Below are 72,089 nucleotides of genomic sequence, written 5' to 3'. Positions count from 1 at the left end.
TTCAACAGGAAGACTCATCAAGTTGATAGCAGCTTCAAAATAAGTGTGTATAGTATTAAAACACTAAACTGTGACTTCAAGAGTCTCCCTTTATTTGAGCTGATTCATAAAATGATCATAAACACATGACAAAGTGAAATCCATTCAAACTCTGAAGTTCACCCTCATCATATCCCAGTGGCAGACAGAACAGGCCCCCTGAGTGACAGCAAAGCAGTGAGCCCCCTGCTGGTGATCAGCTGCATGTACCAGAAGCAGACAGAGATTTCTGATATGATGTTAAAGGTGTCACAGAGGAGGATCCGACTGTCTGACCTCTGATTCTTCTGTCAGCATCAGACAATCACAGTTTGATCAGTTTTCAGATCACACACAGCAGCATCAGTAACACTGAGCAGACATTACACACTCCATCAAACACACACACACACTGCTCACTTATAACAGGGATAATAAGTAAAGCTCTTTACAATAAATTCACATTCACATTTTATTATCACTTCACACATGGCACAGTATATATGGCAGAGAGTTAAAGGTGGAATATGTAGTCAGAGTTAATACCAAATATTGACACTAGGTGGCAGCACTTCAGCCTCCATCCACTGCTGCACTAACCAGCACCACTCTCAGTGCTTTTTGTTTCCATTGACTGTACAACATGATTCAATCCATGTTATTTATATGACAAACTATGTGTAGTGTTTTCTATGTGTGTAGCTGACATGTTGCTCAGCTTCCATTGGACACATATACTAGATGGAAGCTGCAGCAGGATTGGCTGATGACTGATCACAGGTGTGAACAATCAGCCGGTGACGAGTGGAGCAGGAGCAGCTGCCCATGCTGCAGAGACACAAACAGCAGCAGCACTCTGTGACCCATGTCCACTCTGTGTGTCCTCCAGACAGTCTGGAAATGAGAGGAGACAGAACATTATCATACATGTTGCATAAGTAAAGTCACATGACATGCACGACTGTAAATAAAGGAAACCACATATTTCAGACTCTTAGAACACAGAGCCCAAGAAATAATATAATCTAAAGCTCACAAGACACAAGACGAACAGAACAGAACAGAACAAATACTTATTTATCCCAAACTGGGAAATGTTTTCTATTGCAGCAGCAATGTACAGGGTCAGTATCATCCTACTGGGGTAAAAGTCTTCTCCCCGTCGGGGAATCGAACCCCGGTCTTCCGTGTGACAGGCGGAGATACTATCCACTATACTAACGAGGAATGCTGACAACCACCATCTGTCATAGCAGCAGCCACCTGGTGCGGTCATGTGTCAGCTGGGGTGTGACGGATAGTGGCTACGTCAGTAACTGTGGGCAGACTGCAGGTGTGTGTGCACCCCATTGACAGTAAAAACTATGGACAGAGCTTCTGTGACGTCACGTTTGTTTCTGAAGAGCCGTTCTGAGGCTCAGTGGGAGGTTCCAGGACATTGATGACCGCCGCCATGTTGGTAGCGTCACGTCCACCAAAACTCCAAATATGGACAAAGAGGGGGAGCACGAGCGGGGTTTAGGGGGGCGGGGGCGATCGGTGGAAGCAGGAAACTCACACTGTGATACGCCTGTCACTCAACGCCCATAATTATGCGTAATTTTAACGAGTGAGTTGTAAAAAAATTCACCCCCCCTACAATTGACACTAGAAGAGAACCTATCATCTGAGACCAGAATGGTTTTTTGTACTAGGCTGTAAACATGTTCTTTCTGCTGTGAAGTTGGACATTTAAACATGGGAGTCTATGGGAAATGACTCGCTTTTGGAGCCAGCCCCCAGTGGTTGCGGCGTGAATTACAAGTTTTGACACTCTGCATGGGCACACACACACACGTTGGCTGTGTCCCATTCAGGGTCTGCATCCTTCGGAGTGCGCATTTTAAGGCCGCTTACGTCACAAAGCTGCGCGAAGGCTGTCCCAATTCGCCAAAAGTCGAAGGGTCCTTCAAATGCGTCCTCCAAATGCGTCCTCCTTTGCCTGAATTTGGAGGACGCATCGCTACCATCCTTCGTGGCCTTAAATATCCCACAATGCTTTGGCGGGCCTACTTTTTGTCCAATAGTACGATGACGGACCAAGCGAGCGGCCAGCGGCACCGGCAGGAGTGCCGAATTCACATTTAAATGTAAGTAAGAGCAGTAGTTCGAGAGTTTTAAAATGCTAGTAGTGACAGTGGCATTAAAAAAATGAGTTTTATATTTACAAACATGACGTCCTGTTGATACGAGGCGCTGTAAACTAAACGTTTGATTGAATGGTTGTTTCTGGACTGTGTACTGTAGTATAGTATAAAGTATAGTTCACGTGAGGAGCAATATTATCGTTATTATATCAAACGGTCATTCTGCCTGTTGGCATTTGTTGAAGGAGGAGCAGAGAGAAACAGAAGAAACCTGACAACTGATAACGGAGGAGATGAGGCTGGAGAGGGAGGGAGAGAGAGAGAGAGAGAGAGAGAGGGGGAGAGCAGAGAAAGAACGGACAGACCTCAGCTCATTGAGAGGATGTGGACAGCAGTGATTTTATGTTCGGTGTTATTTAAATGTTACTTATTAAATTAAAGGATGATATTAAATCGTTCTTGTCTCTGTGTTCTTAAACTCTTCTAACCTTGTTACATTATGTGTTTCATCACCTATTTATAATTTAAGTAAACTTTTGAACAACTTCTCAGTGACCACAGTAAATCATTTATTGTGTGTGTGTTGTGTTATGTACAATATTTACAAAGACACAGTTTGAACATTTCTAACTATTTACCAGTGGGCATTATGAAAATGTACAGTTTATTATTTATAAAAGATCAGCAGAAAATACTATTCACAAAGAACATATATATAAATGTTTGGCTGAGCAGGAGTCCTTGGTGCTTCTGGACTGGATGATGCCACGGTGAAGACCTTGGAGTCCTCTGGCTGTGAGTGGGGACATCATCTGGGGGAGGGGGGTGTCTGTCTCCTCTGTCCCACCACATCGTCCATCAGGGTTTTGCAGAGCTGACGATCGGCGGCTGCCATGTTACTAAAGATGTTTTTAAAAAGGGCAAAAATAAAAATAATAACTTCAACAGAGCGGCTTCCAACGCAGCTTAAAATATGAAAAGCTATAAAATATGTATCCTCACCCTCCAAGGTGATGATGGTCAGTACACCTCCTCCAGGACAGACAGCTGTCCTGCAGGGAGCCCCACTCTCCTCCACCCAGCAGTAATTCTCTGGTGTAGTGACAGACCTGATGCTTAATGACACATTAAAGCAGTGCTTTCAGGGTTATTTGCAGGGTTTCGTACACATTTAGCTATTTATTTAAAGTATTAAAATTACAAACAGACCCTGTATCAAGTCTTACAATTGAATCAAATATAAATTACATTTAATCATATTTGTCTATCTACTGGTTATATATCTAGCGTTTGCTCAGTAACCGGTATATTAATTATGATCAATAATATGGTTAAACAGCAGCTTACCGTCACCTCCCCACTGCGCTCTCCCAGCCTGAAGAAAATCAGCCGTCACCGGTTTTGCTGCCGCTGGAGCCGCCTCTCCTCTTCCTCCAACAACAAATAAATATATTAAAATATTCCAAATGTCTAAATCCACACTGTTGTCCCGCTTGTTGTGTAGTCCGTGTTGTGTCGCTGTCGCTGCTTTTGTTTTTCCCGGGGCAAAATTTATGACGTCGCGCCACAATCAGGAAGTGCTTTGAAGGCCAGACCGTCCCATTTACCAACGGTGGAGGATCCTCCGGAGGATCCTCAGGAGGACGCGGCCTCCTGAGACCGCGTAGGCTGCGTCCTCCGAAGGATGCAGACCCTGAATTGGGACACAGCCACTCACACACACACACAGGTCCCAGCTGAGACAGCTGGACCTTCCTGTCCTCCTGTCCATCGCTGTCCAAGGTGCTGAACCGACACCACCAGACCACAGGGTCCTCCACTGCTTCTCAGTTCTCCGCTTCATTCAGTCAAACGTCCGCTGCTGATCCTTGTACCGCAGACGTAGAGGCACTCTTTTCCTGTTTTAATTCTAAATGCCTGTCCATCTTAGACTCTGGGGCTCCGGTGAAAACTAGGCATCCAAAACCTAGTCTGTGAGCCGTGGCTGAATGACGTCACACGCGCAGCCAGGCGTGAAAGTAGAAGAGCAGAGAGAAAGTGGAAAAAGGACATGTTACAGGTGTCTTTTCAAATTTTAAAGGACAGCTGGCGCAACTATCAGAAAACTGTACAAAAAGAAAGAACTAAATATTTCTCCATTATTGCTTTCATCTGTGACACTCCCCGTGTTCTGTTTAAAACCATCAACAATGTTATCAATGCTCCCAAAACAGCCTGCTTGGAAGCTTCAGATGATGAGACATTTTTGCACTTTTTTATTAGCAAGGTTGCGAGCACCAGAGCCCTCATACTTTATCTAACCCATCAAACCCGATCACTCCCCCTGCTGTATTAGACCAATTTGAGCCTGTTGGTCGGCATCTGCTAAAGAAAACTGTTGGTCATATGAAGCCCTCTGGTTCCCCTAAGGATCTTCTTCCACCCCGTCTCTTTAAAGAGGTTTTTCCAACAGTATCCCTCCAGATGTGCTCAATATTATAAACAGCAGTCTGAGAAATGGTACGGTCCCTGATGGTTTTAAGCATGCTGTGGTGCAGCCTTTAATCAAGAAGCCTGGTCTTGACATTGCAGCTTGTACAGAATGCTGCTGCACGGCTTTAACTGGGACTAAGAAACGAGAGCACATTACTCTGATTTTAAGTCATTGCACTGGCTCCTGATTCGTGTTCGTATTGATTTTAAAATTCTCTTATTTGTTTTAAATCCCTTCATGGTCTTGCCTCTCAGTACATGTCTGACATGCTCCAGCTCTACTGCCCTGCTCGCTGTCTCAGGTCAGCTGACCAGTTTCTCTTGTTCACAATTCACAAATTTACATGCCCTTAAAACGAAAGGATCCTCATTCTGTTCAACAACTCTTAGACTGTGTTGAGGAAATTAAATCCTGACTGTCAGCAAATCTGCTACATTTAAATGACACTAAGACAGAGGTCACACTGTTTGGGCCCAGTGATGCCTCTGCTGCTGTTGTAGATTTGGGTGTCCTGAAAAGTCCACAGTGACAAATCTTGGTGTAAAATTGGAGTCCAATCTGAAACTTGATGCTCAGATCAGTGCAGCTGTCAAAGCGAGCTTTTTTTCAACTGAGACAACTGGCCAAAGCCAAACCGTTCCTTTCTCGGCATCACTTTGAGATTTTAATTCATGCTTTTATTACGAATCGGTTAGATTATTGCAATGCACTTTATTTTGGGCTCAGCCAGGCTTTACTTGGATGACTGCAGCTTGTACAGAATGCTGCTGCACGGCTTTTACTGGGACTAAGAAACGAGAGCACATTACTCTGATTTTAAGTCATTGCACTGGCTCCTGATTCGTTTCTTATTGATTTTAAAATTCTCTTATTTGTTTTTAAATCCCTTCATGGTCTCGCCCCTCAGTACATGTCTGACATGCTCCAGCTCTACTGCCCTGCTCGCTGTCTCAGGTCAGCTGACCAGTTTCTCTTGGTCGTCCCAAAAACGCAGTGAAAACTCAGGGGGGACCATTCCTTCTCTGTCGCGGGTCCTAAACTGTGGAACGAACTGCCTCTGCACCTTAGACAGATGGATTCTTTTATGTGTTTTAAGTCATCACTTAAAACACATCTTTTTACTCTGGCTTTTAACTCTGAGTTGTTGACTTTTATTTGTTTTATTGTTCTTACTCCTGACTGGTGTTTTTATTGTATTGTTTTATATTCCTGTGCTTTATCAAATTAATATTTATTTTATTTCATTTTATTTTATTTTATTAGTCATTTATTCTACACTTGATAGGCTGTGCACAGCACTTTGGCTGACCTTGTTGTTTTTAAAAGTGCTCTATGAATAAAGATGGATTGGATTGAAGACTGAATAAGCTGTAGCATTCCAGAATAGACTGTATTTCAGAATAATAGGCAGAATTCCAGAATAACATTCAGTATTAGTAGATTAGTTGATCAGTAGTGGAGTAGAAAGTACAGATAACAGCTGCAAAGGTGAAGTGACATTTTTAAAAGCTATGATTGCTATTTGCAAAAGTCTGTTTATATACATGTTTAAGTAATAGTAACTGATCCTGTATTTTGTGCTTGTCCTATTGCAGACTCATTCAATAAGGCCAAACATTTGGAAGGAAAATACATCAAAACTGGAGGTGCAGTGACTGGCTCTCTCGCTCTCTCTCGCTCTCTCTCTGACATTTGGTTTACGCAGGTAGGAAAAACTCAATGTCCATTCTTAAACCTGACATCAAAATGATTTTATTTTGTCCATGTTCAGGCAGACAACCAGACAAACCTTTTCCCTGCTGTCTCTCCTGTGCTGGTAAAAAACCATTTGCCCACCCAGGTGCATTCTGGTCTACCTGTGTCTAGTGCTTCCCTAAATAACCTTGGTGCCCCCTAGTGACGCTAAATAACAACAATACTATAAACTATACCTCTCAAGGTTCCATTTTGGGCAGAATAATGCCCTGACGTTTGGACAACAACCACATTAAAAGCACCTGTACACACATCCCGTGGATCAGGCTGGAAACGGCCAGGATGCAGTGATGTCACGTTCATTTGGGATCTCCTAGTGGCAGCAGTGGTGACACCCATGTGACACATTTACAGGAAATTACTTTTAAGTGTGTCTCTTTGTGTCTGATTAAATCTGTGTCTCTGGCCCTCCCTGTTATGTTTGTGATTAAAGAGGAGCCAAATGCAGCATAGTGCTAATCCAACAAAAGGAGAGCTTTATTTTAAAAGGTCAAAAACACCAAGTCAGGACTCGACTACATAAGAGGCTGGGAGCAAAACCTCAGAATGAATTCCAAAGGAAAAACCCAAAGTACAAAATGAAACCAAGGAAAAACACTAACCAAACCAAAATAAATCCAAAGAGAGGAACAGGAGGACGAACTGACAGGGAGGACATGACGGCAGGCAGCACAACACACAGGTACAAAGAACAATGATCCAAAGAGGACAAAGGGAGCACAGGACTTAAGAAGAGGAGGGAAACCGAGATACAGGTGGAAAAAAATTAGGGAGGAGCAGGTAATCACAGAGGCGGGAAACAGAAGGAAGGTAAGGAAGAGACACATACAAAAGAGGTCAGGGCAGGAAGGATAATAATACAATCAGGAAATAAGAATAACAAAAGGCAGGCAAGAAAAACCACAAACAGAGAACAGAAGTGACATCCACAACAGTCCCAGGTTAAAAGCTGTGATGAAGCACTAATATTGTCCCAAACACAGCAGAACTTCATGGAATTTAATGGCATTTATTTGTCAAGGACAGCAGACTGTCTCTTATCACTATTATGCAATTTGCCCATTGTGGGACTAATAAAGGTTTCTTAATCTTAATAACCATTGATATGAAAAATATGTTGATGCTGTACATAAAGGCCTCCAATGAAAAATATGATGGTATGTGAAGCAGCTTTGAAGGAGTCAGATTCTCTTAAATTAAGCCCTTTTTGTCAGCACAACAATGTCATTATCATCTTTTTCTAACCTGATAGCAAACAGTTGTTTATTTACACAGCCAGCTGTTTTGGAACATCATTCATTTGGAGCTGTGTCTCTGTCCACCTGGTGAACGTAAGCCCAATATTCACTCTCCTTTGGCTCTATGGTTTTTTTGGTTTCTACATCTGCCTCTCTAGCTGCCAAATGTTCCATATGTTCACCCGGCAGTTGCCAATGCTGTCTGTCAGCTCCTGCTGTTTGCTGCTGAGTAGGTAAAGGAGGGAGTTTAGAGCCAAGTCTCTGAAAGCAGCCGCCTCCTGTGGTTCAACATAACATGGTGAAATCAGCAAGAGTAAATCAAAACTGTAAAGTCGTACACTGTTATTTTAAAAAATGTCTACCACAGCTGCTTGATGTGCGCGACCATTAGGTAAAAAATAAACTTAGCCTGTCGAACTTTGAAAATTGTTTCATGATGTTCAGTCAGATAACTGATCCGCACATAAATAGTAGTGTTTTAATGGTACACTCCTATATAAACAGAACAAAACAGATGATATACATTTACAGCCAGGTACTGTGACAGTATTGTTACATCACTTTATACATTTATTCATTCATTCATTCATTCATTCATATTATTACAAGATTTACAGAAATCATGAATCACGAGGGATGGTGTAGTCAGCCATGTTGGGAAGACCAGAAAGCACACAGCAGCTCAGACCGCTCCGGCCGACGTCCATGTCACAGGCCTGAGACCACTCATTCGTCTCACTGTCATAGTACTCAACATTAGAGGTGGTGTTGAAGCCATTGAAGCCCCCGACAACAAAGAGCCGGTCCTCAACTACTTCGATGCCAAAGTTGTGGCGGGGGGTCATCATGGAGGACACGTTGCGCCAGGTGTTGGTTTGAGGGTTGTAGACCTCAGCAGTCTGCAGATAGCCTGTTACATTGAGGCCACCAACCTTTGGAGTCAAAGATGAGAAGAAGATGCATCACTTATCAATTCAATTGTCACATAAAAAACTAGCTGCTTTAAAGCGCTGATGAAAGCTGGTCACACATTTCTTTCATGCACTTACTGCATAAACATGGTTGTTGTATGCAATGACTCCTACTCCACTGCGCCGGCTGCTCATGGGAGAGATCGGGGTCCACTGGTTGGTCTCTGGGTTGTAGCACTCTGCTGTTTGCAGGAACTCATTCCCGTCATATCCACCACATATGTAGATCTGAATACAAAAAGGGGGGGTGGGGGTGGACAATAAGAAATTGTCATTTTTGTTGGCTCAAACTGGCAGCAGTGTTTTGTAAACAGATCTTTCTGTTCTCTGGTATGTTCCATTGTGTTCCACCCACCCTGCCGTTGAGTGCTGTGCAGCTGGCGTTGCTCCTCTGCTCATGCATGGGTGCAGTTTGAAGCCACTGGTTGGTTTCTGGCTGGTAGAACTCAGCACTGCTGAGATGTGTGTGCCTATCATAGCCTCCCATGGCGTAGATGCACCCGTTCAACACAGTCACGCTCACATCACCGCGGCGATAGTGCATCAGTGCCACCTCTTGCCATGTCTGTGTGCTCAGGTCAAACCTGCGCACACTATTGGTGGCTTTGAACACCTGGTCAAAGCCACCAACACAGTAGACATACCCACCGAGGTAGGCTGCACCATGACAGGCGCGAGGAGGCTCAGAAAGGTTTGTTATGTTCATCCAGTGATTTGCACGGACGTCAAATGCCTCGATTACATTACATACAGGTAGATCCATGATGCTGTTCCAGCCTCCAATGGCCAATAGGATGGCAGAAGGCAGACGAGGCCGACCGAGGATTTGGTCTTTGCATTCGATGACCTCAGAGGCCATGGCCTGGCACCTCAAGTTGTCCGTCACCAGCTTATTGGACAGCACATGACTCTGTATGTACTCTGTAGGGATCATGCTCAGCCTGACCTACAACAATAACAGTCTGTGTCAGAATAAATAAAAATACATAAACAACCATGGTTCCTAATAAAGAACATCACAATAAATACAACAAGTAAAACAATAAAATAATGGTCAGTTATTTGAAATGCTATTAGCAACCTGAACAAAGGAGGTCTTCATTCTCTTTGTTCTACATCGTGGCAGTCAGTCAGATGGACTGAGCCCTCTTTGAAGTCTTATCTTTAATATATTTTTTAATTCCTCTCATTACTCTCCTCCTTTCATCTGTCATAGTATCATTATCAGCTAATTGATTGTCTGAGTTGCATTAACCTGCACACAAAGCTTATGCAAACAGCCAGCATTACATGTATATGCTCCTTATTAGTTTATGTACTTGTACTAATAATAATAAATGATTATGAATGCTTGTGCCAGCGCCCAGCTTTAACAGGAGGTTTAGTAACTTTTGGTTGGTTGTCTTATATTTTCATTTCTTGCTCTTTCATGGGTAGGTTGTAGGGGTGGGACGGTTAAGAAAAAAATTCCAAACCTTTCGGTACACGTGTTTCGGTTCGGGGCGCGTGTTCTGTTTGGTTCTGGACATGCGCATCAAGTAATGCAGGGAGGTGTTTTTACTAGGGATGTCCCGATCAGGTTTTTTGGCCCTCGAGTCCAAGTCTGAGTCATTTGATTTTGAGTATCTGATCCTCAATGCACTCACAGCCGGGCAGTCTCTCTGTAGCTTCACGCAGCAGGTTCAGCTGCAGGCAGAGCAGAGAGACCCACAGCACTCTGGGTCTGACCGTGTGCAAAGCTGGGAAGGTCCCATGCTCACAGAGCGGGATGTAAATAGCATATTTCAATAGCAAAAATAAAATAAACACGGACATCAGTAACTTTAGCTTAACCTAGCGTAGTCATAGAGTTCAGTCTATCCTACTAGCATGTAATGAGCAATGGTGCATGCGTCTATGAGGGGCCGTACAAGACATAATGCAGTCTGACACTCTCACACACACATATTCTCACTCTCACACACATATATTCTCCCTCTCACACACACATATTCTCACTCTCACACACATATATTCTCACTCTCACTCACATATATTCTTCTCTCACATGCATATATTCTTCTCTCACATGCATATATTCTTCTCTCACTCATATATTCTCATCTCACATACATATATGTTCTCACTCTCACTCACATATATTCTTCTCTCATGCACATATATTCTTCTCTCACGCACATATATTCTTCTCTCACGCACATATATTCTTCTCTCATGCTCTCACGCACATATATTCTTCTCTCACTCACATATATTCTTCTCTCACGCACATATATTCTTCTCTCACACACATTTATTCTTCTCTCACACATGTATTCTTCTCTCACACACATATATTCTTCTCTCACACACATATAGTCTTCTCTCAAAACAGGAAGTCCCTCCCTAAGCAGGAAGTCATTCACAAACCAGGAAGTATAAAAAACAGTATGCTTAGGGTGTCCTTTCATGCTATCAGCAGAAACTCAAATGATGCTAGTCAAAATCATCCTGTTTTGTTTCCAAGTGGACTTTTTTATTATTGGAGTAAGTAGCAATGAAAATGACATTATATATTTTGTTAATAATGTCTTAGAATGTATTGAACAAATACAAATTGCATCTACAGAGCCTTTTGTTCAGGAAAGACTGCACAGGGATCTCCATGATCACACTCAGACCTTATCTGGATTTTTGTCCATATCAAGATTTGTTGAAGATGTAAGAAACAGAGAAGTAGTCAATACATTACAATTCTTGCATAGATGTCTTCATTTTTTGCTGACTACTTATGAAACCAGACAAAGAACCAGGTTGGAGAACAGCTATGAATTATTGCCACCATCTATCAGGACTGGATATCAAGGCAGACCTCAATACAGTATTTCGGCTGAGCAAATCTCCCATTTAATGTCCCTTGGAATGAACTGGCAAAACATTGCAACATGCGTAGGGGTAAGCAGCCGGACTCTCTACAGACATAGACAGCTGCTTGGCATTCCACCAATGTCATATACAACGCTGTCAAATGAAAACCTGAACAGAGTAGTTGGTGAAATTCTTCAGCATACCACAAATGCAGGTGAACGATATGTGCATGGGAGCTTGAGGTCACGTGGGATACATATTCAAAGGTGGCGGGTCCGCCAAAGTCTGCAGGAAATTGACCCCATTGGACGGTCCTTCAGAAGGCGACATGCAATACGTCGACGGATTTACAGTGTTTCATCTCCCAATCAATTATGGTGAGCAAATTCATAAAAGAATAAATTTGAATTAACATAACATGTATTCACTATTTTAAACCTGCAGCTAATTATCATGTAGTAGTAGTTGTAGTATAATGTAGTGTTTGGCATTGTATTACAAGTATTCATAGTTTACACCGATTTCAACTTCTCTTGTAGGCACATAGATGGCAACCACAAACTTGTCAGATGGAGGATGGTGTTGCAATATTTACTTACTTTTAACCTCAGTAAATTCAGTTTGGTCCAATACTGTCTGAAACTACACAACAAACTACAGCTAGAGAGATATGATGGCACCTAATTATGGAAACCAAAGAACAGAAGAATGTAAAGTACAAACTTAACCGGTACTAACATTTTGAAGTGCAGGCCTGTCCACTTTAAACTATGCCAAAGCCATGGGTGTTACCCAATGCAAAGTCCATATTTTCCTGAAAGTCATCATAGGAAGTGTGCAGTGGCAACTTCAAACAGTTGATGCAGGTATTTGCAATGGGAAGTTTAGAGGGGTTTCCTCCATCATGCTCTTGGTGAAGAAATTCAATTGAAGGCTGCGGAGAGAAGCCAATTGGTGAAACAGCACTGGCTCCAGTGGCAAAGGCAAGAATTGTCTCCAGCTTCTGTGTTCCTTCTTGATCTGGACAAAAAAGTATTACATCAGAAAATACAACAAAACAATGACAATATGGTGAATTATTACCAAGTGAAAAAACAGCTCTAGCAGCACTTAAGTCACCTAACCTTCTGCATCTGCAAGGTAGTCGCTCCAAAAAGGAACGACCATTTCTTCAGCTTGCCTTCTATTGCTGCCAACAGGAGATAGACGTATGGTAAAAAGGCTGTCAATGAGGTCAGCTGTGAGGGTTGTGGGAGACCAACATAGAAGGGGCCGAAAGCTCTCCGGGTGGGTTTGAATTTTGTCCAGCACCCCAAGGCTTCCCAGTCCATCCCGAAATCTGTAAAATATAATCACTAGTAACTGCATTGTCAAGTTTCCCAGCAAAAACAGCAGTTGTCAACTAGCTTCCTCATTCTTCTCTCCCTCACTCCTCAAAGAAGGTCAGCAACAAAACCTCCCTAAATTGCAGTCATACAGTTAAAGGTTAATTAGAAAGGGTTTCACAAAAAAAGATAAAATGTACCTCTCAAAAGGACCACGGACTCTGTGTATCACTTGAAACATTAGGATGTCTTCTGCAAGCAGATATTTGTCTTCCAAACTCCGCAACTGTCTCAAGCAGCCCGCATTGGCCAAATACTCCTCAAGTGGTGCTGTTGTTGCTAGGAGGTCTTCAAAAGTTTCACACTCCATGACCTTTCAAGACACACATGCATACAAAAAATTGTTGTATAAAATAGGCACACATATTATACAGCACAACATAAACTAAAAGTGAGATACCCTTTTAATTTTTTCATGCAGGTCACTATCAGCAACATCTTCCAAAACTGGTTTAGCCATTTCCGGGCCCTCAACAATTCAAGAGAAGAGAGTTGGGGAAAGAAAAAGTGCAGGAGGACCGCCGTGAACAAGGCTTACAGCAATGGCCCTGCCTGCAACTAAGTACCTGTCCTCCCTCATGGCTAGAGAAAAGAAATTACACATAAGTAATAGTGTATTCAAGCATTCAATGACAAAAACCTATTTCATAGTACCAAAATGTAAGCACAAATTGTGGTTATTATGTGAATCTCATCAATGATATGCTACAATCTATACATACCGTTACTGTCAAAAGCCAAGTTCATTTTCCCTTCTTCTCCCTCAAACATTTGAGACTTGGACAAAGCATCCATTAGAAGTCTTAGAAATTCTCTCCTTGGTCCACCTAAGTCCACAGCCTCTTCTGCTACTCCCATGTCATGAGAAAATCTGACAGAAATGGTGTGACATGGATTGTATGTCCCTCGTTTAAAACCTCTAATAGCTCCATCCAGCACTGATGACCGGTTAATGTTAAACTTGCATTTCTTCTGATGGTTAATTTGAGTTGCAAGGTCTTGCAAAATATCTCTCACTGGCACAGAACATCCTGTGGTCCTTCTGAAATAAACAAGAATAAATACATAGAGTTTGTTATTTGAGGTGCTTGCAGTCTTTTTAATACAGTGTGACAGTATCACTCAGCTGCCTCTGCACACAATAGGTTCAAATAATACAAGAGGGGGTACATTTAATGGGGACCTGACACAGTAAGATAAACAGTCAATAATGGAGTATATATTTTTCAATGAATAAATTAAATTCATACAAATTAAAAATCTATTTTGTAATCATATATTCATAGCTCATTCAATTCAGAATTCTGACTTTAAATTCTGACAATTTAGACAATTTCTTTCCCCAAAATCCTTAATCTAAACTCAGATTTCTGATTTTTGAGATTTATCCTGCTCCTGCAAAGTCTGAGGGAGAAATCCAATAAATATGCTGTTTAAAGTTCAACAAATGAGGCACATAAATAGGCCTCCTGCTCTACTGAATCACCTCCATCTCTACCACTTCTTCAGCCTGTCTCCTCTGACTGGATGCAGAACAGAGGAGATAACTGATTTGTGGATTCCTGGCTTTGAAGAAAGGATTGATACACGAGGGAATTCTGATTATCAGAGGCAGCACCATGGAGGTGGTCACGCTGCAGAGGGCTTCTCTCTTCAGCGTCATGGTAAAGATGATATGAAATATGATTGATGACAGCTGGAGCAACAACAGTGAGAGGTAGAGTCCTATGGTGCATCTGGCTCGGTGGTTGTTGGACTTCAACATTGTGTTCACGCTGAGTGCAGCCCGATACACACACACATAGCAGTAGCAGATGGCCAGCATGCAAAGACACATTATTACAGACAGGGGTCCAAACAGCAGCAGGTCCTCCTTTGTGGCGAGTGGGAGGCGGCCTCACACACGAGACCACTGGTTGGCTGCTGGGAGTCAAACTTCATCTGGCTGAGCACCAAGCCAGACCATAAGCGCTCATGGTCCCGCTCAGCAGCCAAGTCTCACTGATGCTCATGTAGATGTTGTGAGTGTTGACCAATCTGAGGTAGTGAATGTGTAACGGGTACCGTAGCAACGGCACCGGGCTGCCAGATAAACTCCTGAAATTCAGGAAAGAAATGATGAGGCAGGGCGACAGCGTGTCAGTTCACAGTGCGTTCTCTGCAGTCATTTATTTGGACATTTCCTTCAGAAAATACTTATAACAATAACTCTTATTGTTCAGACTCATTATGTCCAATGTATGTGCAATATTGAATGTCCGTTCAACATGAATCAATCATAAATCAACATCAATACATTTCAGTCCATCTCAAAATAAAATACATTTCCAAAAATGTCTTTTCTTGCTCTTTATACTCAAAATGTATGGACTATTGTAATATTAAGCTATTCAAAATGTTTTTACAAACTTCTACTAACAGTCTTTAATATAAACTGTCCTTCGATGAGCATAACTCATTCACTGTAATCACCATACTGCAAAGACCCATCAAACCAAGGTTAACAACTCTTTACTTAACTCTGTCTTACTCATATTCAATCCTAAACATTTTATTCACAACTCATTTGGCGAAACAACTCATAACCAAGTGGGAGCAAACTTATACGGAGCTCACTTGCACACACTGCGCGGAGGGATATGTGTGTGCCAAGCTAACAAAGTATCTCAGGCTCAGCCTGCTCGTCACGGAGCACAGCAACTAATTAAACCCATGTTTCTACAGAGCTATTTGGCCAACATAACTCACTCAACTCTTAAACACATTTTCACATCGTGTTATCCTTATTCTGTGTCATTTTACACATCACTAACCTGAAATTCAGGAAAGAAATGATGAGGCAGGGCGACAGCGCGTCAGTTCACAGTGCGCCCTCTGCAGTAATGAGGAAAATCCACCTGTAGCGCAGAGAAACCCAGCACTCGACGCTGCCCCCTGCTGTTCTGGAGTGGTTATTACATACCCATTTTTTTAAAGGAAAACCCTTACAAAACACACACTTTACGTTTCTCAAGTATATACCTATTCCAAAAACAAACAATACATTACAAACGTGTTATTCCCAAAACACAAATGTGACACTTTTGTGGCCGTCACAAATGCCATGGCAGATAAAATCACAGTCATTTACTTTTTGTAGGACCGTGTAAGGGCCAGTGTAACAAGCCTGCAGAACTGACCCTGGATACATGCTTGTACATAAAGTCTGCACTATATGCTTGAAAGGGAGTGGAAGGAAGTAGAACTGATCTGACACCACCCGTCTCCATCATTCATAGAACATAACCTGTAGCTGCTTCCTGTCATACTGTAAGCACATACATAACAACAGCACAGGATGAATCTATGCATAGAAACAGAGAATCACACAATATACTATAATCATCCATAATTTAATATAACTGATTATTAGTATTAACCCTTTGACTCCACATACAGACACACAGACTCTTCCTGGTGCTTCTCACCATCAGGACTTTAAAGTTGCCATAACCTCTCAGACTGTTAGACTTCTCTCTCAGAGTGAAGAGTTTCTGGATGGTACCAGGTAAGAAGTTATTATATGCTTTAAACAGGATCTGTGCTGTGCAGAATGTAGCAAGAAGGACCTAATACTGACCCCTGGTGGACAGCACAAGCAATGCTAAGACACCTAGAAGCAAACTGCCATCTGCACATATTGTACTCTGTCAGTTAAACCACTTTGACCCAGTTCCAGGCAGATTTCTTTATTGTGCAGCTCATTTGAGATTTCTTCTGCTGCATCAGTTGCTGCCATTGAGGTTGATCTTTTCAGTCTAAATCCATGTTGGCTTTCATTTAATAACTGATGTTCTTCAATAAATGTTTCTAAGCGATCATTAAACAGTGTTTCAAGGACTTTAGAGAAGTGAGGCAGCAGTGAGGCTGGTCTGTAGTGTGTGAAGTTGTTAGGAATAAAACCCAAAATATCAGCTGTTCATCACTCAAGTGCTTTTATTCCTGCAGGAAGGAGCAGGTCCTGTTTTTATCTGATGTCTTGATGTGTGGCTCACCTGAACATCTGATAAGAGACTAAAACTATCAGGAGGACGCTGCCAAACCACCACAGACAGTCAGTCCTGCAACAACAAGTGTTTGTCCTCACAAGTGTGTGAACTGCAGGAGAAGCACGCTCGTGATAAGCACTGCAAAACATGCCCCATGATCTGCATGAGCCTCTGACTTCTGTGACCGGGCCAGTGGTTTGCACTTTTGTCCACTAGGTGGAGCCACATGCTCAGACAGGCTCAGGTCTGCCTCCTTTCCCATCCACACAGCATGCTTTAAAAACATATGTATGTGTATAAATATGTATGAGTAGTAGTTTATAACACAACATGTGTGGGTGTGTGATGACACAGTTTTCAGTCTGGTTAGTAAAAAGTCATTAATAAGTCCAATTAGTCCAAACCCTCATCTCTCCTGTTCTCCAGCCTTCCTCACCACCACACACACACACACAACAAACTGTGGTGACAGGATAATACCAGATATCATGGCACTATTCTTCATAAGAATTCTTTTCTTTTCTATTAGCAGTGATCAGTCTCATCTGAAGCTGTGGTTACAAACCACAGCACTCAGCAGTCTTATCTGAGGGCAGCAGGGGCTGATGGGAGTTTTGAGCAGCTCGTCCTCGTTTGGCCTCAGCTGCATCAGAGCGTCACTTCTCTGTGAGTTCACCAGAGGAAACATGCTTCTCCTGCCGGCTGCTGCTCTCTGCTGGCTGTGTTCAGGTGAGTGTTTCCAGCCAATCAGGCGCCGACGAGCCGCACCTGTAACAAACACTGACCTCCACCTGTCTCTGCAGCGCTGGTTTCCATGGCAGCAGATCTGACCCAGGACGATGCCTCGCTGACCAGGAGAGTCGGTGGACATGTGTCCTTCAGCTGTGGAGGGCTTCAACAGTGTAGTGACAGCTTTGTATTCTGGTACCAGAAGAAAGACCAGGACACATTCAGACTGATTCTCTATATTGATAATGATAATGGTGACATCTATGGAGGTTACAGTCATCCTCAGAAAGATGATTTCTCAGCTGTACAAACACAGAAGGGCTGGAGCTGGAGCTCAAGGCAGTTAAAGAGGATCATTCAGCCACCTACTGCTCCTGTTGGTGGAGTGGAAGGTCCCACAGTGAGAGATTATGGGAGCAGCCTGAACAAAAACCAGCAGAGAACAGAAAACCACATCAGCTTCATGTTTCACCTCCATCTCAGAATCAAACACTCAAAGAGCTCTGAAGCATCGAAAGCTGCACAAATGCATGTTTGATCCCAACAAAGGAAGGAATGAGTCCATGTGACCAGAGGGGGCGCTGACTGGGAGTCTTCCAGTCGGAGCTTCACATGTTAACAGAGGACGTTTAGAACCAGCAGGAAAAGGTATGATGAGGACGCTGTGGTGCTTTTTACAAACATGGAGATTTTCAGTGTCTCTGTTTTACACAGACGTTCCTGCAACATGGAATTCTGACAGAATCCTGCCTCCTGATTGGATGCTTCACTCAGCAGGTTTTTGTATGAGCCTGTTTCACTGTGTGAGGATCTTTGGTCCTGGAACTAAACTGATAGTAACAGGTAAGAACTAACATTTGTTTTTACTGTTGGAATGTTGAAGCTGTTTAAAGTCACTTTCTTCATGGACTGTTTCTACTGAATCACATTTTTATTATTTTTATACAGTTTAATCTATTGTTTCTGCAGAATTATTTAGTGTTTCATCATTTCAGTATTTTTAATCAGTAATACTTAAATTAATATGTAAAATAAAGAAACCTGATGTGGTGCTACAATAAGAGGAAATAATTTGAACATATAAAAGATAAAAGATGGTAAAACATTCATATGTTTTACATGTTAACACAGGTTTCATATTCATCAAAATTATACAATATATAAAAATACATATTTTGGTTTTAAAGTAAATGATGGTAAATAGACATCAATATGTAATAATTATAATATATAATAACTCATCATAATGTGTTAAATGTGATGTGGTAAATATTTTATCTAGCATGTCCATCAATAATATTTCATGAACAGAAATGTATAATATTTGACATATCCACACATACTGCCCGTGTCTGTTAAATCAATATTTTTGTTATCATGACTATTGTAGTAAAATATTGAGACATACCGTATTTTCGCGACCATAAGGCGCACCGCATTATAAGGCGCAGTGTCAGTTACATGGTCTATTTCTGTCCTCAGTGCATACACAAGGCGCACCGTACTATAAGGCGCAGGTTACGCTAAAACATACCAGTACGTAAATTCAGTAAAAACCGGCTGGATATCAGTGAGGAGCCGGTGCAGCCTCTCGCTCGATGGTGGCAGCACAGAGAAACAGCGTGTGTGTTTCTATGGGCAGAGCAGTGGCTGCTGCTGAATGCCTGTTGTGATTCCAACTTTATCTTTACACTTTATTAACAAATAAAGACCATCTTTGGATATAAATTGCACCACAGTGATTCCTAATTCATTGTTGCTCTGAAATTAGGCCGGCTTTCACAAAAGCTCGGACAACAGTCACTGAGACGCTAAGACGCCAGATACCAGTACGTACGGTAAATAAAAAGGTAACGGGACAAAAACAGAGTTAAGTCGAACTTTATTACAGCTATGTACAATACACTCACATTTTAATCAATCCTCTCCCGCAACCCCATCAGTCCTCATCTTCAGTGTCAGAATAAAACAACTGTGCGAGTGCTTGCATACCAGCTTCCCTCTCATCGCTGTCAGAGTCACTGTCGTTGCCGGCTGGCTGTTCTGAAATTACGCCGGCTTTCACAAAAGCTCGAACAACAGTCAATGCAGAAACATGAGTCCATGCGTCCACAATCCACTCACATATGGTGGCGTAACTCGCCCGGCGCTGCCTGCCAGTAAAACTGTGCTCGCCGTCTGCCATCCATCGCTCCCACACCGCTCGCAGCTTAGCTTTAAACGCCCTGTTTACTCCGATATCCAGCGGTTGAAGTTCTTTGGTTAACCCTCCCGGGATAACGGCAAGCTCCAAATTCGTCTGCTTCACCTGGTTTTTTACTCCAGCGGTGAGATGGGCGCGCATGGAGTCACAGATCAGCAGCGAGGGTGATACGTGGAAAAAACCACCCGGTCTCTTTACGTAAACTTCCCTGAGCCACTCTCCTATTTTCTCCTCGTCCATCCAGCCCTGATGTGCGATCGGACCCTCGCATCTCAGCTTTAAGACGGAGAGTTACGTAAACAGGAAACAACTGCGCGAGTTCAAACCTGCCAGCTTCCCTCTCGTCGCTGTCAAGAGTCACAGCCACACACGTGGCCGGCTGGCTGATCGGCAATCATTATTATTGTTGTTCAGAAATTATGCCGGCTTTCACAAAAGCTCGGACAACAGTCACTGCAGAAACATGAGCCCATGTGTCCACAATCCATTCACATAACTGACGTAACTCGCCCAACTGTTCACATCAGAACCCATACAGGTGAGAAGCCTTTATCTAGCACAATATGAGGGAACTGTTTCAGTTGTTTTTAAAATTGAATGCTATTTGTCACATGAAGGATGCATAGATAAGAAGCCATGTTTGCCAAAGAGGAAAATGTTCTGAAACATCTGTGTGGAAAAGTTCCTTTGGGGAGTTTTGCTTGAGTCAATGATGTTATATCCAAATGTTTCTGAAACGGGTGAAAGGACAAAGAGACTAAACTGGACAGAGTAGCAAAGTTCATTCTGCACACAGCTGACAAGAGAAAAACACTCTACAAGCGATCTCAGGAACAGGTGCAGTTTTGTGAGGAGTGTGAAAAGCGATGTCTGCAACCTAAGATGAGGTGGGAGATTGCTATGCATAAACGGGGATCTGCTCGTGCAGTTGATGGCTGTATGCACAGTTTTTGAACAAAATGTACTAATGACGTATTCCCTTAAAGCTTGATGAATTATTTTCAGGGTGTCTTCTATGTAATAAATATATATAAAAAGTTACAATGCTATGCGTATCCATAACGTTTTAATTAGGGATGTCCCGATCAGGTTTTTTTGCCTCCGAGTCATTTGAATTTTGAGTATCTGCCGATACAGAGTGTGTGTGTGTGTCCAGAGTGCCACGCTAGGAGATTGCACCCACGCAGCAGCTCATCAAGGTCTCGAACCAGGATCTCTCGAGCCAAAAGCAGCTGTCATACCCCTACACTACAGGACACAGAGCCACCCTGCACAGAAGGAATTCACTTTGAGAGTCCTAATAAATATATCCGAGTCCTGATCGGGAGGTAATGTCCGATTCCGATCGAGTCTGAAATCACGTAATCGGTCTCAATTTCCAATCACGTGATCGGATCGGGACATCCCTAGTTTTAATAGATCGCTCACTCTCTGTCCTCCTGTTTAAGGAACACTTAAGCCTCTTAAAAGTCCTCCTCTCTACTCTTAACCTTAGGACCTCTAAGGGCTTGTGAATCACTTTGATCTTTACTAGGAGTTAGGCTTAAATATAAGAGGACAACTTTATAATTATAAGAATGTTCTTAGAATTTCACCACTAAGGGAAACCAATAATCTTTGTGAAGACGGATCCTGTCACACTCTAATCAATGCTGCTTATATATTAGGAATGTATTCTCATGTTTTTCTGTCTAGCAACCACATCTTCTAAAACAATGTGTCACACTTAGCAACGAGGTCAAACACGCCTCCTCACTAAGATCAAAGTTTTAGTCTGCTCCTTTCTCAGAGTCGCTCTGCAAGTGTTCTTAAATCATGTAAGCTAGGAGTTCATTCTAAGATATTTTAGGCTAAGATAAGAGGGAATTCTAGGAATCTTTGTGAATACGGCTGAGCCACTCGGGAAAGACCTTGAGTATTCCTTTAGAGACTTCTATCCCTCCCAACCTAAATATGTACTTTCCTGTAAGCAATTTCCCCCTGGGATTCATAAAGTATTTCTGACTCAAAGGCTACAGCCATTAAGACAGATTTGACAAATTTTCACTCCCTCCCTCTGAGGAGGAGACAGGTCCTGAAGTTAGAAAACCTGTGGTCCACTCGACCAGCACATGCTGAGGTTAGAAAAGTTGCACAACCTGTAAAAATAACACCTAAAAGTTCATTTAAGCTTTTCCAAAGACAATATGCCATAAGGCCAGAAGCAGCTGAGGGCATTAGACCATAAAAGCCGTCCTAGTATCAGCTGTTATTAGAGAGTGTGCTTATTCACCTCTATTTCCTGTTAAAACGGCTGCTCCATCTACAGAATGGAGAATGGTTCACAAGGTCAGGAAGGGAGCAGTGAAATGTCTACAGATCAAAAAATAAAAACTATGTGTGATTTAGACCTAAATTTTAAGGTAGCCGTTATCATCCAAGATATTGTGAAATTTATTCGTGTGTGTGTAGAATGTAAAACTACAACGCAAGGGCCACATCAGGTGAGGATGGGGGGGTTTACACACGCACCCAGACCGTGCATTGGTCTGATGTTAACACATACACATGTGTACCCTAACAGCCCCCTGTTGATGAAGATTCTCAGTCATCCAGGTCATCATACGTAGAGAAGATTGAAGCAAGGCGTCTGGACTTGTAGAGTTTTCTAGAAGACGTTTCGCTGCTCATCCAAGCAGCTTCATCAGTTCTAACTGTTTGGTGGGGAAACATGGTTTATATGTGGTTACAGACCTCAGTGGGTGGGTCTGGGTAAAACTTTAAAAAACTTACAAACAATAGCACTAAATGTTTCCATACTTACCTGTGATGTTCTGGCTGACTGGGCCAGGTGTGTCTAACGACTGGCTAACGACTATGAAACTGCCGGAGGGGGACTGATGTTCACTCGCGAGGACACCAAGGACAACAATCTGGCCTTCTTGGACTGCACAGTACATATTGAGGAGGACAGGAGCCTCAATGTGGAAGTGTACAGGAAACCCACACACACGGATCAGTACCTGTTGTTTGATCCCTAGCCCTAACCCTAACCCTAACCCTAACCCTAACCCTTTTGACACAAAAGGGTACATTTAAGTACCATGGGGATCAAAAAAATATATAGTTAAAAAAATATAGTTAAAATATAGTTCACTCATTTCTATTTATGAACACATGCGTGCCCAAGCACTTTCATCTTGTGTGATGTATCACTATTTTGTTTTCCTAGGGATCTGGGGGACCTGACAGAGGATGCTGTTCGTGGATTCCATGGTGTCCTTAATCGGAGGTGGCATTCACTTAAGCATCGAGAGGAACAAGCAGCAAATGCACACAGAGGTGCAGCTGCTATTGATGGTGACTACAGATGCGAGCCACCAGAGGACTTTGAGGACATGGATGACCATGGGTTCAGTAGCCCGGAGTCTGATGAGGAGGACATGTAATGGACACTGCTAAACTAATGTCTGATGTAGATACACATATGAGCCATGACATTCTATCATTTGATTTCTGACACCTTTTCAGAGCAAGCAGGAACTATTTCTGCACGTTTAAATGACATTTGATGCAGTGCTTTCATTAATAAAGCACATTGATTTGCATGTGTTTGTGTGTTTCTTGTCAGATTCATATGACTAAAATAACATAAAGGTACTTTTCTTATTGGTATTAAATCATTATTATTCAAATATTCAGTACCTTATACTTGCACAGAATGTACCTAATCCATACATACAGTATACAGTACTTATAGATACAGGAAGTATATACAGTAATTACACATTATTCATTGACTTTACACTATTATTCTGGAGATGAAGCAGAGTGACACTGAAAAAGTGTTGTTGGAGGATGAACTAACTTTACCCCAAGAGACATGCAGCTCCCTGTTTCAGATGATGACCCTGACATGAAAATACCATCTCTGCCATTTTTGGGGGCACAGCCTAAACTGAGGCATCTACAGAAAGGTCTTGATGAGCTGAGTAAATGTACATGTGAACCAACACTCTCCTCCTATTCTAAGCCAAGTTAGAGAGCCCCAAACTCACCTTGACCTTTTGACCTCTGGAATCTAAATGGCCATAACTCTGGAACACAGGTGGTCAGCAACAGTGTTCTTGACAGCTCTTGAAGGATTCTATTACATGTGTCAGAACCAGATATGTGGCTCTTTCTTTTCGGGTCAGAAAGTGCATAGATACTGCCTGCATCATTCCCTGCTGTCCTTTGCTGTTATAATTATTATTTATTAACTGATGATATATGGGATTAGAATCCTGCCATAATCTGAACCTGAAAAAAGGTTTTGAAACCTTGAAATGCAATGTTTGAAAATTTAAAGCCAACATTTTTTTTGCATGTCTGAAAATAAGTTTTGAAACCTTGAATAATTTTTTGAAAGGCTGAAAAAAAGTTTAGAATCTCTGCAAATATAATTTTGTATTTGAATTTGTATTTTTCATAAGTGCAACATGCTTATTACAGAGTTTCATCATCACATCTGCAGAGATTCCAACAGCACTCCTGCACAAAACATCACATCCTCTCCCACTGACCAGGTATGTTCCCTGTCCCGAGCCAGCGTGAAGACATCTCTCAGCCAGATCAACGCACGCAAAGCTCCTGGTCCTGACAACATACCTGGCCGTGTGCTCAGAGACTGTGCTGAGGAGCTCGCTGAGGTGTTTACAGACATCTTCAACATCTCACTGAGCCAGGCTGTTGTCCCCACCTGCTTCAAAGCCACCACGATCATCCCTGTGCCGAAGAAGTCCACCCCCGCCTGCTTCAATGACTACCGTCCAGTAGCACTCACACCCATCATCATGAAGTGCTTTGAACGGTTAGTCATGAAACACATCCAGACGGCCCCCCCCTCCCTCCCTGGACCCCTTCCAGTTTGCATATCGGCCCAACCGGTCAACCAGTGATGCTGTTTCCACACAGCTCTCACCCACCTGGAAAATAAAGACTCATACGTTCGAATGCTGTTCATAGACTTCAGCTCAGCATTCAACACCATCATCCCACAGCAGCTCATCAACAAACTGGACCAGCTGGGGCTTCACTGTTAGAATAAATTGTAATTTTGAGACCAGATATTGTCCACTTCTTCTTAATCAAAGAACCGGGGAAGATGAACGAAAGGATCCAGAAGATTTTTATGTCCCTAACAGGATCAAATATTAAACATATTTTATTTGATGCCTTGTGTGGTTGAATCTTCAGTTTCACTTCAGTAGTATAATATATTTTACTTTTGGAGATGTTTGATAAAGTTTATGAACATGATGTGACAGAGAGAGAGAGAGAGAGAGAGAGAGCTACAGTCGCACTAGAAGAACACTGCTGCACTTTAGAGGACGAGCCACATGAGGGGGTTGTGCGCGGCGCACTGTGCAGCACGGTATTTACGTATACCGGGGTAAAATGTGGAGGGTTTTGGATACCGCCTAACCCTAACAAAGGGTTTTTGTCCCATAACACCATGTTCCACTGGTTTACCGTCTCTTTTTCAGGCACCAGTGAGTGCTACTCCACAGCTGTTCCTTAGTGCTGGCTTTATAAAAGGTGTCCACTCTATTTGGGACTCTACTGGACTCTTGGGTCTGGAAAAACGAATCCATGAGTCTTTGTATTTTGTAACCACTACCAAGCATCTTGGTGAAACTATATTTAAACCTATATTACTGGAACAGTAATACTGATAGCATCCCCCTGATGACTAAAACTTGTAGAGCTGAATATGCAGTCCTTCTATGGACAGGCGATGTGTGCATTACCACGAATCAGTGGAGCACACACAACATAACCCTTTGTCATATGGCATTATTTAATGTGAGCGGATGATAATGCTATTCTCATGTTAAGAACTTTCCCTCATCAATAAACATGCATCTAAACAGATTAAACAGTACTTTATATAATTCAATAAGCATCAGCCTAAAACAACAACAACAAAAAACTGTTCAGTCATTCTAAAAGAGCACACTAGTGCATCATCTGGTTTATAGGCTGTTGTACAAACAGCTGTAGAAACTGTAAAAAGAAAACTAGCTACACCCTCCAGGGACTATTTTGCTCCCTACAAGGACAAGCTGCTCTCTGAACTGTTAGTCTGCCAGTAAGCAAAAACCCAATGGCTGGCTGAGTGTGGTCATTATTTAGATGTCTTTTTAATGGCAGTGTGGCTGGTCTCTGTTTCTAACTCTAATTCCTCTCATGATGTTCACTCTCATGGCTTCTTTAAAATCCTATGAGAAGTACTGCAAGAGCTGGGCTTTATGTTTTGTGCTTTTGCAGAGGGATCTCAGGGTTTGTAGTGAATTTAGCTTGCGTGTAATGTCACAGCCATAGAGTTGCTTTAGCAGATTCCGTACCACCACCAACCACTGTAGCACCAGGACAGAGACACACTGAAAAAGAATAGCCACAGCTGCCTACACATCTTCATTTTACCGTAACACAAGGCAGGAACCATGTAAGTGCAGAGTATCATTGATTTTTCCTTTGTATGATTTGCAGTAGTGTTGTCTGAATAAAGACTCACTGGAATGCTTCTGTCAGTGAGATTGTTATTTGAACTCTCCCACTGCAGAACAGAGAACAGAGGAAGAAAGCATTCTTTGCACAACAACAATTCGTTTTTGTGGTAAAGAGAGACCTCAGCAGGCAGAAACAAGAACTGCAGAAAGGTAGGCGAGGCTCACCACAACAGAAGAAGCCTCAAACTATAGACATATATATACTTACCAGGCGTGCCAAACTGGATGCAGTTCTCCAGAGTGCGTACAAAGCCAGCATCACTCAGCTTAATAATGTGCAGGCTGTTGGCCTTCTCCATGTTTTTTACCCACTTGTTGGCCTGTCCTTGGGGATCGATCATCAGAGGCCATCGTCTGGCATTACTATAAATAACACACACGTACACAAACACACACTCCGAGTGATCAAAAGGGTCTGCCTCGTCAGACTGAAAGATCTGTTAACCATGAGACATCAGAGCAGTTGGGGTGTATTAGGGGACAATAGCTGAGATGTAGAGAGCAGCTCAAGGATGAACAGTCACAGACGGATGGCACCACGGGCCAAACAATCCCAATCCTCTGTTAATCAATCAGTGCAATCATATGCTTAGTGGAAAAAAATAACAGCAGCCAGCAGTGTCAATATATATATAAGCACCCAGAGTAAGGTGAGGCTTAGGCTTTAAAGCAGATTTGCTTGTTTGTTTTCTGTCCCAGTGTGCAGGTGTACAGCACCTATAAAGAGCTGCTCAAGTGAAAGGCAGAGTTCCTGTTTCTGTTCTATAATTCTGAGACACTGGTTGCTCAGTACAAATATAGATAAGACACCTGCCGAATAGGACTTACGAGATTATGATGCCATTGTCTATGGAGAAGCTGTCAGATGGAAGGCCAGCAATGGTCCATTGACGGATCTTCACTGGATCACCCAGCGAGCTCATAAGAGACATGTTAGACGAGCAGGGAATCCCTCTGCTCTTACAAAGACTCATCCACTCCTTTGTCTGTTGCTGGGGAGGAACACATTACTGGTAGTGACTTTGTTGTGATGTAGTAGTGACTACAATGAAAAAGATATATGTATACATAGTCCCAATGTGGAGTGTTAGTGTCCTTCTAAGTAACCTAGTTTCAAAGATGACCTTCTAAAAACTAGCCTTGTCTCTGAGCTGTGAATAGGAGTAAAGCACCTTGCAGAGTCAAAGTCATTAGGAAGTGACATTAGCCTTACAGTTGAAAAAATTCCCCTGTGCTACCTGCTCCACCAGCTGTTTGTACCTGTCTGTAGCTGGAGGTGAAGGCTCCCAGGTAAGCCACGATGCCTGCTGAGATGAGGATGTCACCGGTCAGGTTATCATAGAGCTGTCCGAGATTCAAGGCCATCTCACTCCAGCGCGTTTTCTCTCCACCCAAGCCTCCAATCAGCTGCTCAGCTCGCTCCAGCTTTTTACTGCACAAATCCACCTGAAGGACGTCATCCAGAGAGGAAGCAGAAACAATTTATGTTCACCGGAGCTTGTGACTACTAAATATGTATTTATTCTATACAAGCTATTCAAATTCAGCCTTTTCTCCTAATAGACCAAGATATGATTACAAACCTGATTCTCCAAGTCAGCCTTTTTGTTTTTATTAGCATCCAAAGTTTCCTGAAGCTTGGCCAGTTTATCTTGGACTTATTTAGGGCAGCCTGCTTTTTCTGCAAGCTTTCCATGGCCACACTAAGCTCACCCTCAGCCTGTGCTAGCTTCTCTTTCTTAGGAGCTACCTCCTTGGCCACTCTGAAGAACACAGGCAATACAAAGGTGAACATTTTAAACCAATGTACACCATAGAAAATCTAGAACAATGAACTCATTTGCATTTTATCAGCAGAAATTAGTAAGGACACCAAAAAATTCTGCAAGTTAAGATTGTGCAGAACAATACTGATATAACCGTAATGATTCCCATCTTGGATCTGTCGTGTTAGATGAATCACTGGGGACATAGCTCATGCATGGTACACACCAGGAAAATTATTTTTCCTTTGATACTTACTAAGCTTCATGTTCATTTTAATATTCATTCTCATAACTAAAAACACGGGAGGAGAAGAGCATTACTTACGCGTCATACTTGTCCATCGCACACACCCACTTACACATGCCCTCAGCTGCAGTAGATGCAGTTTTAATCTTCTCTGGTACAAAATCCGAGTTGGTAATGTACTTGTTACGGATAATGGTCATAAGATGTGGTGGGATGTTGTCCTTGTCATACTCATGGAGGCTTTGGAGAAACCTTAAGTCTCCCAAAAGCTTTTTAGCTGGGCCCCAATAGTCCTCCACCTTTTTTACCGGAGCCTGAGGGATCCGGTATACGCTCAGGCTTGATGCCTTTGAGAATGCAAATTGCCTCCATGACCAGCTTGACAGCTGTGGGTGGGCTTTTCATAGACTTCACCACTGTGATATCCTGTAAAGAGTAGAATGTTGGGTTTTCCTAACGAGAGGACCCAGAAGCAGAACATAGGCAGAGGGTTGCTTAAGTTCAGTTTAATGAGAAAAGAAATAACAAAAGGGTAAAGGACAAATGGGTAAAGAACCTTTCAGACAGACAACTGAGCCAGCCAGAAAAAGACGTGTTGGCCAAAGGACTCAACTTTGCCATCTCGCCAGAGCAGATTCCAGTGGTGGACCTCATCACAGCCACAGAGTCAGCCATCAAGAACAACAACCTGACAGACACAGAAGCTGAGCAACTCCACTTGAAGGTCACAGCCACACTCTCCACTGCTAAAGCACCGCCATCCAACCTCTCCAGTGATGAAAGGAAGGCCCTGATTGCACTACAAAAGGACCGGGACATCACCATCTTATCAGCAGACAAAGGAAGATGCACAGTGGTGCTCAACACACAGGACTACCACTCCAAAGTGACAGATCTCCTCAGTGACACAGCCACATAAGAGACACTGAAGAGGGACCCCACCGGAAACTACAAGAAGAAACTAGTCAGCTACCTACAAAAACTGGAGAAGGACCAAATCATCAACCGCAAGCTCTACTTTCGACTGTATCCGGGGGAAGCCACTCCACGCCTGTATGGACTCCCCAAGATACACAAGGAAGGAGTCCCCCTCAGACCCATCGTCAGCAGTACAAACTCAGTCACATACAACGTGGCTAAGCACTTGGCTGAACTCCTGACACCACTGGTAGGTGACACACCACATCACATCCACAACTCTCAGGACTTTGTGAACAAGGTAGAGAAGATCCAAATGGACCCAGATGACACCATGGTCTCATTTGATGTCACCTCCTTGTTCACCTGCATCCCCACATCAGAAGCCACAGAGATGGTAAGGACTTGCCTCACACAAGACAGCACACTCAAGGAGAGAACCAACCTAACGCCAGACCACATCTGTGACCTGCTGGACCTCTGCCTGACCACCACTTATTTCCAGTACAATGGGAACTTTTACAGACAGAAGCACGGCTGTGCGATGGGATCACCTGTGTCTCCTATTGTGGCCAACCTCTACATGGAAGAAGTGGAGAGAAGAGCCCTGAGTTCCTATCCTGGAACCACCCCCACCCACTGGTTTAGATATGTGGATGACACCTGGGTTAAAATCAAGACCAACGAAGTGGAACGGTTCACAAAACACATCAACGCAGTGGATAACAACATCAAGTTCACTCGTGAGGACACCAAGGACAACAATCTGGCCTTCTTGGACTGCACAGTACACATTGAGGAGGACAGGAGCCTCAATGTGGAAGTGTACAGGAAACCCACACACACGGACCAGTACCTGTTGTTTGATTCACACCACCCACTGGAACACAAACTGGGAGTCATCAGGACCCTGCAGCACAGAGCACAAACTGTACCCACCAGCTCAGAGGGGAAGAAGAAGGAGCAACACCACATCAGGAAGGCCCTGCAAACATGTGGCTACCCGAAGTGGGCACTCATCAAAGCCACAAAAACAAGACCCCCCAACAACAAGAAGAAGGACAACACCAGGCGGAGAAAGAACATCTCCATTCCATATGTGTCAGGAGTATCAGAGAAACTCCGCAGGATCTTCAACAACCATGACATCCCGGTCCATTTCAAACCTATGACAACACTGAGACAGAGACTGGTTCACCCGAAGGATAAGATTCCCAGGGAGAAACACAGCAATGTGATATATGCAGTCCAGTGCAGTGAGGAATGTTCTTCTAAACGTCTTCTAGAAAACTCTACAAGTCCAGACGCCTTGCTTCAACCTTCTCTACGTATGATGACCTGGATGACTGAGAATCTTCATCAACATGAAATAACAAAAGGCGAATCCAAAAGGGATCAGTTCACAAAAGGCTATGCTGTTCGGCGTGGCTGGCTAGGAGCTGGCTGGAGGAGCAGTCAAACAGGTTGGTTTCCTGGCAAAGAGATAGAGGGAAACAGTCACTGAAAAAGGCTGAGAATACTCAGCTCCATGATGAGGAGAATTAGTTCTCAGGAAAAGCTGTAACTGACGAGTTACCAACTACATAGACAATCCAGCGTCGAAGCAGAGAAGAGCTCTGGTATAAGTAGAGAGCAGAGATGAAACGAGGTGCAGGTGTGCCAACCTCCAGCCAGCAGGTAACCACGCCCAGCACTTCTGAGGAGAGACATGCCTCCAAGAGGAGGGAGAAAAACAGAAGTCAACACAATCATGACAACAAATGAGACCCAATCCCCATATCATAACATAGAACCCCTATTCACTGCTCTATTCTAGGATATACAGCTTTTGAGTATGAAGACAAGAAAGAGGACCCATCTCTGACTTTACCTGAGTTGTGAGTGTATTCAGCGCAGCGAGGGCTGACTCCAGGATAGGCATTGCTTTAGCCAGGTCAGCATCACATTCATCTTTGATGGCCTTGGCAGCCATGGCTTGTTCATTTGCCACAGACTCGTCCACTTTCACTACCTTTTCTGTCTCTGCCACCTCTACAGATTCATGTTCAATCACCACCATCATCTCGTCTACCTTTTTGCTGGCCACAAGCAGCTGTGGCTGTAGAGCCTCCAGCTCGACCTGCATGGTGGCCACTTGGTCTGCTGCTGACTCCAGCTTTTCAAGACCCACTTCATAGCGATGTTTCAGATTCATCACCTCACTTGGAAAAAAAATTAATTTAAGTATGTAGCATTAAACATAATCACAAATCACCATGGACACAAAAATGACATATCGATCTTACATTCTTTTTGTCTTCAGCAGGGCTTTGAAGGTGGAAATGAGCTCCAGATACGAGGTTGGAGTGACATAGTTGTGGCGCAGCAGCTCATTTAAAAAGCGGAGTGAGAGCTCAATGGTTGAGGTGTGGAAACTCTTGCACATGTTAATGCAGCCGTCTCGAGTCTCATCTGTCATCTCAACATCCTCCAGGAAGCGGCAGGCCACCGCCTGCAGAGCATCTTCAGGCCAGGTCTAAAAAAAAAAGCCATTGTGTTACCAGACCTCGAACACTGTTTACTCTTTCCTGGGAAATGTCATGAATTACTAATGAATGCATGCCGAACTACAGTACATGTTGTTGCTGTTTAGTGGTAAACAAGAAGATTAACTGTTTGCCAAACAGCATACCAGATCTCATGCAATACACACATATACTCACCTGGAACCAGTTTATGGTGCAGCAGTTAATGAGGGCAGGAAAACGTCTCAAGCGGTCCCTGAAAGCATCACCAATGGGACTCATGGCCAACACCACGTGCAGCTGTGTGCGACAGCGCTCCAAAAACATGTTGAACAGGGAGAGGGGGCTGCCATTGGTTTGTTTGTCACGATCACGCTGCCGGTCCAGTACACGCATTTGCTCACAGATTTGCTGCTTCTCGTCAACTGCAAACAGGTTAGGCACCTAGAAACCAGATTACACCATACACCTGTCAATGTCCATTTGTCTACCCATACATCTAGACTAGCATCCATACTTCTAACATGCTTTGTACGTGTTTATGACATGCTCATCCATTCATGCACACATATTAAGAAATTCTTTGATCAAAAATGCCTTTAAGTATGTGAACCCCTTAGCAGTTTGGATGTTTCTGCTGTTTTACCATGATTTTGTCATTTTATCATCACCAGTTTTTATGTATGAAATCTCAGATCTATATGGTATCAGTTGCATGTACCGTGTTTTCACCGGAGTATACGTCACACCAGCCAAAAAATGCTAATGAAGAAGAAAAACCATAGATAAGTCGCATCAGACTATTAGTTGCCCCAGCGGGCCAGTGTAAATCACTATGTTTGCAACCTTGCCTCTTGAATTCCTCCTAACTTAAATGGTGCGGCTGCAGGACATGGAGCGTGAGACACACATTTCAACAAGTCCTCACGCTGAGAAATGATTAGCTTCACCGCACAGAAACTCCTATAAACATCCTGTAAATGTGTCAAAGGGAGACTACTGTGTGCTCATATAGCTGTCTGGAATTAGCGACCTGTCGGCCTATCGGCTCAGCTGCAAGCACTCGTTCCATGAACGTGCGCGTCACCTATGCTCGGAATGCAAAGTGTGGACAAGCTGGAGGTGGAAGAGAACCATCAGGAGAGGGACAGAACAGCGGGCATTATATCTGTAATAGGACGTCAGGAGGCAAGGCTAACTAACTGTATGTTTATTGTGTATAAGTCGCATACCCAGCCAAAGGATGAAACAAAGTGTGACTTATAGTGCGGAAAATATGGCACTTGTTTAAGTAGCCTAAAAACTACCCCTTGTATTAGCCATTACTTCAACCAAACGTCTTCTGTAAGCTCTTCTGTAGTCTCTCGCATCTGCTTTTAGGGATTTTTGCCCACTCCTCCTTGCAGAACTCACCACAACATTTCAATAGGATTAAGATCTGGACTTTGACTGGGCCAATCCAGAGTATGAATTTTCTTTCTCTCAACCCTTTCCTTTGTAGTTTTGCTGGAATGCTTTGGGTCATTGTCTTGTTACATAATCCATGTTCATCCCAGCTTCAACTGTCTGACTGATGCCAGGAGGTTCTGGTCAAGAATTTGTTGATATACTTGGGAATTTATGGTTACTTGAATAATATGGAGTGTCCAGGTCCAGAAGCAGAAAAGCAGCCCCAGACCTTCAGAGTTCCACCACCATGCTTCACTGTTGGGAGGAGGATTTTATTTCTTTATTTGCAGTGTTGGCTTTTCTCCAAACATGGCGGTTTTGTTTGTGACCAAATAACTCCTATTTTGGACTATTTTGGACAGAAGGCCTCTGGCTAAGTTGAAACGGGCAACTTTTTTTTTTTAGAGCAGAGGCTTCCTTCTAGCAACCCTGCAACAAATGTCATGGATGTTCTATTTTCGACTGATCGTAGTCGCATGTACATTGGTCCCAGACACTGCCAGAGAGGTCTGCAACTCTGTAGAGGTGATGTGTGGGATGGCCTTTACCTTTTTAGTGGCTCTGGGTTATAGTTTTAATGGGTGCCCACTTCTTGGCAGTGTTGCTGTCATGTTAAAGGCCCTCCATTTGTAAATTATTTGTCTTACAGTCGATGGATGGAGCTGGAATCTTTTGAGATATAGATATAGGTCTTATATCCCTCCCTAGACTGATAGGCTATCACTACCCTCTTCTTCATGTCCTCGGTTATCCCCTGTCCTCTCGGCATTGTTGATGTGTATGGGACCATGTTGGTTGGTTGGTTTCCGCTCTCTATTGAATAGTACAGGCCAATGATGCCTCATTTCATTGGTCGACTTAAATGATTAATAAAGCACTCACATGTGTTTCACCTTAGTCTGTTACCTGCTTGACTTAATGCAGCTAGGGGTTCACATACTTTTGCACAGACACTAATTCCAGGTTTCATGTAGTTTATGGGTTCCACTAAACAAGTACATGCAACTGATAAAACATGTATCTGAGATTTCAGACATAAAAACTGGTGATGATAAAATGAGAAAATCATCCTCACGGGGTTCACATACTTTCAAGCAGCGGTGTATTTCCTTTCCATCCACTTTACCTCACCGGGTTAGGGTTAGGGTCATGGAAGTCACAAAACATGAGGCTGCGCAGATCGTCCTCAGTGACCTTTCCATCACTGTCCTGGTCCAGATGCTGGAAGAGCTGGTGGAAGATTTCCTTCATGTGATCCTGAAACACTACCTGCAAATGACTTACAAGCCAGGACCGATCGTTGTCATAGACCAGTCGATCATAGTACACTCTCAGGACCTGAGAATGATTAAACATAAAAGGTATTTTTAGTTAGTAGTTTTACTTATTTATTTAGCTCTCTATACTGTATGTGTACTGTAAAAACATTACCTCATGGACCCATAATCGTTTAATGTCAGATGGCTCAGCCGCAGTCTCCGGCCGGGACAGGCAGATGCCCTGGATCACCTGTGAGACATCACGCAGATTGAACAAGTAATGGGACTTTGTAGGAGTTGGTAGCAGGTTCTTGGTGGCTTCCTCGTACACTGACACAGTGCTTTTGACAATTTGAGAAGTCAGGGCTGCAAATTGCTTTGGAAAGGAAAACCTGTGAATGAAATGATGGATTTAAGATTAGTTTGTATTACATAATCATACAGTAGGCACCGTAATTTGATTTGATTTTGATAAACACTAACATCGAAAACATCTGAAGTAACTCTTAAAATTAGGTGATGTATCTGTGTAATTGTTTAGGTGGATTTAAAACCTGCTTTAGGATATGTGGTCTCTGCCGTAAACAATGTAGCAGTGCAGGGAAAAGAGGATAAAGAATACATCAACCTCCCAAGTATTGAAACACAAATGAATTATATATAGTAACTGGAATGTATTATTTTCTACCTCCACAGCATTGTAGATTCTAAAAAAACAACTGGCAGCACCTGTTGTATTACAGAGTACATTAGTAGACTATATGTAGTAGTTTGGGTATGAACATTCTAAGTAAAACACACAGAGCATGCTAGATAATACACTGTAGTTACCTTATGGTAAAATGCCAATCTATGATCCTGGAGAAGATTGTATACATAGTCTTCTCATCAAAGTCATTAATGGTGATCATGTTGAAGTGCCGCAGGAAGCGAGGTGTGACTGCGTTTCGCCCCCCACCTAGAACACAAGCAGGACAAAATCTAGAGAACAATTCTGAAAGCTGTATTTTACCATGTATGTCCGGTCCAGGTGAAGGTCATTTCATACTGTATTTTAACATTCAGTATTCTTTTGGGCTTGCAGAACACAGCATGATTATTACATAGAAACTAATCAGAAGGGAAATTGGCTTTGCAATGTGGAATAAAGTCTCTGCTCTTTAAAGCATATTTAGGCATCAATTTAAGAAATGGAAATGAACCAAGAGAAAAAGAAACACAATTTAAAAAAATGTTTGCCAGTAATTTTTGTCAAGTGTGTGGGTTTGATCAGACAATAGCAGAGACGCACAACACTTAAAACACTGAAAAACTGTCAGCTCAGGCACCAGCAGCAAATACTGTTGCACTGCCGCCAGCCGAGAGCGGCAGCCACCCCTTTCTGTTTCATCTGTCGCTGCCAGCAGCCTCAGTGGACACGGCTGCTTTCATGTTTACACTGGTAGCTGCAGTGGAGGCGGATGTAATAAACACGTTCTATTTGTAAGAACCTCAAGGCACCGAGGAGGTTCACATAATAGTAGGTAGAGGTTGGAGACACTAACTCCAGAGCACTTTAGCAGAAGGTAAGTAACAGAGGAAGAGAGTACTGTACTCATCCTCCAAACAGAGATCAAGAGCTTTGAAACAACATAATTGATGTAACAATAATATTTCTACTAAAGAACCTTGAGGTTTCCACAGCTGCTACTCACCAGGTGGTCCCATAGCACATGATCTGGATATCCACCAGGTTAATCATGGAGCAGTCCTTCATGTCATACCAGTTCCAGTGATCCAGCCACTGACGCAGCAGCTCCACCGGCGGCTGGGCACCATAAACCTCCATGGCTGGCATGTTCACATCATCCACAAACACAACCTGATAAGATGTAACATTATGTACTGATCAAAACAATGCACCTTTGTACTGTATTTCAACATGTATGCTTCACACACTGTTCAACTGCCAAAACAGAATGACTGCATGCTGTTCAAATATAAAGCATGAAGTGATGAAGGAGCTGTACCATTTTCTTCCCCAGTGGTGGGCCGAACACTCCTTTGCGGCGCTTATCTAGCTTGGACAGGATAATGTTTTGGGTCTGGGCGGCTGTAGTCTGGGCTGAGAAGTTGATAAATAATGGGCTGTATACATCCTTCTGCAGCTGATTCAACAGGAAGTCCTGGGCAAGAGATATTTGATATAAGCACTGTTTACAGTATTCAATCAACATGAACATCTATGCATTTACAATGAAATGGTCACACTGTATGAAAAAAACTATTCATATTCAAAAATACGCAGACAAGCAGGAGGTGGAGAACAAGTAGAGCTCCTCAGTGAGATGATCTCACCCCAGAGTCTCAAGTTCGAGCACATGGTTGAACTAATGAAGCAAAGGGAAGAAGGGGAGGATTAGTCCTTGATATAAAGAGTCAGAGCTCTGCTGAGAGATGCTCTGTATTCGTCTCACACCCGGTGTCTGTTGCTGTGCTTCGTCGGAATGATTTGTGTGGTCAGAGCATTCTCTCTATCCTGGGACATCATAGAGAGGAATGCTCACATGGACAGTGCTTTTTCAACAATTACTTCTGCTGACAAAGACATCTTCATAGTACAAAAAGCCATGTCGGTCCACAAATCTTATTCCTACTGAAATAAAGCACATATAAGCTAATTAATTGTACCTCTGAATGCTGTATCAACATTCAGGGTTAGAAAGCTAGTGAAGCTGACTGTGTGATAGAGAGACACATGTAACAGATGCCCTAGGGGCATTTGGTGTTAAATACTAGACATTAGTATACATTAATAAGAAAGTCTGATGCTGGGGGAACCTGCTGAAGGTGAGGGATTCCAGGCCCATTTCTGGAAGATGATTTTCAGGGTGAATCTGAATCTGGTTATGGCAGGCCAGGCTGCCAAGTTTTAAAACACAGCTATACTTCTAGCATAATTACGTATCTGACATTTCCTGGGAAAGACTTTCTTAACATCAACATATCAAAACAAAACATTGGTGACTCACTGTAATGTAGACACTCTTGCCAGTGCCAGTGGGGCCAATGACAACAGTAGGCTTCTGGTGAGTGACAAGGAGCTCCATCAGTGCCATGTATCGCACGGTGTTCTCAGTGGGAACAATGATCTCATTAAACTGCATGTCCTTGGATATGGGGGGAGCAGCCTTTAGCTTATCTGTCCAAAGCTCCCACCTGCCTGGGCCCTGCCGAAGAAAATGGAAGATATATATTTGTGATGTAAAAGACTGGGATATCAAGTTTTGCTTTGGTCTAAACTTTAGTCAAGGACATTTGATGACATAGAGCATACGCACTTATCTGTCTGTATTGTAGACATTAAGTAGAATATAGGTATGTGCACATTGACGTCTTAAATTCTGTGGTACCTTTTACTTTAATAAATATTAAATAAATACTGTACATTGGAATCTTCTTACCCCCAACAATCAATCACTTTGGGAAGAACTACTGCACTTTGTGTCTGTTGTCAGTTATACTACAGTATAACCACATGTAGTTTTTTTGTAGTTCATCAAGAAGTAACTCAACTTGTGCTCAGTTGCACAAGCAGCAAAAGCAGCAAAGACTTACCTCTTTAATAAAGCAATACTGGTGGACTGTTCCCTCAGTGGGCAGAGGAATGGTCAGCTGTTTGGGTGGAGCCTCAACAGTGGCCAGAATGTTGTAGAGGGTCACGGTGTCCTGGCTTAAGGGGCCTTCCAGTATCTCTCTTACCAGCATGTCAAACTTGACCCGGCCCATGTCATCACAGCTGGCGCCCACTGACCACACCAGGCTGAACACGAAGATGCCCTTTGTAAAAGGAAAGGACAACTTTTATAATATTTCAGAGTAACAACTCTGCTGCATGGTATCTACCTTTAATAAGGTTGATCGACTTTCATGTGATCAAATCATCACATGAATTTAAGGACATCATTTCATTCTTTTGTCAGAACCTACAGGGCCCATAAAACCCTTAGATCATAACACACCAAGCAAATGGAGAGGATAGTTCTTGGAATGTACATTATTAGTCAGCAACAGAATAGGTAACAAGCCACACTGTAGCAAAAGTATATAACAAATCATGTTCACACGCACTTTAGGATTTTCAGCTGGAAATGTCAGGGCACAGAGAGACTTGGAAACAGTGATTTTAATGTACACCAACCATGTAAATGAAGGTGTGTACAGATTATTTCAAGAGACAAAGAATCCACAGAGAAGAGAAAAAAACGCAGCAGGGATACCGTAGGAATTGGAAATAAGGCCAAAATATCAGCCTCATGATAGCTGCTGCTGTTACAAACACTTTGATAATGAGAAACACAGGAGTGAGGGCTGAAAGGCATTGATCAGTGCAGGTTGCCACAGGGGGATAATAGCAGTGCCATAAAAGACAGGATTCAGAGGCACAAAATCAATTGGAAGCCATGCAGGGGGGCAGCAGCATCAGCTCATCTGCTGAAACCTCTTTTGTTATGTGTGGGCCTTTAAAGGTCGGGTAGGAGATTTCCTTCTGATGCACTTTTTGTTAAATTAGTGTAACTTCTCTTTACAATCCGATAACAACCGATTAGTTCGGCAGCTTTGCTTTAAAATGAACATCAGCCAATCCACGCCCCTGCACGGAGGATTGGCTGGTTGTCACTCTCTTGCTGCTCTGCGTACATCAGAGAGGTACGTGCATGATGGCTGAAGTCACAGACTGGTTGGGAGGCGTGGCTTCGGGGTGAGCTCGAGAGAAAGGGGCGTGTGTTTACTTTCCAAATCTGGCTGACTCTCACTGAGTTTTCAAAATCTCCTACCCTACCTTAAAGGAAGCAGACCTGATGAAAAGTAGCCCTAAAGTTGAAAATATATATATATATATATAAATGTGCTTTGTTTTAGTTTATTATATATGTATATCTTGGGGGCGGGGGATTAAATGACACCACACTTAGTATTACAACTGTCTAATTTCAATCTTTTTTACGATTCACATTCAATTTAATTTTTAGTTTTCACAGCTATAACTCACTAAAACTGGTGTCAAGTGTCCTACTACTGTAGGTCTCCTCCACTTATCAGTGTGTGACAGGCAGGATTATCTCACCGTTTGACTTTTAGCTTGAATAGACTGTCTGCTCCAACATTGAATTGCTTGCATCAAGTTTTGAAGTTGCATGATAAAATGCGTTCTTTGAGAGGTGATATCATGTCTATTCCCTTTTGTATTTGATGTGAATATCACACAGCTGTTCCTTTAAATTCAAAACTTTGAGCCGACATTTTCTACTCTGTCTGTTAAATCAGGCCTCGTAGGCATCACAGTTACAGAAGTGAGGACAGTGACCAAATTGTTTAACAAGCGATACGCTTAACCCTTTCACAATCTGATCTTGTTAACAGTAATCGTGCACAAACCTCCAACCAGGAGCAGATGTCTTGCTCTTTCATATTCTTCAGCTTTGCTTCATGGTGAAACTCATCCATCATGCAGTCCATCAGGTTCATCAGGGACCTTACTAGATTGGTGTCAGAGGTTGGAGACAGTTCCTGAAATCAATCAAAAAGAGACAACTCAGATCAAGGTAAGCTGTATGTGTGTGTAACTGAAGGGTTAAACTAAAACACCAGAGAGGTCTAACATTAGATATGAACCCATCAAGATTCAAAATACTTATTTAGGTACATTATTAAATAGCAACCAGCTGTAAAATCTGAACTGGGTTAGGAAGGTTTAATCAGCTCAGCACCTTGGCGGCTTTTCGTATGAACTCCAGGCATGGTGGCAGGATGCGGTCAAAGAGGGCGATGATGAGGTCTTTGTGAGTGGCATTGACTGTAGTTGGCAGAGTATTGAGCCAGGACAGCATTAGAGGCCGCCAGCCAAGCATATGGGGCTCCATGTAGGGCTCCATGTAGATCATACCGCAGCGAGACACCTGCAACACCTGCACCTGTGACAAAATATCACAACTGAGAACATACAACTTGTACCCTGTATGAGCAAAGGAATATTCACATTATTAGAAAACTATTGGATGAAGTGCTAGGACCTAGAGGCGGACATGCAGAGTATATTGTAATGATTATCTGATGACAATGCTGCAGCCGTTATTGCAATCCTGTAGTACGATTAGCTTCAAGAAGAAGTACAGGCAAACTATGAGCAGAGATAAGTAAGAGAGACACAGAAAGTTGAAACAGAGAAAAGAATTTAGGAAAGTACAAAATAATATAAATCAATCTTTATAGACAGAAAGAGAAGAGAGATCAACAAGCACTATGCACAAAGTGAGAAGGGTTCATTGTGATCACAACAATTTCAATGCCTCTGCATTCGGCATGATGAAAGCGACAGATGCCAGGCTATAAAGAATCAAAAATAGAAGTGTCTGTATTAAGAAAGTACAGCGAGGGATGTGCAAAGGTGTTCTCCTAAGGCAGCTAGGTACTGCAAGCAAAACGCTTTATTCCTGCCTCACAACAAAGAGCCATAGGGAAGGAAAAGACACGAATGGAAAGGTCTTTTGTTTTGGCAACTGACAATTCATTAGACAGCTTAGCCACTTGTGCCAGTTGATTAGGAAGAATACCAACACTGTTAAATAAAAGTGCCTCTCACCGTGGCTGGTGATGCCACCTCCAGGTCCATCGGCTCAAAGATGAAGCTCATTTGGGGTGACATCTGAATGATCTCGCCGCTCATCAGACACAGCTTCTTGTTGTCATCAAGCACCGTGTTCATGTTCTCGATCCACACAGCGTCCACTGGGCCATCAAAGATGAGCCATTTTCTGTCAGGACTCTAAGAGACAAGAAACATGGCAGCACATAGCTTGAAGCAGCAACTGCAAAACAACTGACAAAAACCCTGATTTATTAATACTGATCACACCATGGGAAGCTAAATTCTGAGTGATTATACAGCTGATAGGTTCATAAGAAGTGCTCAAAGGTAAACATGGTCTCCACCTCTGAGAGGATTTCCAGCAGCTCCTCATTTGAGAGGAAGAAGAACCGTGGGAAATAGAGACGTTTCATCTCCAGGTAGTTGTTAAGACCTTTGAGGATCATTTCCAGCAACTCGTTTGACTTTTTTAGCCTTTCCCGCATGTTGTCAATGGCTATTACTGCCAATACGCTAAAAATCGCACAGTGTAGAGAGGCCATAACAGTCACCTGTGTCTCCAACTTAGACTACTTTTAAAAAATAAGAGCTTCATCTTTTTCAATTCTTAAATTCAGATTGCTGATTCTCCTTCACATCAGCGTTCAGAGCAATGCTTCAGCTGCAGCTATCAAACTTGCATTTTCTTCAGGAAATGCTTTTCTAGTTTCTATTTGATGGTGCAGTCAGGCTGGGCTTCCTGGAGGACACTGCCTGAAATTGATGTGTCTCATTTCAGCCAATTACCCTTTGGAAACTCTTTGCCGATGCTGGTGCTACACTCACTGTCTATTCTCGTTCTGTTGTTTTTGCCTTGCTCCCTATCCTTTCCAGCTGATTCACTCTTCTATCTGTCCTTCTTCCTTATTCTGCTTTTTGCATGTACTGTGTCTGCCTGAGACCGTCCTGTATTTCACACTCACCCACTGCTATGTTTATGTGTGTATCAGCCCACCTGGCCATGTTGATGCAGCCGCATGCTTCAGAGCTGTGCACTGAACTTGATATGATTATAGTAGACGACCCTATATACTGTGGAGCATTCTGCTTGATAAATCACGTCAGGCCTTTTTTTGGCTTAACATTGTACACATGGTCTATATACTTGTGGTCCTGTAATATTGATATTCTAATTATTAAATTCCCCGCTGGAGAATCAAAGTACTGAAGAAGCTCATGTCCTTTCACAGAGAGTTCACTAAATGGATGTGCTCTGTTACTCAACTCTAAATGAAGTGAAAAATGAACGAACTTACCAGAGAAACTTGTTTCATGGTTTCTCTCCATGTTTTATCAACAGCTGCAAAGCGACGTCCCTCCTCAGCCATCTGTTTCATGATGTCTGGGGAGCTGAATATTGGCTCCAGGTAAAGCCAGGTGGACTGCACCTTTAGCCATTCATCCAGGATTTTACCCTCCCATTCCCTAGAGTGTAGAGAAATATGATGATCAATTCTGTGTGCTTATATTATGTTACAACTTAATTTCAACTAGTTTACAGCCTAGAGTTACAAACAGGAGCAAGTGGTTGGGATTGGTCATTGTAAAGGATATTGACTATACCCTCACTGTGGTAACAACCTCTCTACCCCACAAAGCTCTATAATTGCATCATAAAGTTTTCATGCAACATTACATTCATTATAATCAAAGTCTTCTTCCTCTGGCATTTGATCTATTTTATCATGATACAGTACAAAAGCTACAGGGAATCCATGATGAAACTATGCCTGCCAATCAATGCTCCAACAATCTCACCAATGATTTTCATTTGGCTAACTCAGTGTAGTAATGAGTTTCTTGACTACACTTATGAAACTGACTCAGTATTTAAGCAGAGCAGAGGTATCCGGTACATGAGAACTATGTAAGCTGTTTCTTAATTCTACACATCTACACTCACTCACCTCTCACTTCTCTGCTGAGGACAACTGGCAATCAATATAATTTACAAATAATTTAGATTTATGCAATTAGCACATTGACATCTTTTTACCTTTCATCCGATTATGAAAAGGTTCAAGCACCTCTGAGGTCTGCTAGCTTTGTTGTGGGTGTTGTAATTTACATACTCAGATTATTACAGAAACAGGTTAATGCTGATTGGTCTGAACCACTGTTTCAGCCATGGGTGCATAGCTTATGGCTTGAAACGATGGATTCTCACGTAATAAAATCTGTCACCCAAGATAAATATGTGTGTACTTGATAGCCAATGGACTGCTATTCAACACAGTCAATCCAAAGCAACTGCTCCGCTCTCTTACTGTATATCCTCCTCAAAGGGCTTAATGAATGGTGAACCCCTCATGGTTTGTGTCTTAACAATGTGATCATCCAGAAGCATCTGGACCTCATCCACAGATGACAGGATGGAGGTGCCCGTCTCTCTGTAGGCCAAGAGGCTGAACTCCATGCCGTTCCACTCTGTGGCCATTTTCTCCATGGCCTTCTCCAGGGAGTACTCCTTGCTGGCTGCCTCACTGATGCCGTTGAAGCTGTCCAGGTGCTGTTCCAGGCGCATGGACAGGAAGTAAGACACACAGGCCTGGTCTTCAGATGGCTGCAGGGAGATGCCAGCCAAGTCTGACATGGCATTCCAATGGCGTTCACGCAGGCCTGGGTTGCAGAGTACCTATGCAATGATACAAAAGACTTGTAGTTTAAGCAATTCTGACTTCTGTTAGTAATAAATGTTGTTCATTTTCTGACCTGCACCATAGGAATGTGCTCCTTGAAATCATCCACCTTAGCCTTTATGGTGGTCACTATGTTCATCACAAGGGGCATGTCACTGAAGCCCTTTTCCAGCTTATATAGAGTGCGCCCATAGTTGCCAACATCAGCTTCTACCTACATGGGTTACCTACCACAACAAAACAATGATTATGAACTTATGAACTTACTCTTAACATTACTGCAATATTATTATATATTATCCTTGTCTTCTTACCCACTCAGGGTACAATTTGGTTTCCACACGAGGCTGACAGACCTCAGCATGAGCTCATAGACATTAAGGAAGGCCTCCTCGTATATTTTGAAGTCAGGTTTAAACTTGACCTCCCTGTCCTCAAGGACCAAAAGGAGAACAAAGCCTGGGTGCTCACTTGCATGGACTGAGCGCTAAGATGGTGGAGAGCAAAACAAAACAAAAACAAGTGCAGCACAGGACTTTATGAAATGATCTTTTCAGCTCAGCTCATTGCATTGCTAAACTGTTATAATATTGAAGCTTACCGGATCTTGGGAAATCAGACATGTGTAGTCCTGCATTGAGTCTATTGCAAGGCTCTGCAGTTGGGAAGTCATAAGAGTTGCTGCACAGTTGAAGAAAGATAGTAGGTTCGCCGGATTGCTTTGGGAAGGCACTAGTAAATACTAGAAGTAAATGTTTTGTACATCGAGAAGCCAGCTGGAAATAAAACCACATTCAGAGCATATTAGCTAACAGATGTCAGAACACACCCATAAACTGACCATTGCTCTCTCCTCTTTAACATGAAGCAGAGCTATCTCAGCTCTGTGTTATTGCTGAAAAAACTGTTAGGGTTTGAGTTCAGTTTGACGGGCAGGCAACAAAAGGCTAAGATACCACCAAATAAACAAAAGGCAAGGAGTAGAGCTGGACAGGTGGTAAAGAGCTTAACTGAAGAAAGATAGTTTGCAATGTCTGAAAACAGACGTGTTGTATTAGTGTCTCCTGACCTTCTTTCAAAACAAGTCCTTGGTGCTGCTAAGAACTCAATGCGTTGTTTGCCTTTTGCAAAGGTCTATTAGACAAAAGGCAAGCTGAAACAAATCCCCAAAAATCCAAAAGGCAAAAACTGAACTAACACTAACCAACCAACCATGAACAGAGAAAGTGACACTGTAATGCAGGATCAAACAGCAGCACAACACACGACAAACTGACAACGAGGAGACAAGACACAGGCGAAAACAGTCAGTGCAAGGCAACAAGGAAAGAAACACAAGAGGACGTAAAACACACACAGACACAAAAGGAAAACCAGCATTCAAAATCAAACAGGAAGCAGAGGACACAGGAGGAATAAAGCCATGACTAATTAAAAATCAAAAACAGAAACAGTCCTTTTTAAATAAACTCAAACAAAGGAAGCAGACAAAATAAAACAGTGATCATGACAAGAACATTAAGTCCCAATTCCCATAATGCAGCAGCTTTTAATGCAAGTGACCGTTTTTAAAAGATAGAAACGTTTCAAACCTAAACCAACGCACTAGGTCAACAGCATGAAATGTTAACATAAGTCATGCTGCATATATGTCTGTCTTTAATCACATGTGGAGGAGAACAGTTCAGTTTGTTCCTGTTTTATTATCCTGAGATTCAATTTAAGAAGCTATTTTTAAATAGCAACCATTTCCAAATTCATACAATATCTCATATAAACACATAGCTATTAACTTTGAGACCGAGGCAAGCTCTGCTGCTGTGATGTCATGATGTCAACTTACTTTTTCAGGAGGACACCTCTAGCATGGTCAACCTGCCGGTTGACTATCTGCTGAAACACAGAGAGCTCAATGGACTCCTCTCTGCAGCGGAACTCCTCTACATCTACCAGACGGAGAGTTCTGCAAGTAGGAAGCAGAGGGTCAAAATCAATGGGGATATAGGTCTACACCACAGTAATGTTAAAAATGTGAGAATAGCACAGGAGTATCACAATGCACTGAGTAACTGTGAATACAGCTTATAATCAAGATAAGATAAGATCAAACTCCTACATTTATAAGAACCAAATCACATAAAATGAAGTAAATAAAAATGTGTTAGAGCATACTCACTTGTAAGAGACATCCCAAATGTGCATCACCTGCAACATGGTAGGGTTGATAGAATACAGCTTGTTATGCATCCTCTTTCGTGCACGGACAAACCATTGGTTCCATGGTTTTGGCAGTATTTCCACCCTAAAATGAAAGCATAACAAAGCTAATGCACAACAGTCAATTAATGATTCGAACGTTTTCCCATTGCAGCTTATTACGAGTTTGCTTGTACCAAGACAACAAGTTATCCATGTATGGCTCAGTCATTAGAGGCATTGGAAGCAGTGTTTACTATGTATGTGTCCTCTGATCACATCCCCCTGACTTACTCAAGTCTGTGAGGGGGCAGATCTTTTGCTTCCTCCTCGTCACTTTCCTTTAAACCTTCAAATGAATCCTTCACTGCAATCATAAACACAGGAAGCACAAACTGATTCATGTAGGATGCATCTATTTAAGACTCGTGCTTTTGAGGGTAAGTGAATAAATACAGATTATTGTCTTGATGCTGGTCAAATAGTCATCCTTAATCTCATCCACCAGCAGCTCCATTGTTGTCCTGAAGCTCTGCAGGTGGCAGGGAATCCTTCCCCTAATGGTTTCCAGCCATGTGTCCTGCAGGGGAGCCACATTTACGAGGTCCATCCCTCTTTGGATGTAGAAGTTCAGCCTCTGTTGGAAGAGCATATTGCATCATTGTTAGTGGCAGTATACATTTTATAAGACTGACCTCCTTTGCACACTGTGCCTGCTCTACACAGGCACATCGTCTTGTTTAGCGCTCAATTTAAACCCAGGTCATTACTACAAAACAAATGTACACCAGAGTTACTTTGTTGAATGTAAAAAGGTGAAGACATCTGTACACAACTACAACCACTGAGACCAACACAACACAACAGTCAATAGGCTGCTATATCGGTGCTTAACCTCCATTAATTATGGGCAAAGGCACAGAGGGCTTATGATATAGATACACAGGAACTGATCAGCCTGATGGCCTAAGATATATAGGCTCCTGCATATAGAAACTCTTTCAGCATCGACTTGGTGATAATGTGTTTTTACCATGTTATCTGTGTCGTCTTCCTCCTTCTGCTGGCTGAAATGATAGAAGAACAGAAAAGGTGCAATGACTGTCAGTGTGAAATGAAAATAATTAGTAACTCTATCCTCAGTCGGACATGAAATGAACCCTCGACAGACTCTGAACCGATTACTTGCCGGATTGTCCTCAGCTGTTCTTGGATATCCATATGCCTTTTATGAAGCTGTGCCTGAGGCTTTCTGTACATGCTGGAACCCCCACGGATCCATGCCGCCCTTCTTCTCTGGGCTTTCTCAAAACTTCTACTGGGTCCACTGTCTTCCATCAACACATCTTCTGGAGGACATGATGGCAAACAGATGCACCATCACACTCACAGCAGTATCAAATGATATGAATTGATTATCAGTCAAAATGTGAATAACATGTGTGAGTACTACACCCACGTGTGGAAGCTGCTTCAGCTCCCCGTGGTTCTTTTCCCCGTGGAAGTTGTACTCCACCGCTCTGGTTTACAGGGGCTGGCTGTCCTGTCATACTCACTGCAAAACAACATTGAGTTTATTATGTAACTTTAATGTTTATTCTTTCAAAACAAATTCCAATGAAAGCAAATGAATAAAACTGTCAGCTGACAGCCTATTATTATTATTATTATTATTATTATTAGATAGCCTAGTATTTTTTATATGAAGACAAAATCCACTTCTGTTTTGGCTCAGCTCGCCGTTTATTGACAGTATGGAGGGGCGGGAACAACCTAGCATGGCACAGGCGAATCATCAGTAGACTGGAAGACAGGGAAGGCACGATTCACACTGTCCCTGTGGACGCACTCAAACGGCGGCTGAGACACAGGGCCAGGGTTTCAGTTAGGGTGCACACAGATAACATGATTATTACTAGCTGCATTAAATACATTTCCCAATTCAATATCAATGTAACATCCATCAATGTACATCAATAAATATAATGTCAAAATAGACCACATACAATATTAATCAATATACATTAACAAACTGTCAGTGTGCATCAGTGTATATTGATATAATGTACATGTTCTGTAATATTGAACCATATTATTTTACACCAGGCATTCCTGTTCCAAAGACCAAACATCCGAGCACACACAGCGACTACAGACCAGTTGCTCTGACTCCACATGTGATGAAGTCTCTGGAGAGGCTGGTCCTGAAACACCTGGTGCTGTTGTGGAACCATCGCTGGACCCCCTGCAGTTTTCTTACCCGCCTGGTATTGGAGTGGAGGACGCCATCATCTACCTGCTGCACAGAGCACACACCTACTTGGAGGAGGCAACACTGTTAGAATCATGGTCTTTGATTTTTGCAGTTTAACAGTCTGAGTCTGTGGTGGAGGGGACGGAGAGGAGGATGCTGAGGAAACTCCTCAGTATTCGTAACAACACGTCTCACCCCCTGCAGGACACACTGCTGTCCTACAGGAGCACATTCAGCGGTAGACTGAGACTACGAGGTCTATATTTCTGTTTACTTAGCACCTTATATCTCCATATTTGTATCCATGTATCATATATTGTGCTCATACTGTGTACTGTACTCTGATTGGATTATAGTGACACTTATACTCTGATACTCTGTACTTAACTGCATTTAATGTAACTTGATACCTCTGGCACAAGAACTTCCTTCGGGATTAATAAAGTTTTATCTTATCTTAAAACAGTACTCTAATGCACAGTGCTAATATAGGACAACAAATTCAATCAGCTTGCATTGACAAAGGTTCTGTCAAGTTGTATGTAACATTCAAAGAGTAACAGGACATTATTGGAGTTATTATTTTATTTTCTATTATTTAGTTACAAAGCAGAGAGCAGGAGGAGGTCAGAGTCCACACAGCAGCAGCTACATGCAGATGTGCTGACAGTGCAGCTTGATGAGGGCCGTGGAAACAGGCGTCTGATTGGAGGATTGTCTGCAGGTGAGGCAGGAAGCAGACAGAGCCTCTGTGGCTCCCTTTTAGGAACCATATGACATCATCATTTAGATGCATCCTCTGATTCTGCTGTCAGCATCAGACACATCACAGTTTGATCAGTTTTCAGATCACACACAGCAGCATCAGTAACACTGAGCAGACATTACACACTCCATCAAACACACACACACACAGTCACTTATAACAGGGATGATAAGTAAAGTTCTTTATAGTAAATTCACATTTTATTATCACTTCACACATGGCACAGTATATGTGGCAGAGAGTTAATGTCCACACAGCTCCCCATACTGACAGAAACACACAGAGCTGTTGACGTGTTTGCAGATGTGTTAAAAAGACAAAGTGAAATATGACATGGTCCTAAGTATCAGAGCCTTTGCTGTGACTCTCATATATTGAACTCAGGTGCGTCCATTTCTTCTGATCGTCCTTCAGATGGTTCTACACCTTCATCTGAGTCCAGCTGTCTTTGATGATACTGATTGGACTTGATGAGGACAGACACACACCTGTCTGTATAAGACCTTACAGCTCATCCTGTGTGCCACTCCCACTGTGTGCTTATCTTTCTCCAGCAGCTTTAAGTTTCCGCCCTGGCCCCCGGGATGCACTTAACTATAGCCGCTGGTGTCGGCTTCTCGTACCGTTGTTTGATCATCACCATGGAGCCGTTCTCCACTGTGGGAGTACACATTCTGCTACACTTGTTCATGTGGTGAAAGCCCCCCAGTCTTTCTCTATAGTGGCTGATCTGTGGGAAAGCCAGACCCCACATCCAGCCTGCCTTCTAGAAAGGCTCTAAAGAAGATGGTGGATGACAAATATGAGAAGGAGGCCGAGGCTCAACTGCAGAGGGTGGAGGGAGGGAGTCTGACTTCAGACATGTGGACCTCCATTAATATGGATGCACATCTTCAGTCACTTGCCGTCTTGTCCTCAACAATGCAAAGCTAACAGATAGCAACTGGCTAACGACTATGAGACTGCTGGAGGGGACTGGTCGACAGCCCTGTGTTCTTGCTGTGAGTATGTGCAAACCTCTGTCCTTAACAGAGGAGGTGGCCTCAGACATCATCTTTGTAGTCGTTAGCCAGTCATTAGAAACAGCAGACTCAGTCAGCCAGACCAACACAGGTAAGTATGGACACATTTAGTGCTATTGTTTGTAAGTTTCACCCAGACCCACCCACTGAGGTCCTCAACACATATAAACCATGTTTCCCACCAACAGGTAGAACTGATGAAGCTGCTTGGAGGAGCAGAGAAACGTCTTCAAGAAAACTCTACAAGTCCAGACGCCTTGCTTCAGTGGTCTCTATGAACATGACCTGGATGACATGTAAATATACAGTGTGCTCTTTGTAATCTGTAGGCAGGCGAGAATTCTACCACTGAACCACCTATGCTGTGAAAAGCTGACATCTAGTGGTACCATCGCAGGTTGCAGCCTCCTCATTCCAAAATCAATCCCTCCTCCACATAAAGTCAAAAGTTATAAATTCTCCTCATTACATGAGCGGTTGTGTGTAATGACGCGGCTCACCAGCAGAGGGCGTGTGACGGAGCAACAAGCAGAAACTACAGGGGAGAAGAGACACAAGCATCCACAGATCAGAACAGACACACTCAGCTCTTCTCTCTGAGACCATGATGATACCGTCACATATCATCACTGCACATGTTTTTGGCTGCACGTCTGGAAATGAGAGGAGACAGAACATTATCATACATGTTGCATAAGTAAAGTCACATGACATGCACCACTGTAAATAAAGGAAACCACATATTCTCAGACTCTTAGAACACAGAGCTGAAGGATGAATGTAAGACAGCAGTTTGTTGCTCTCTGACTTTTCTGCCATGTTCAGTTCGTAGCTGCAACACAAGCACAGTCAGAGTGTAGTTATGATCAGCTGAGAGCGGGAGGCGGTCCGTGAACACACCATGAGAACCGCGGAGACTCAATCCAAGGCAGCTCCTCTGCAGGCTGAATGTTCCGCTCGTGTTTTCTGTGTGTGGATGAAAGAGTCCAGATGAGTGTGGGAGCAGCGCTGCAGGCCGACAGTGAAGGAGCTGCTAGCGGACTGTGTCTCTTCATGTTCAGCTCATGTGGAGCTCTGATGATCTCTGCACTTTGCTGCTGGAGAGAGTCCGCGCGCTGCGCAGCGGCTTCTCCCTCTTCTTCCTCTCAGAGATGAAGTCAGACTATCAGAGCTCCATCAGAAGCTGTTTTCCAGCTGAGCCGCATGTTGCTTCAGAGACTCAGAGGACAACCCGACATCTGCTGACGTCACTTTGTCCCAGAGTCCGGCTGTTGCAGCAGCATCAGACCCTGATGATGGTGCAGACAGACTTCTATCAGAGCTGCTCGCTGCTTCTCTCGCTGAGCAGGTTGAATAAAGTCCATCACTGTTCTGTTTGTGTCACAGCTGTTATCATGTAAACAGACACAGACAGAGCAACAACAGGGAGGCTGCTGTAAAAATCAGCTTCATGTTTCCAGTGTGAGGGCGCCCCCTGCTGGAGACGTGTCCTGGTTTAAAGGCGTGGCTTCTGTGGACTTACTTTGGTTTTTGAGCTCCTGTCAGACAGACTGCAGCAGAACCAGCAGCTTCACACACGAAGGTGGAAACTTCTGGAAGTCAGGACTGATTCAGCAGGTGAGTCTGTCGATATCTGATCAATCATCAGTGTGATCACCTCATTGATCTTTGCTGCCTGTAACTGATGGATCTTTATTGTAGTAAGTCCCTGAAACGCGGAACCAACAACAAGCGTCTCTGTTGATCGTTCTCTCTGTAAAGTTCAGCAGCTTCATTTGCTCTGAAACTCAGATCGACTCGTTCAAAGCTTCAAGCGGAGAAAAGGTCGCTTTATTCTGACTTTATCAGATCAGTCTGTTTCAGGTTTGACGCGCCTGTGCTGCGTTTTATTTTTCATGAATTCATATCGATGATTGAAACTCATCAGAAGAAACATTTTCTCTTCAAGGGTTCATAAATATGTGAATCTAATATTTGCCATGAGGAGAAGTGTGTCAGTCCTCAGAGCTCAGACAGTAGCTGCTCATGTGTTTGTCCTTTCTATAGAAAACACTCCACAGACTGTTACAGAGGAAGGTCTCAGTGCTTCACTCAGTCTGTTCACACTGTGACAGAAACACACATGAACACATGTTCATTTATTCACATGTTCACACATGGAGAGAAGTGACAGAATTCTGAAGCAAACACTGAATGTGTGTGTGCACTGTTCCACTTACAGCATGTGACATCAATAATAACAGCATCAGAGATGTTGGTGTGTTTACAGACTCACCAAAATAAAAGCCTGAGAACCAAACCTGGTCTGAGGCTCTGATGCTAAGCTAACAGCATGATTAGCCTGTTAGCATCTACATGAAGGATCAATAACAACATGCTGACTGTGTGTTTCTGTGTCATGTTGCTGTGTTTGTGTGAAGGTGTGAGCTCTGCTATGAGTCAGTGTGAGGACAGAGAGGAGGGAGTCCCTCCCTCTAAAAGCCCTCTGTGTGGGGACCATGAGAGCCGGACCAAAGCTCAGAGGTAAGAGGACCGTCTCTGACTGTCCATGACTCTTCTCCATGTCAGAGCTCACACTCACATTATTCACACATCTGTGTGTTCAAGAACAAAGCAGCAGCACACTGCACACTCTGCTGGACCTGGACCTGGACCTGGACCTGGACCTGGACCTGCCAGCTGTGTGTCCATGAAGAGTGATTGGTCAAAGGATCAGGACATTAATTTCAAAGCTGTTGATCCATCTGAGGGTCAAAGGTCAGAGTTAATGTCACAGCTGCAGTTTGTTTCCATCATTATTAAACATTTAAAGTGTAACATGATGTTCAGCAGCATTTTTCCAGAAGAAGCTCAGAGTCAGTGTTTGTGATTCTATCAGGATCCAGGATGTGAGAGCAGACTCTGCTGGACCTGGACCCAGCTGTGTGTCCATGAAAAGTGATCGGTCGATGTTTGAGCCCATTGAATTCAAAGCTGATCAGCCATCTGATGATCAAAGGTAAGAATCACTCTGGAAGTGTCTCCATGCTGTGATGAGCTCTGCTGGACTCTTGGGGTTGTATGTGTCTGTTTGCTCTGCAGGTGGTTGATGGTTTGGAGCATCTGTAGCACAGAGTAATGCATATTTACAGTGCTGCTTCAACGTGTATGAATCATTTAAAATCTTCTATATGTCTGCATAAACATGACTTAAACATCTGCCTCACTGTACTAGAAAGGCAGCCCACTGAAACAAAGTATGGAAAGACATTTCAGTAATAAAACATTTAAATAAATGATAGATTCATACACTGTATGTAAATATTATTGTGCTGCCCCCTATAGTCAGCCAAAATTCTATGTTTGAGTTGAGATTGTCCTACGAGGCTTCCGTAGTAGCATAATGGTTCCAGAGCCAAGTGGAAAGTTTCTGCTGTGTTTTTTCATCCTGCTACATGTTTTTTAGTCGTCTGAGAATATCTGTCTGTAAGTATTATGTTTCATAAGCCCTTACCTTACGTCATGCGCTCATAGGAGGCACTTTAAGTTATTTAAGTTTAAGAAAACGGGTTAAAAGTGTGACGCTAATAGCGCTAGCGACCTTATGGGTTTTTCAATGCAAATTAGCATTGTGCTAATCGCTAGCGGTTTATGCATTTTTCTGTTGTCTAGCTCAGCTATGTTTTGTCGGCCTGCAGAATTCAGCATTGATCGTGTTTCGGGTCATATTTATGCAGAAATATAGAAAGTTTGACCAACTTCCCAAAACGACTGTAGCTGTCAGCCTATATGTAGCTAGGAGCTAGTCTCCTCCTCCTCAGATTCCCAGGGTCCTGGTTTGGATTTTTGCACGTACCTCACACTGCTGATTATTCTGACTTGAACACAGCCTGTGCAGAACTTTAAGGTGGCTTCTGTTCTTCGGTATTTTTGGTTGAATTTGGTCAAATTGTGATCAAATAAATTGTGTGATAACAGTTTTTCAGTCTCTTGTAGTGGCCATCATGGACACTGATCCAGCTCTGTGTCCATGAAAAGTGAACATTTCAAAAATGTTGATACCACTTTAAGTCCTGTTTCTGTAACTTAGCAGAGTTCTTCAATGATCATGTGGGTCTGCTTGGCTCTGTAAAAGACCCATAAGCAGGTCTGTGTTTGTAGATGTATAATAGAAAGTATCAGTATGTATTTATGTTGTCATGTTATCATCTCATGGTGGTTTCTGAAGGCTTTAAGTAAAGGAAATAACAAAGGTCTGCAGTGTCATGTGTTACAACCGGCCAATTCAGAGTGGTTGCGATTCTTTCAAAGGCACTAAAATAGCAATCCACCTCAGACTCTCTGAATGGTGGCACTAAAGCAATGTGCTTGCTCACATCAAATGTGTCACGAGGAGAATGAGGAACCTGTCGTGAGGCAGATGGGTGTGGAGTCGCAGAGGGGAGACGCTCTAGCTCTAAGGCCCTCACCTTCAGGTGCATGGCCTCCACCTCTAACTCGCGATTTCTCAAATCAATTTCTTTTATTCTGAGAGTTAGCTGCATCTCCTCTGCCGTCATAGCAGGCGTAACAGACGGACCAGAGGGAGCGGTTGGGCTGGGCCGCACCGTGTCACGGGAGCTCACGTCAGCTTTCGCCGCCTCCTCTACAGAGGGCACAGACACACACAGACCTTCCTCCACCAGCTTTTCCTGCAAAAGCTCTTTCAGTTCCTCCTTTTTAATGTTTTGAGGCACTCTGACCTGAAAACGCGCAGCAATCATTAATAAAGCCACCTTCCTACACTTGTCCAACTGCTGGACTGTAGGATTCTTCACAAAATACTCTAGATCAAACTCCATATTCAGAGCAAAACTGTCAACCAGTATTATGCAGAGTAATATGAAAAATACAATATTCCAAAAAAAACGACGAATTGCCAATTACTTACTGACACGAATCAAAACACGAACGAGCCAAATTTAACTTACCGATAACAAACGTTTTACTTACCAACACGCTTTCAAAAGAATCGACGAGCCCCCAATTTATGTTACAACCGGCCTAGGGGAAACCTAGTTGTAGCATAAAGTGACTCTTCCCTCCTGTTCCGACTCCCAAGGTAGATATGAAAAAATATCAACGACGAATGGAATTTATATAAATGTATTTATAAACGAACCGAGACAACAGAAACCTTCAGGGTGAGCAATGCCAAAATAACAAACAAAACAACTAAGGTTCTCAGCTCCTGTCTTTCCTGAACAAAAGAAAAGAGATTCAAACAAAAATACAGGTGACTTCCCTGACTTCCTAACAAAAAACAGGAGAAAACGAATAAACAAAAACGGCTTCTCACCCCTACTCAAATGTGCCTGGTATGTAATAATAACTTAAATTCAATTACTCTAGGTAAAGCCAAAATCAAACGACGAGTCTAAATTACATAAATTAATATTCACAGTCTAATGTCTAATATACAAGCAAAAATCGAGTGCAGTCTTCTCGAGATGTGGAGAGGAGGGCAAGAGCATCGGGTGGCTGATGTGGAGGGTTTTTAAATTCAGAGCCCATCTGTGTCCTCCAATCCTCGAGCTCCATGTCATCCAGCTGCAGAACCAATAGTATGCTCCCCCCTGTTGGCGGGGAGGGAGAACACTCACACACACAAAATATGACTTAGTCATAACACATGATATACACTCTATATCATGACACTGCAACATTGTCTGACTGCGATTCATTACAAACCCATCCTGCTGCACATCGCCTAATGTTAAAGAAAGAGAAACATGGTGAGTGGAAGATTTAACTGAACTCTTACAGCTGTGCTGGCAGCCATTAAAGCAGAATATGTGAAGAAGAACAAATTACAAACCTGCTGGATGCAGCTGAACAGTGTGGAGTCAGGATAGTTTTCATTTTTAATACACACATTTTGTGTATTAATTAATTTTCTTCACCAGTCCATTGACTGTTGCACTTTGTATTTATTTCAGTCTGAGGTTTCAGTTTTCTTTAATCTGAAATAAAGGCCTTCAATGTATTTGCCTGGGACTACTTTTATTCATGGTAACAGAGCTAGCTGTGCCCCAGGTAAACATTTCCTGCATTGAAAACTGACAATAGATATTACTGAAACATATGAACATGTGGACATAGGGGAAGCTAATAAGACACAAGCTAGACATCAGTTCAGACCTTTGACTTGGAGCAAATGTGAACAGCTGGACCTCAGGGACTTTAATTGAACCCCCCTGGTCTAAATCAATGTGAACATATGATGACAGTGGAAGTGGAATGGAACTCTTAAAGCTGTGCTTCAGTCATTAAAGCAGCAGCAACAGGTTCAACATGAGCTGGATGTGTGGAGTTGGGATAGTTTTCATTTTTAATACAACAATGCTTGTTTGTCACCAGTCTGTTGACTGTTGTGTATCTGTTTAAAGTGAAAACACATCAAAACACTTAGTGAAGTGATTGTGTTGTTAAATGCTGATGTTTCTGTCACAGACTGCAGCAACCCAGTGTTCAGACTCCTGCTCAGGACGCCATATTTATGGTGAGTACAAACAGCTTCTAACTACAACACAACAGTCCTGGTGCTCTACAGAGACCCAGAGCCTGACCCCTGAGCAAGCATTCACAGAGACAGAACTGTGGTAGTAATACTTATAACTACAGCAGCTGTGCATACACAACACTTCATATCTAATGTTGTAGATTCAAGTAATACATGTATGAACATAAGCTGTAATATCATGAAACACTAAACTGTTATTCTGCTCCTCAAAGTCTGAGAGTTTATACTCTGTTGTTCTGTTCCAGCTGCTGGAGGAGAACATTGTCAGGTTTGTGAAGGATGAGCTGAAGAAGATCCAGAAGCTCCTGAGTCCAGATTACCCAGAATGCTCAGAGAGTCAGAGGGAGGATGAGGAGGATGAAGAGCAGAGGAGCAGCAGAGAGTCATTAGTGCAGATCACAGTGCACTTCCTGAGGAGGATGAAGCAGGAGGAGCTGGCTGAGCGTCTGCAGAGCAGTAAGAGGATTTGAAGAGCTTTAACATGATGGAAAGAGGAAATGAAGTTTACATTTACACACTCTGCTGTTAATATGATGCAGACATCTATGAACTCTTCTGACTGAAAACGCAAACTGTTTGTTTGCAGGAACCAATCAGAACAGTGATGACAAAGGGAGTGGCTGGCATCGGGAAAACAGTCCTAACACAGAAGTTCACTCTGGACTGGGCTGAAGACAAAGGCAACCAGGACATCCAGTTCACATTTCCATTCACTTTCAGAGAGCTGAATGTGCTGAGAGAGAGAAAGTTCAGCTTGGTGGAACTTGTTCATCACTTCTTCACTGAAACCAAAGAGGCAGGAATCTGCAGCTTTCAGCACCTCCAGGTGGTCTTCATCTTTGATGGTCTGGATGAGTGTCGACTTCCTCTGGACTTCCACAACAATGAGACCCTGACTGATGTCACAGAGTCCACCTCAGTGGATGTGCTGCTGACAAACCTCATCAGGGGGAAGCTGCTTCCCTCTGCTCGCCTCTGGATCACCACACGACCTGCAGCAGCCAATCAGATCCCTCCTGACTGTGTGGACGTGGTGACAGAGGTCAGAGGGTTCACTGACCCACAGAAGGAGGAGTACTTCAGGAAGAGGTTCAGAGAGGAGGAGCAGGCCAGCAGGATCATCTCCCACATCAAGACATCACGAAGCCTCCACATCATGTGCCACATCCCAGTCTTCTGCTGGATCACTGCTACAGTTCTGGAGGACATGTTGGAAACCAGAGAGGGAGGACAGCTGCCCAAGACCCTGACTGAGATGTACATCCACTTCCTGGTGGTTCAGACCAAAGTGAAGAAGATCAAGTATGATGGAGGAGCCGAGACAGATCCACAGTGGAACAAAAACAACAGGAAGATGATCCAGTCTCTGGGAAAACTGGCTTTCAATCAGCTGCTGAAAGGAAACCTGATCTTCTATGAGTCAGACCTGACAGAGTGTGGCATCGATATCAGAGCAGCCTCAGTGTACTCAGGAGTGTTCACACAGATCTTTAAAGAGGAGAGAGGCCTGTACCAGGACAAGGTGTTCTGCTTCATCCATCTGAGTGTTCAGGAGTTTCTGGCTGCTCTTCATGTCCATCTGACCTTCATCAGCTCTGCTGTCAACCTGCTGGAACAACAAAAAAGAACACCTCTGTGGTCTAAAGTCTTTAGAGACAAAAGACACAAACCTGAACTAAAACACCTCCACCAGAGTGCTGTGGACAAGTCCTTACAGAGTCCAAATGGACACCTGGACTTGTTCCTCCGCTTCCTCCTGGGTCTTTCACTGGAGACCAATCAGACTCTTCTACGGGGCCTGCTGACACAGACAGGAAGTAGCTCACAGACCAATCAGGAAACAGTCCAGTACATCAAGGAGAAGATCAGTGAGGATGTGTCTGCAGAGAGAAGCATCAATCTGTTCCACTGTCTGAATGAACTGAATGATCGTTCTCTAGTGGAGAAGATCCAACAGGCCCTGAGATCAGGACGTCTCTCCACAGATAAACTGTCTCCTGCTCAGTGGTCAGCTCTGGTCTTCATCTTACTGTCATCAGAAGAAGGTCTGGAGGTGTTTGACCTGAAGAAATACTCTGCTTCAGAGGAGGCTCTTCTGAGGCTGCTGCCAGTGGCCAAAGCCTCCAACAAAGTTCTGTAGGTGGATTTATGAACCATTTCAAACATGGTTGATTTTTATATGAACAATAAAACATTGACTTTGTGTTCAATCTTTTTTTTTCTCAGACTGAGCAGCTGTAACCTCTCAGAGAGAAGCTGTGAAGCTCTGTCCTCAGTCCTCATCTCCCAGTCCTCTAGTCTGAGAGAGCTGGATCTGGATAATAATGACCTGCAGGATTCAGGAGTGAAGCAGCTTTGTCGTGGACTGGAGACTCCAGACTGCAGACTGGAGACTCTCAGGTCAGGATCCAGCTTGTTGATCATCAGTTAAATTCTGCTTCATGTTCATGTTGAAGATCTGTTGGATTTTCCTTCTTTCTTCTCGAGTTCCTGACATGTTTTGTTCCTCCAGTCTGTCAGGTTGTCTGATCACACAGGAGGGCTGTGCTTCTCTGGCCTCGGCTCTGACCTCCAACCCCTCCTATCTGAGAGAGCTGGACCTGAGCTACAATCATCCAGGAGACTCAGGAGTGGAGCTGCTGTCTGCTTTACTCAACAGTCCCGATTGTAGTCTGAAGACTCTCAGGTACACAGAGACCACAGAGCATGAGTCCTCCTCAGTCTGTCAGTTTAGCTCATATATCCACAGCTGTTGATGGATGGACTGAAACTGCAGAGAAGAAATAATCACTGATCCCTGATGTTCATCTTCCTCCATCATTAAGTGTCCATCATGTTAACTTCACTTTTCTTTATACACGTTCTTCATGTCAAAATACATACAGACTGATTTTCAGCTACACTTAGTGCAGATCAAATACAAAATGATGCCCTACTTATTAATGTCCTCAGCTGTAAGAACCACTGAATTATTTCCACAAACAAATGTTCCTGAAACAATCCATATGTGAAGCTTCAGAGGAGACAACAACACAATGGTAGAAGGAGGAGTTCCTTCAGTCAGAGACAGAGAGCAGGGAGACACTACAATATTATCACTGTAAAAACTACACACAGACATGAGTGAATGTATTTATTTGAAGTGTGTCAGAAACTCTTCCATCCATGACACATGTGAACCAGGCTTGTGTTTGCATATAGAGTGAAAGGAACAAACAGTCAGAGACAGTGTGGCTTGTTTGCTGCTTTGGATAAATGCACAATGCTGAGATCAAACCTACACTGTTGCTGCATGAAGAGGATTTTACAGTAAAGCACTGACAGAGAGCAATATTTCACAGAATGGAGGACATGAATAAACACAGAGCAGATCAGGAGAGACTCTTCTGGAGTCGACACAGATGAGTTTCAGTCTGTTTGTGTGTCTCTGACAAACTGAGGAACTCTGCTTCATGTTGATCAGCAGTTTGGACTCATGTTGGTTAGAAAATCATTCTGACTGTGTTTCTTCCTGCAGGGTGGAGCATGGTGGAGAGCAGAGGTTAAAACCTGGGCTGAGGAAGTGTAAGTTTGACTCAGTCTTTCCTCATGTTATTGTGCATGAGTCAGTGTTCTATTAGTCCATCAGAGCTGTTGTAGCGCAGCCTCGGCAGTTGGATTTCTTTGGTGTTTACTGGAGTTTATTACTCCCCAGCAGGAGTTTTAGGTTCCAGCTTTGTCATTGTCACTGCTACAAACGCCAGTCCTAATTTTCAGCACAATGCAGCATTTCCATTCAACCAATCACAGGGCAGCATTCCAACTGTCATGGCGGAGCCCTGTCAGTAGATAGAAAGTATGTCCAGTCGTCTTTTAAATGAGTGTTTTAGCTGTGTGAAATGAATAACTTTGACAGTATCCATGAGGCAGTCCTCTTTCCTTCCATGGGAAAAAAGTGGAAGCCTTCCAAACAGAATCCCGAAACTCAGCTGGAGGGAAAATACCGGCCACTTCCTGTTCACATACTAAAGAGAAAAACTTTTGTCATGCGGATCAACTGACAGCCGGCGAAATAATATTATTAGAAATACATATATAAATACATAAAATGAGTTTTGTGATGAAATGGATTTATAGCTTTTTGGGTGGAAAAAAGATTTGATTGTTTAATAAATGTTTAAAATCAAAATATAGATTAGATTTTTTGATGTTATGACAAACTCATGATATATTACAGTTTGAAACATAAACTAGAAGTTTCATATAAACCCTTTTTGGGAAAGAAAACACTTTTTTCTGGATTTATAGCGTTTTGGAAGCAATCTCTTCGTTTGTTAGGCGGGACAGCCGAAACCAGTTAAACAAGCTTTTACTGACAGCTCTGAACAGACCACATTAACTTATCATTCATTTTAGTGCAGCCGCCACAACTTCCATTTCACAAACCATTGTTTAATCTTCAGTTATTATATTTCCTTTTATTTTGCTTTGTGCTTTGGTTTCATTCTGTAACACTGGACTTATTTTTATGAAGGTTTGAACTCTGACAGTGTTTGAACAGGAGAGAAAGGAGTATAAAGTGTGTAGTGAGGGGTTCACAGCCTTAAAGCATCTAGGGCAGGGGTGGGCAATTTTTGCGAGGGCCACATAGACTTCCATTAGAAAAGCAAAGGGCCACATTTCTTTCATCAATAATAATATGAATTGAATTGGAGATCACTGGCACAGTATCTACCTTTATAAATATGCTCTTGTTACATTTTCATCACTGTAAGCAGTGTTTCCCACAGACCAGTGTGTGGGGGCATCTCGGTGTCACATCGGTCGGAGAGTTGGTCATTGGGGTTTATAAAGGTTAAATATACACCTGCATGCTTATCTATGACAGTTTTAAAGCTACAAGAAGCATTTTGAATGGATTCAGTTAAATCTTAATTCCCTCAGTTAGTCCTGGGTGATAAGACGAATAAATACATGCTTACTTGAACCCTGCCTGGACCTTCCCCCACCTCAGCTCCATACATTACAGGCCAGTAGAATGAGTTTGCTCAGACAGACCTGTCCTTTCTCATGTTTCCTGGATGACTCACCGAATTGAAATTAAAGTTCTTACTTTAATTTGAGCCTAGTTTAGTTCTAATCTAAGGAATGGATTCCACAAACATCTGAAGCTGAAGGTTTTTATTTCACTGTATGAACTCAACACTGACCTCATGTGTCCGCCTGTTCTTGTTTTGTAAAATGAAATTTTCTGCTCAAATAAAGGTTCAAATAAATAATGTGATTTAACCACATAATAGCATATAAAACTATAATCAGATATATGGAACTACTAAAGTTACAACAAGGCAACTAACTGATTAATAAATGGGTGCGCGATGTTCCATTATCAATAACGTTGGCCGTCTTCTCTGTGAACATATCCGCCGGTCCGGGTTTTCCTTCAACAGTCAGTAGGCGTCAGTCATGGTGCATTGAAAGGAGGAGCGGGCGGATCAGCTGCTCTCGGTGTGTGCGCATGCATGTGCGCTTATGTGTGTGAACGCGGACGGGAGGGAGAGAGAGAGAGTTGCGCGGCGTTGAATGAACGGAATTATAGCTATATTATAAAATCGCATTGGCGGAAAAAAAACACAGAATCAATGTGTGGCGGAGGGAGTTGATGATGTGAACTGGTCTGTGTGTGGGGAACCCTGGTAAGAGTCTTTTGCTGTCATTTACTGCTCTCTCCTCTGTCCTCTGTGTGTGTCCAGCTCTACTCTGAGTGTGTGCTGGTTGTATGTTGAAACACACACACACACAGAGCAGCACAGATGATGTGAAGATATTTTTACAGAAGAAAACCATTCGAGTTCAAACTAGTTTTAAAAACGATCAAATCCCAAAGCTCTGAAAGTTGGACAAGATCTGAGCTTTTTAAGAACAGATGACGAGGAAATATTTCGGCTGCAGCAGCGCGGTAACATCTGAATGTGCCTTGGAGTTTCTTCACGCTTTACCGTACATTTCAGCATAGTCACGCAGCACCAGGTCTGATCTAGAATAACTGTAAAAAATAAAGCCCATCACTTCACGGATTTCACCTTTTGCGGGTTATTTTTGGAACGTAACCCCGCGATTAACGAGGGACCTCTGATGAGAAGGAAGAGACTGGGCTCTCAGCTGCAGTAAAGGGGGCAGGTCTGGCTCCAACACAGGTTTCAATGTGCAAGATGTCTTGCCCTCACATTCTTCTTCCATTTCCACTTGTCCTGAAACTTCGGCCTTCGCTGTCAACCTTCCTTTTCTTACTCACACTTGCCATTTTAGAAATGGGCAATAAAAAAAAAACACAGATCACTGGCAAAACAGGGTGGTGAGAGTTTGACCATGTTTGCTGCCATCTTGTGGTGAAATGTTAAATATATATAAATAATAATCATTTTTAAAGGTGTGATTTCATCCTGTGGACAACAGTACTGGTGGCATATTATGACATTATTGATTTTATGACAGAGGCTTCGGCCCAGTGAACATATGAACTGGACTTTTGGTCTGTTCTACAGGAAAAACCCTCAATGATAATGCACCAACAATCCCAACCAAAGAAAGGAACATAAGGACAGAAGAACCAAACAGGAAAGAAAATAGAAATAACTATTGTATATATAACCTAGAAAATTTCACAAGACATTTTGAATGGGCCAATGCGCGCTCACCCACACTCTGCTGCCGGTCCGCCCCATTATATACCACCAAACCTCATTCCTGATCACTGGCAGATGTGAAAGATGCCACTGATGACATTTCATGCTTTTACAGTGTTTCTGATTGGTTTTATATAAGGTTTAATAGGCCCCAAGCTTCTCCATTCATTCTGAATGGAGGAATCCTAAAGATGTTGATGTGACTTTGGCTGCTATTTTATGAAGTTTGGTAAAAGACATGAACATGAGGACTCAGTATGATAAAGTCCAACTCCTTATGAGCAGTTTGCAGTTGAAATGAATGTTCTGTGTAGAGGCATGCCAGACTGATAGGCTTCCAAAGTTAGCTGGATTTTGTCAGGGATCTCACCAGTTTCCCATTATTTCCTATGAGGGGGGTTAGGTCAGCTTAAGTGGCTTGCCTGTCAAAACAAAAAGTGGCACAGACATGGGGACTCAATATGTCAGAGGTCTAATGTTTATCTACATTTTACATTTTGAATGAAGGTTCTGTGTGAAAGCATGCCCAAACGCCATGCCTTCAAAGTTTTGACAGTGATTTGACGCCTGTGGGGAGGGTCGATCGCAGTTTTTCTGGATTTTTTCAAACACCGATTATCCGATCGCTACCAAACCTCAGAGGGTCGTAGTCCTGACCGAGCCGGTCGATTTGATGTATAATTTGTAGGGGTGGCTAGCGCTAGTTAGCTGTGTAATGAATTAGAGGCTTTTATTTTGAAAATCAGTGTGTGTCTGTGTAAGTGTGTATGTGTGTGTGTGTCTGTGTAAGTGTGTGTGTGTGTGGGGGGGGGCGGGGGGGGGGGGGGGGGGTTGGGGACACTCCCTAATGCATGTTAAAACATGTTTAAGTGTTTTATTTTGAAAATCTACACGTCAGCCATATCCTGTTATTGTGCAGGGTCTTTTATTTTGAAAATCCATGTTTGTGTGTCTGTGTGTTGGCAGGTGTGTATAGTGTGTGTCTGCATATTTCTGGGTGGCTTGTGTGTAGTTTACCAGGCCTAGTAAGGTCTGTAATGATTTGGAGGCTTTTATTTTGAAAATCTGTGTGTGTGTGTGTGTGTGTGTGTGTGTGTGTGTGTGTGTATGTTCCTGTATGGTTGTGTGTGTGTGTGTGTGTGTCTGCCTCTCTATGGATCAATACAGTGAAGTTACATTGGTTTGAATGAACCCAATGCATTGTTAATGGGAGCGGCCATCTTTGCTGATGTCATCAGAGAAGTCAGTCAGAGCACCTGTGGAGGTTACCATGGAAACAGCTCCCTCAGTTTTCGGCTTCCTGGTTTTGTGACTTTTTTTCTCTCTCTCCCCATTCACCGTCTATGTCGTTCGCCCACTGGTTTTTTGCGATTTACGTGAAAACCGTACGTCGGAACGGAAAGAAAAGTCATAGCACAGGTGTCCCGGTACAGCCGGACGTCCTGTAAAAGTTTCAGGTCGCTCACATTAAAGCTGTGGGACTAGTTCTGCTGAAAATGTGTCCAGAAGAAGGAGAATAATACAGAAGCGGAATAAGTATTTACAATAGTAACAGTGGAACAATATCAGGATAGATCAGGAGGTCTGAGTCTGGTCTTTCAGTCCAGATCCTCCTCCAGACTCTGATGAAGGAGCTTTTGGATGATGCTCTTTATCCAATGATACAGTTGATGCTGCTGTTCTTCTCATGTTCTAAATGTGTCGTCTGTCTTTACTCACATTGCTGCAAATATCCAGTTTGTGTTTGAACACAAAGCTGATAGTTGTGTGTTTGTTCATTCAAACATTAGTGACAAAAAGTCTGATGATAAACTTTGTATGAATGAACAACACATCAGTCAGTAAAGACAGAATGAAGCCATCAGATGTGTCAGATGATAAACTGCAGCTGTGTCTTTTTCTCTCCATCAGATTTCTGTCAACTTGAAGTCGACACAAACTCAATGAGCACAGAGCTCAAACTGTCTGACAACAACAGGAAGGTGACACATGTGGAGGAGGAGCAGCCATATCCTGATCATCCAGACAGATTTGACGGGTGGCCTCAGCTGCTGTGTAGAAATGTTCTGACTGGTCGCTGTTACTGGGAGGTCGAGTGGAGAGGAGAGGTTTATATATCAGTGAGTTACAGAAGAATCAGAAGGAAAGGAGGCAGTGCTGACTGCGTGTTTGGAGGAAACAATCAGTCCTGGAGTCTGATCTGCTCTGATGGTGGTTACTCTGTCTGTCACAATAACAGAGGAACATCTGTCTCCTCCTCCTCTGTCTCTGACAGAGCAGCAGTGTATGTGGACTGTCCTGCTGGCACTCTGTCCTTCTACAGAGTCTCCTCTGACACACTGATCCACCTCCACACCTTCAGCACCACATTCACTCAGCCTCTACATGCTGGGTTCTGGTTGGGTTTTGGTTCCTCAGTGAGTCTGTGCTGTGTGTAGAAGCAGAGTGTGTGGAAGTGACAGCAGCTTCAACTTTGTGCTTTAAATGTTGATGATGTTTCACTTTCATTTGAATCACTGACTGTGATTTCAGGTCAGAACATGTTTTTGTCTTAGAAGCAGTGAAATGAAGAATGTGAAGCTGAATTTATGATCATGAACTTTGACATGTCCTCACAAATGAAACCCTTACATTAAGAAATGCATGATTCCATGTTGTTATGGCTCTGATATTAAAATGTAGTATTATAATAGGAGTTAATGGACCTAAGTGGAAAACACCATTTAAAACTGCTGCAATACAAACACTAATAACTCCAACTCAATATTTTGGATCAACTTTGACATGACAGATATAAAACAATGCCTGAGCCTCCCAACTTGTAACATAACTTGTTTTGTGCATGTTTACATGAAATATTTGCATCATGCAATCTACCTGGCATTTAAAGCGTTAAACTCCTCCAATGATGTCATGTTTGGTAGTTCTGAGCAGTCCTGAAGTTGTTCCACATATTGATGCAGAAAAATATGAATCTGTTCAGTTTTTAGAGCAGTTTTTAGAAGCGGACATTTTTGTCCCTGATGACACAAAGGGTAGTAAATGTGTTTCCCAGTGTTCTGGTGATGGATCAGAAACATTTACATTTGAATTCTAAAATTTGTGTTGAACTGCCCGATTGCCCTTTTTCTCCTCAACCTGTGACGTCGGCGGAACTGCGATCACTCACCTGCTCCTGCCCGGGACGTTAAAAAGAAGCAAAGACACAGAGAAAGACTCAGAGAGACACTGCAGCGCTACCACGCAGCTGTGGACCTTTCTGAACCAACCCTGAAGCACAGCCGGTCAGAGCGCGCTACGATCGCTGCGTTTAACTAAATCTTTGTGGCGCTGTCGCGGTGCGTTCAATGACGCTCCGTAAATGTGCGCTTTTACACGTTTATTTTGTGTTTAGTTAATTTGATAAGATTGATTTTAAACATGTGGTAAAAGCATAAATTATTAGTAAAACACTGCTTCAAACTAAAGCTGTGGAATCCAAACATGTTCAGGGACATTAGTGGCAGATGTAGCAGGTATAAAAAGACCATAAGACCATAAGTGTTATTGAAACACTGCTCACATGAACAGTAGTGAATGTTTGAGCACTTTAATGCCAAGTTCTCAGAAATGATATACTTAGATGTACTGAATGTTGTACAACTGAAAGTTAGATTAGAGATTTGAATAGAGATTAAGATTAATGTCAGAGTTACATGGAAAGACTTATGTTTCTGACATTTGATGTCCTGAATGATGCATCTGAGAATTCATGGTGTTGAATGTCATTTTCTGACCTGGTCTGTAGGTCAGGGTTTTTTTGAGGACGGATGTTGTCCAGGACCAACATCTGTGCTGAAACCGATGGCGAGCCAAGTCCCCTGAAGAGATTCCAGCACCGAGTAGATATCCACGTATACACACCCATTCACACTTACATCACAGAACAAGCATCCTTGGAACAAGGTGAACTGCCGTAACTCTACAACCCATATACCTGAGACCATTTTGATTTTGGTTTAAGGGCCCCAACAGGAAATCTGTCATTTTTATAGTGTGCACACTATTTCTTTTTCTTTTCCTAACTCTTTGAGTTATTTGATATTTTTGTACAAACCAGACAAATGATCTTGTCATTTGTAATAATATAAGAGTGGCTGCTCAACTGTTCCTCTTGTGTCTGCCTCATTATTGCTGCTCAGCACAGTGGCTCCTGTCCAATTTGGTTTCTTCTGGTTCTGGTCCAGATTTCATCATTATTATACTGTAATTCACTTTTATACTGTTAGAACTGGTTACACAAACTGTCTGTTCAAATACAGTCCTTCATTTAAAGTGCACTTACCTGCATAGTGTGCTAAGCTAGCTGCTAAAATATGCACTGTCACTTTCATCTTTCAATTCTGAACATTTGTTGGTATGTTTTTTTGAGGTTTTTCACCTGATCTGATCTGATCTGAACCTGATTCTGACACTACAAGATTCAATAAAGCAAAGCAGAAATAAAGCGATGACTGAGTGGAGTCCAGCTGACCTTCAGTCACAAAGAGTCATCCTTTCAAGTGGAAACACTGCAAAACCATATAACACTGGCCAATGTGTCTAGAGAGAGTCTCTGTTACACAAACTGTGCCATATGCACCAACACAGATACAATGGTGCCGGGTAAAGAGGCAAAAATACCCACTGGACAAAGAAGTCCACAGTGACCTGAGGGTTAAGTGCATCCAAAACCTGCTCACACTGCAAGATCTGTGTTCAGGTGTGTACAGTGACTTGCTGTTAAACTCTTCTTAAGGTGACAGCTGCATTTGCAGACTGAGTAAAAGCACATTCAGGGATTTTTCTACTAAATATTTGATGTGTACAAATGATTATTTTCTACCTACAGTTCTCACTGTTAATGTCATTTTAAAACATGTTCTGGTCATCTGGAGTATTGTTGCTTCCACCAACACTAAACACATTTATTGTAAATATGTAGCTCATGATAGGACCAACAAGGCAAAGTTTAAATGTTGCTGTGTCAGACATTTACAATCAGTTTAAATACATACATGACTTTAACAGCTTGCAGCGTGCAGTTTGGTACTAAGTGCATATGTGGCTAGGATTAGTGTGAAGTACATGTATTGCATTAAGGATGCTGCTGGAGTGCAGTAGCATTGACTTAAACCCAGTCTGCACTCTCATGTATGTGCTCATCAGCCTTGTCATTTGGCTTCAGACAGTCCATGATGCACTGGGGCAGGAACATACTGAGACTGAAAAGCAAACAAACAAAGGTTTCTGGTCATTTTAAATGCTGCTGTGTGCTCTGTGTTCCAGATAATAATAACAAAAAGATAATATAATATATATATATATATATATATATATATATACACTCAACAAAAATATAAACGCAACACTTTTGTTTTTGCTCCCATGTTTCATGAGATGGACTTGAAGATCTAAACTTCATTCCAGATACACAATATTACCATTCCTCTCAAACATTGTTCACAAATCTGTCTAAATGTGTGATAGTGAGCACTTCTGCTTTGCTGAGATAATCCATCCCACCTCACAGGTGTGCCACATCAAGATGCTGATCTGACATCATGATTAGTGCACAGGTGTACCTCAAACTGCCCACAATAAAAGGCCACCCTGAAATGTGCAGTTTTGTCTCACAGCAAAATGCCACAGATGCCACAAGCATTGAGGGAGCGTGCAATTGGCATGCTGACAGCAGGAATGTCAACCAGATCTGTTGCTCGTGCATTGAATGTTCATTTCTCCACCATAAGCCGTCTCCAAAGGCAAAGATCACTGGCTTAAAATGTCTACATGCAGCCTCTACTTTCACTCCTGCCTTACAGCCCCTGTACTTCTTCCTCAGCTCTCCCTGGACATTGGTCCTCAGTGCAGTGCAGTTCTAGAATGATTGCTTCTAAGAGTTTGAGCAGACAGCTGTTTACAGGGACTAAGTTGGAATATGAACTTATGTGCTGTAAATGTAAACATGAAGCAGCCATCCTATCTACTGAAGTTCAAAGATGAGGGCTCGTCCGGGATTTGAACCCGGGACCTCTCGCACCCGAAGCGAGAATCATACCCCTAGACCAACGAGCCATGTGTGACATGTCTTTTTTCATGTTTCAGTCAGTGGAAGAACAACACAAAGCACATGTTCTTCTTAGTTTGACATTGGTAAAGATATGAACAAAGATTTCTGGTTAGGAATATAAAGCCGCTGCATTGAAGTTCATGGCTCATGTTGTGTGTTTGTGTTTTTCAACCCTATAGGAGGGCAGCTTACACGTTCTGAAGACAGGAGCCCAGCGATGTGGGGGTTTCATCCAACTTAATTTGGTATATTGAAATGCAAAGGTTTATGTCCTGGAGGAATGTTATGCACCTTACTGTTTCTATTTCTGCTGCATTTATTGGATGGAAAATTCAATTTAATTGAGTTCATCCAGTGAGTATAGGTTAAACAAATGAGTGTTATTTAATCACAATAAATATACAGCAATGCAGTGATTAATGTGATTAAAATTGTAATCATGTGACGGCACTAGTTCAAACGTTTGAGTTCAAAGAACAGATGACCTACCAGTGGATGTCATGGTCATGGTTTTCTGCAGAAAGTCTCGTTCGTTTTCTAACATGGCAACCTTCTCCTTTAGAGTTTTCTGTCAACAGGCTCTTGTTCTGACTTTTGCAACCCTCACCTCTCATTAAAGCTGGTTTCCAATGATGTGTGTCTGGGTGCATACACACTGCCCATAGTTACTGACGGAGCCACTGCGTCACACCCCAGCTGATACATGACCGCACCAGGTGACTGCTGCTATGACCCATGTTGGTTGTCAGCGTTCCTTCCATTCCATTACAGCAGCATGAAAACAAGGTTCTGAGCAGCATAACAATAGATAAAGTAGAAATAAAGACTATGTACAGAGCAACCATAAGACATGCAGATATACAGATGAGAAATGTACAGAGATGTATTATGTCCTGTTATGATATCATGAAAAACTCTGAGTATTACACTGTAGGTGAGGATGTTATTGTCAACTATGCCTGTTGACATCAGACAAAAACTGAAAGAAAACTAGAAAGTGGTAAGTGCTCTTGTTTCAAATGTGATGTGCACTGTACCACTGAAGCTCGTCTGTGAAGTGTAGAGCCTCTGTGTGTATGTCACAGTGATGTTAACAGAAGTCAGATAGGTCTGTTAACACATATAAAAACAACATGCTGAACAACAGCATAGATGTGAAGGTGAATATATGTCCCCTCACATGTTCCTCAGTTAAAAGTGTCATTGCATTGGCCGGGAATCGAACCCGGGCCTCCCGCGTGGCAGGCGAGAATTCTACCACTGAACCACCAATGCTGTGAAAAGCTGACATCTAGTGGCGCCATCGCAGGTTGCAGCCTCCTCATTCCAAAATCAATCCCACCTCCACATAAAGTCAAAAGTTATAAATTCGCCTCATTACATGAGCGGTTGTGTGTAATGACGCGGCTCACCAGCAGAGGGCGTGTGACGGAGCAACAAGCAGGAAACTACAGGGGAGAAGAAACACAAGCATCCACAGATCAGAACAGACACACTCAGCTCTTCTCTCTGAGACCATGATGATACCGTCACATATCATCACTGCACATGTTTTTGGCTGCACGTCTGGAAATGAGAGGAGACAGAACATTATCATACATGTTGCATAAGTAAAGTCACATGACATGCACCACTGTAAATAAAGGAAACCACATATTCTCAGACTCTTAGAACACAGAGCTGAAGGATGAATGTAAGACAGCAGTTTGTTGCTCTCTGACTTTTCTGCCATGTTCAGTTCGTAGCTGCAACACAAGCACAGTCAGAGTGTAGTTATGATCAGCTGAGAGCGGGAGGCGGTCCTTGAACACACCATGAGAACCGCGGAGACTCAATCCAAGGCAGCTCCTCTGCAGGCTGAATGTTCCGCTCGTGTTTTCTGTGTGTGGATGAAAGAGTCCAGATGAGTGTGGGAGCAGCGCTGCAGGCCGACAGTGAAGGAGCTGCTAGCGGACTGTGTCTCTTCATGTTCAGCTCATGTGGAGCTCTGATGATCTCTGCACTTTGCTGCTGGAGAGAGTCCGCGCGCTGCGCAGCGGCTTCTCCCTCTTCTTCCTCTCAGAGATGAAGTCAGACTATCAGAGCTCCATCAGAAGCTGTTTTCCAGCTGAGCCGCATGTTGCTTCAGAGACTCAGAGGACAACCCGACATCTGCTGACGTCACTCTGTCCCAGAGTCCGGCTGTTGCAGCAGCATCAGACCCTGATGATGGTGCAGACAGACTTCTATCAGAGCTGCTCGCTGCTTCTCTCGCTGAGCAGGTTGAATAAAGTCCATCACTGTTCTGTTTGTGTCACAGCTGTTATCATGTAAACAGACACAGACAGAGCAACAACAGGGAGGCTGCTGTAAAAATCAGCTTCATGTTTCCACTGTGAGGGCGCCCCCTGCTGGAGACGTGTCCTGGTTTAAAGGCGTGGCTTCTGTGGACTTACTTTCGTTTTTGAGCTCCTGTCAGACAGACTGCAGCAGAACCAGCAGCTCCACACACGAAGGTGGAAACTTCTGGAAGTCAGGACTGATTCAGCAGGTGAGTCTGTCGATATCTGATCAATCATCAGTGTGATCACCTCATTGATCTTTGCTGCCTGTAACTGATGGATCTTTATTGTAGTAAGTCCCTGAAACGCGGAACAAACAACAAGCGTCTCTGTTGATCGTTCTCTCTGTAAAGTTCAGCAGCTTCATTTGCTCTGAAACTCAGATCGACTCGTTCAATACAGCATCTTTGATCAAAGCTAAAGTTTTTGGTTCATGTCAGCAAACTGGACAGAAAGCTGCACGCTGCAGGAGACAGAA

General features: G+C 42.9%; 1 protein-coding gene, 2 long non-coding RNA genes, 2 other non-coding genes and 1 pseudogene across 5 annotated transcripts; all 6 read right to left on the bottom strand.

The window, feature by feature from the left end:
* Positions 1–12,586: 12,586 nt before the first annotated feature.
* On the bottom strand, positions 12,587–13,278 carry LOC114429831 (uncharacterized). The gene is made up of 3 exons (XR_003669950.1): positions 13,214–13,278; positions 12,954–13,126; positions 12,587–12,767 (listed from the first exon to the last, which is right to left on the bottom strand). It is a non-coding gene; the product is annotated as an uncharacterized LOC114429831 (long non-coding RNA).
* A 13,058-nt stretch (positions 13,279–26,336) lies between these two features.
* Positions 26,337–44,031, bottom strand: LOC114429843 (dynein heavy chain 7, axonemal-like; annotated as a pseudogene).
* Positions 44,032–45,597: 1,566 nt separating this feature from the next.
* On the bottom strand, positions 45,598–46,307 carry LOC114429768 (uncharacterized). Its single transcript, XR_003669925.1, has 3 exons — positions 46,246–46,307; positions 45,932–46,057; positions 45,598–45,718 (listed from the first exon to the last, which is right to left on the bottom strand). It is a non-coding gene; the product is annotated as an uncharacterized LOC114429768 (long non-coding RNA).
* Positions 46,308–46,366: 59 nt separating this feature from the next.
* LOC114429755 (dynein heavy chain 7, axonemal-like) lies at positions 46,367–47,429 on the bottom strand. The gene is made up of 4 exons (XM_028398385.1): positions 47,411–47,429; positions 47,141–47,300; positions 46,985–47,018; positions 46,367–46,588 (listed from the first exon to the last, which is right to left on the bottom strand). The coding sequence occupies exons 2-4, from the start codon at positions 47,287–47,289 to the stop codon at positions 46,367–46,369; spliced, it is 405 nt and encodes a 134-aa protein (XP_028254186.1). The 5' UTR covers positions 47,290–47,300; positions 47,411–47,429.
* Positions 47,430–69,223: 21,794 nt separating this feature from the next.
* On the bottom strand, positions 69,224–69,295 carry trnap-cgg (transfer RNA proline (anticodon CGG)). The gene has a single exon. It is a non-coding gene; the product is annotated as a tRNA-Pro (tRNA).
* A 1,199-nt stretch (positions 69,296–70,494) lies between these two features.
* trnag-gcc (transfer RNA glycine (anticodon GCC)) lies at positions 70,495–70,565 on the bottom strand. Its single transcript has one exon. It is a non-coding gene; the product is annotated as a tRNA-Gly (tRNA).
* Between the last annotated feature and the right edge of the window lie 1,524 nt (positions 70,566–72,089).

This window comes from Parambassis ranga, unplaced genomic scaffold, assembly GCF_900634625.1.
Source record: "Parambassis ranga unplaced genomic scaffold, fParRan2.1 scaffold_21_arrow_ctg1, whole genome shotgun sequence".
Classification (NCBI taxonomy): Eukaryota; Metazoa; Chordata; class Actinopteri; family Ambassidae; genus Parambassis; species Parambassis ranga.
This window is presented reverse-complemented; position numbering and strand designations above follow the sequence as displayed.

Excerpts from the sequence above, each read along its gene's own strand:
- LOC114429755 (XM_028398385.1), bottom strand. The coding sequence starts at position 47,289 with ATGGAAGACAGTGGACCCAGTAGAAGTTTTGAGAAAGCCCAGAGAAGA. Across the intron at positions 47,019-47,140 it reads GAACAGCTGAGGACAATCCG|CCAGCAGAAGGAGGAAGACG; the intron begins GCAAGTAATCGG and ends CTATCATTTCAG. Across the intron at positions 46,589-46,984 it reads AAGACGACACAGATAACATG|AGGCTGAACTTCTACATCCA; the intron begins GTAAAAACACAT and ends CTCTTCCAACAG.